At 47.8% G+C, this 72,089-nt stretch overlaps 1 protein-coding gene across 1 annotated transcript; it reads right to left on the reverse strand.

The window, feature by feature from the left end:
- Positions 1-3,966: 3,966 nt before the first annotated feature.
- LOC144173218 (uncharacterized) lies at positions 3,967-43,955 on the reverse strand. Its single transcript, XM_077701717.1, has 2 exons — positions 43,462-43,955; positions 3,967-4,626 (listed from the first exon to the last, which is right to left on the reverse strand). The coding sequence occupies exons 1-2, from the start codon at positions 43,896-43,898 to the stop codon at positions 4,503-4,505; spliced, it is 561 nt and encodes a 186-aa protein (XP_077557843.1). The 5' UTR covers positions 43,899-43,955; the 3' UTR covers positions 3,967-4,502.
- Between the last annotated feature and the right edge of the window lie 28,134 nt (positions 43,956-72,089).

Here is a 72,089-nt window from a genome sequence, read left to right on the forward strand (position 1 = left end):
CAGGTGCCGCTCGACTCACTCGTATGATGATGATGATAATAACTTTATTTTTGCCTAAACGTGGGCGAAAGGAGGACGGGAAGTGGTAGACTTCCTGAATTCCACCCCCTGAGATGGCGGCCTGCAGCCTTTGGGCGGGAGCGGCATCTTCGGCCAGTTGGATGACCTTTACCTGTATTTCGGGGTCACTCGTATCACGGCTCGTATCATCCGCTCTAGCAAGGCAGTAAAGGAACCGTCTCCTCGGAGAGGTTTTTGGCAGAGGTCTATTTTTTAACGACCAAATGTTTGTACTTCACAAAGGGCCGGTCTGCAGTGTTTGCCCTGTACACCGCCCACCGATGACACATACCCCTCTGGGGGATTGGTCAACGTGGTTGCATTTCGGTAGAAGTCGGCGTCCATTGCCGGCTCAAACAAGCCCTGGAATCTGATGGTCAGGTTCAGTTGGTTCAATTTAGTACGGCTTAGACGCTCGTCATTGGGATCTAGCTGGCGTGTGCCCAAAAACTTGGTGCAAATAGCCAAGTTCACTGCGTCTTGCAAAAGCAGCTGGTAGAAGTTGTTCAAAGCAGATGTGGTGCCGTTCTTACGAAATAATATTTTATAGGCAGAGTTCGGCTCCTGCTCTTCCTTATTCTTGTTTGCGCTTTGTTGAAATTAGCGCCTGCTGTCTGTTGCGAATCTACGATATGTTTAAGCGCCTCATCACGATGTCCGCCATCATCATTATTGTGCTTGTCCTCATCAGCCTCATCATAATCACCTCCGTAATTTGGAATCCGGCACTGGTGTACAGCTTACTGTTCGCAGAGGCGCCTGTATATCCCCCGAGCGGTAAATATATGTGCTCCATTTTGAAAGGTCGTCAAGCACCCCCCCCCCCCTCCCACCAGAGGATTAGCTAAGCCTGGAGCTGCCCGATCAACTCCTGAGACCTAGTCATGTTAATTCTGCGGCGTAGACACCGGCGACTGGTAGCGCTCGTAGGCATTGTCGTGTTTCTTCTCGATTGTGCCTTGGCGGCGTTCCTCATGTTTCATGCCAACCACCCGCGGCCCCCCACGTCATGGCACCAAAAGCAGCGGCACATTCGCCAATTGCTGCCGCGGAAAGGCGCCGAGTTCCTTGCCTCCCCCCGCGGGCCTTGCCCGAGCTTCCTCGCCGTGCTGGTGACGTCGAGCGCAGAACAAGTGTTGGAGCGCAAGGCGGCGCGTGACAGCTGGGCTCAGGACGCTGACGGAAACGAGACACGCGTCTACTTTGTCCTGGGCAAACGGCCCGAAAACCCCTCCCTGGAGTACTTCGTGACCTCAGAAATCGCGAAATACGGGGACATCATCCAGGCAGACTTTGTGGATACCCCGAGGCATAGAGGTTCTTACTAAGTATACTAGAGAGGAAACTGCGCCTCGTAAGCCATGTCGTCATGGGCGTTCGTGGGAATACATCCTTTTTGGCTTGGGCTTGGCATGACAACTGGATTCTTAAGCGGTTTTTGGGATTTGCTTTCTTCACTATGCATTCACACGTTTACGAGCTACAAGGAAGCCGAAATCCTCCCGTTTCTGTGGTAGCCGTGTTCAGTGAAACAGCAGGCAATGCGTGATCGCACCTGACGTTGCTCATGCCGCAGTCGAAGGACGTATGACTGAGCGGGTAATATGCCGCCGCGAAATTTGTAGCCGACGAAAAGAAGAAACAAAACGTACTTCGACGAAAACAAGATACGGCAGATACGGGCGCTTGTATGCGTCCTATCTTGTCATCGTCCACGACTGTTTAACGCCACGTTTTCATTTTTCTTGTTAAACTAGCTGGCGGTCGCGGTGCACCGGTTCACCACGAAGGCAACGTTTTCATAGGCGCGCTCAAAAAACTTTCGAAACTCTTCAAACAACTTATTTTTCGAAATAATGGTAAAATTAATAAAAACACAGTCTCAAATGAGTTACCCCCCCCCCCAAATAATAACATTGTTCGTAACTAATTGGCCTGCGGATTAGCAGGCACAACCGTTCCGGCAAAAATACGCTTTACTTCTTTTTTTCTTAGTTTTAAAACAGCCTGTTTTTATTTTCCACTTACATAATTGAACACTATTCTCTCGTTTTTGTGGCACTTTGTTTAAATTTGCGGTCACTAAAACGTTTCAATCCAAGCCAATGATGAAACTAAGGCGAGCGCGATGTATAATGGCGGTTCATGACGACACAGACGACCTTGATGTGAGCCGCGTAGACGCTAGCGCCAGATTCCTCTCTAGTGTATACTGTAAGAAACTCTATGCCCCGAGGTAAGCCATTGAGGCCGTCTACGTCTCTTACTTACCTAAGGAAGGCGGATGCAAGAGTGAAGGGGGGGGGAGCTGTTTGGGAAGCTCAGAGTTGCTGTAAATGCGCTAGAATGGCTGACCAAAGGCTACAACGTCCACATTTTTTTGCGGAGGATGAGGTGCGTACGTTAACTGCGGGTATAAGCGAACTCGTGTCTGTTGCACCCTTTTGTTTTCTAGGGTACATAGTAACGGAACCATCACTGAGTTGACACTTATCAGTTTCGGCCAGACATCAGAAAAAAAAAAAAAAAAAACGGTGCCCAGAGATCGGAGTTCGGCGTACGTAGTCTGGAGTTCTGAGATCCCACCCACTTCGTCGTAAACAAAAAATGCTATATCTTTTGTTTTGCCTTGGGAACAACGGGGGAAAGAGAAACGCTCGTAGCTCGCACCGCCACTTGAATTAGGGGCAAGCAACGCAGGTTGCGGGTGACCTACCACGGCCGCTGGATTTCATCCAGCGGCCGTGGATCTACTCTGCGTTCGTGCGCTGCAAATAATTAAATGTATGCATAAATAAATGACCACTTGAAGGGCAAACGAGTAGGTGCGTAAGCATATAAATAAATAAATAAATAAATAAATAAATAAATAAATAAATAAATAAATAAATAAATACGAGAGACCTGTCCTTTTTGTTAAACTTGTGTTTTGTGCCGACATCTAGTAACGTGCTATTCAATCACCATTTCAATCGTATGCTATCCTAACATCTCATGAGAACCGGGTCAGAGGCTGAAGTCACATTCTAATTGTGATGCGAGACAGGTCCTTTGCTACCCATGAAACTGCATTATGTGTGATACAAAGGCCTGATTTGCGTCCCTTTCTATCATTAAGGCAGTGCGTTGAACGAACATTTCAGGGCGCAGCATTTTGTCGCCCGTCTCTGGGCTAAGCCGCGTCGCCGTCGTCGTGACCGAGCGATCTATGGGAAGACCAACGAGGGAAAGAAAAAGCAAACGGTGGGAACACCGACGAGTGAAAGAAAGAAAAGGAGGAGGGTGTCGCGAAATTGGGAGTGGAGGGTGGTTCGCCGTGGCGGCGCGAGCGAGCGCTCTCCGAAAGTGTGCGGTGTGGGAGGAGACGGGGCAGTAAGCTGTGCCCGCACGATGCGCTTGGCGGCGCGACGCTTGCTGAAAACGTGAGGGGGCGTGCGCGTGTCTATGGTCCCGCCCTGAGACGCACTTTGCGCCGCCGACGCAGAGGCTCATCATTCCTGCCGTCGAATGAACCCACGAGTGAGTGCTGCCTCAGCGCAGTGCTGCCGCGCCCAGAGGTCGCATTACGGATTATCGTAATCACCAGCCATTTTTTCTATATTTTCTCACTTCCCCTTCGGGAACTTGGAAATATAGATGTGTCCTTATTTGAATACTGGCGAGGCCAGAAGCAGAAGTCCCGCCGGCTCAAAAGGGTAGTGGAGGATTTTTTTCTAATCCAGCAGGACCTATCCATTTCAGGTGAGGCAGTGACCACGTAGCTAGCAAAATTAGCGGCCTACAAACTATTCAGGATAGTAGGAGATCAGAGCGGGGAATACCAGAGCTAGCTCGTTCACAAATGCTTTCTTTGTTTCCTTTTAGAGAAACGAAATGGCGAAATATCATACGCTTTGGTACCCTCGTTTCACATAGCGTTGCCCCTTTATGGTTGTTCGTGAGCACGATCGCGGTACCGTTGTTTGTTTCCATATTGCCATCAGTACCCTCGAGATCCAGACGGTGTGAACCAGCCCAGTGATAAGCCCGAACCGCACTCCGCAGGAACGAGACGCTCAAGACGGTTTTCCTGCTCCATTGGGTAGTGACCACGTGTCCCCGCGTCCACTTCGTGATGAAGGCTGCAAACTACGCGTTCGTGAACGTTCGCAACCTGCACCGCTACTTGCAGATGCGCGAGGACGAGGAGCGTGGTCACTTCGTGGCCGGAAGCGTGGTAACGCAGCACCCAGTTGAACGGGACCCTTTGGCTCCTGCCTACCTGCCGCCCGTCATATATACAAAGCCCACGTTTCCACCGTTCCTCGAGGGCTATGCGTACCTCATGCCCGGAGAAGCCGCTGAGATGATTCTCAATAAGGCGCTGGACACGCCGTTCCTGTACCTGGAGGACGTCTTCGTGACGGGTGTCGTCGCAGGAGAGGGGCTGCAGATGCCGCTGGTCAACTCCGAGTGCTTCCAGAGCTGTGCCACGCCCACCCCGCCTTGCGCCCACCGCTCGTTTCTCGCCGTGTGCAGCAATGACACCACCGAATGGGGCACGCTTCGCGACGAGTCTCGCCGTACCTGCACGGACCACGTCGTGAACGTGCACTGCTGAAAACAGCCTGTGAGGTGTAGGCACGCCTTGCCGGCATGTTTAGTGCTTCACCAGTTTGCAGGTGTATATATTGGGAAATTTAAATGCGAGAGATAACTACTGATTGTAAATTTCTTGTTAAAGAGATGTCAATGGCCTCGATTGCTGATTGCTAACTGCATGGTGTACGGTATGGTGCCACAAAAGAAACCCATATTAAATGGATGTCAGGACAAATTCCGATATACATCCAAAGCCAGCCAATGTTTGAGGTAATGCCTAGCTGCCCTGCAGTTGTTGAGACGAATCCAGGGCAGCGGGTTCAAATCAATTCCTGTTCTCATTGGTGACTGATTGTAGGTTTTAACGCGCCGATGCAACGCAGGGGATGAGGCGCGCCGTAGTGAAGGATTCCGAATTAATTTAGACCACCTGGGGATCTTAAACGTGCGCCGAAATCTCGTTCACACGGGCGTTTTTGCTTTTCGTCTCCATCAGCAAAGCGGTTGCCGCGACCGAGAATCGAACCCGCGATGTCGTGCTCAGCAGCACAACGCCTTAGCTACTGAACCCTGTTCTCATTGGACGTTGTTCGCGGTGTCCCCTCCACCGTCTACCTCTTGCATCACCAATACTTCACGATCGCTATTGTCCGATCACGTACGGGATTCGGAACACTGCTTCACTACCATCGACGCAACTGCCGCCACCACATTCTCTGTTAAAACAGAATGAATGCTATAAGCCAAGTGCCTCATGTTACTCGCACCGTGCCCGTACCCGTATTTCGGTTTAATTTAAAAAAAGATGTGTCCATGCGCTTACAACAAATATGACCAGGTATCGTATTTAGCCCAGTTGCGTGATAAAGCTCAACGATTTTGGGGAGGTCTGTCGGATGTCCACGGCTGAGACAGCACGGTCGTCCCACGCTCTCCTGGAATTGTTGGTTGGTACCAAAAATCAATGGCGCGTACCCAGTCTCGGGATTGGCAAAGTGAGGTTTGGTAAAAAAAAGGTAAATAATTCAAACTAAGGGTAAAAAATTCCCCGCATTTCCCCGAGGGGAAGAATGTGAAAGTGCGAATGCACGAGTTGAATTTGCGCGGTTCGGTAATGTTCGCGAAAGAGAGATCACACACACACACACACACACACACACCTATTTGTGTTGTCGTTGTACTTGATTGCTAGAGCGGATCTCAGCTTTGAAATTTCGTGTCAGTACTCCTTTAAGCAGGTGAATTAGCCCTTCTCACGCCCCATTCTTGGCCAATCCCCCACGTGGGTATGTGCCATGTCAGCGGCCAGGCAGCGCGCGCCCATCTCCCCCCGTTGCCAAGGAAGACGAGGAGATTCCTGGCCAATCCCCCACGTGGGTATGTGCTATGTCAGCGGCCAGGCTGCGCGCGCCCATCTCCACATCTCCACGTGCGCGGACATCGCCGGTGGACGCAGGTTCAGGGTCGCTTAAGAAGTGCATTGCACTTAAAATAAAACTGGAGAATGGGAGGGACGTGATGTTAACAATTTTTAGAACCCAAGAAAATCGAAATAACTGTAACATACTCAAGCAAAAACCGATACTACACGTACCAGAAAAAGAAAGTACGAGATGTGTTTTAACAGGGTAGACGACTCGATTCTGAAATAAAAGCGTGATGGGCGCGACAAACATGCCCGTGGCAGAAACCTAAACCCGATGCCCCAAATGACAGTAAATTCGAAACAGACAAAAGACCCAAGAGCCGGAGGTGAATCCCCAGGTATCAATTTCGGGGAGAGGAGAACCGCCGGCAAGACGGCAGGAAATATTCAATTGTCTCCTCCTCTTGACAAAAATCGCATATGGCCGAAGGCGCTATGCGTGCGCAGTGAAGGTAGAAATTCAAATCGGGCACTCGGCAACGAAAGCTGGTCAATGTGGGGCCACTCCCACATCACGAGGCTCACAATAAAGTTTTTCCTCCTCCTCCTTCTCCGCGTGACTTTGAAAACAATATTCCTAGTTGACCCTGCACGTTCGTACTACGCACGAAGCAACGCCAAAAAAAAAAAAGAAAAGAAAGCCCCAGCAGTAGCTGTTCATCCCTATATAAAAGCCTAGTGATATGACCCACGCTGAAAAAAAAAAAAAAAAAAAATTCCGGCCTCGTCTGCCTGCTTCCAAACGCTATGCTGTACAGCGCCCACGTGATATGTTTGATGTGACTGCTAGGGCTATTCTATGGAGCTCCTGCTAAACACTCGGCATGTTTTCGTAGATTAGCCTCCTACAATGCATGGCTGAAACTGCGTGCGTAGGTTCAGAGCTTGAGCACTTCCGGTACTCATGGAAGTGCCAGATTAGTCAATCACGAGAAATTGAAGTTAGCATAACCAACTTTCGCTGTAGCGCACCAAATTTATTATTTGCACAGCTGTGATCTGGCCTCCTCACCCCTTTGTGCATTTTGTAATGAGTTAGACACAATAAAACATTTTTTCCTCTTCTGCCGACGCTGCACCTCGACGCGAAAAAGATATCTGGAAAGCACTTTTAATCAGTTGGCCCACCCAATGTCGGTTCCTGTAATATTATCATTCGGGCGAACGTCCTGGGTTTTTGCCGCGGAGATATTTACCGCGCTGTAGACTCATTCATTTCTGAATCTCGCCGTACACGGTGCTAACCGCTCGATCAAGATGGCGGGATGTTCTATAAAACATGTCGGAGCCTGTTCCCACTTCCTTCTCGCTCAATGCCTCTCCTTTGCTGCCATGTCTTCTTGCTTTATTTATTTACGTATTTTCCATGGTTGTCCTTCTGTCTCTCCTTTCCTTATTTATTAGCGTTGATTTTATAGTTGGTGTGTCCTCTCTGATGCTGCACCTCTTTTTCTGGCATTATACTTATTATATTTTTATTCCCGTTTATATACAGTTTTTTTCCTTACCGAGTATTTCAAGTACATTCAGTATATTTCTTTTAATCTTGAGCACAGTTTTTTTTCTATCAGTTAGCGCCCATTTCCTGGGCAATCCCCCTGAGTGGGTATGAGCCATTCTTTCGGCCCAAACCAACCAACTCCCGATAAGTGCCTTGGTTTTTGGCATGGCAATCGAAGCCCAGCGTATTTGCACTAATAAACTGGGTAGCCACGCCCACGAAGTACTTAGGAGTCCCGCTTGAAATTATCGGGATAATGACCCGTGCTGGCGAAGGCATGCAATCGAGATGCGGTACAAGGCTGAAAAGTTGGGGGGAAAGCAACTATCCACATTTGCACGTGCTGCCGTTTATAACTTGTTTTCGTATCCAAACTATATAGTACGTGATGCAGGTATAGCCCTTTTCCACTACCTCTACTTGATCATGCGCGTTCAGGAACCGTCATTAGTGTTGCTGGCTCGCTCTAATCGTAAATACCGCTTCTGACGGAGGCCGTAGGGTCGCCGGGCCTAATACGGTTATAAACCAACACACGAGAACCTGATAAACTTCGTCAACAGCGCAGTCAAAGAGAAGCCCCTGCGCATAAAGTTTACAAAGCGGAGCCCGGTGTGTGTGCGCCCAAGGCAAGCCTGTTAGCTCTCATTATGGGCGTGCCTCATGATTAGCAATATTGGACAACAGCTTCCCTGGCCACCATGGCTTAAAGAGCCACCAATTCTTCTTGTCGTATTCGCCGCTACGAGCGCTTTTCGAACCTGGAGAAGGTCCATTACACGGCGGGCGTGCCAATGCACAAAGATTGCACCGTATGTTTGCCGTGTTTCTATGGGGTTCCACATGGGAGTGACCGAGTCGGACAAACCTGTTTCACCGTTTCGCTCCAGTGGACCTTCTTTGGCGCACTTATTCTTCCGCCAAGTAGTAAACCGTTTCCATTTTCAGAGAGATGTATGCGACCCTTTTTTGCGCACGGTGTGTCAGGTTCGTTTAGGTGCAGTGTGGCCTGATTTGGTTGTATCCTGTTGTGTTTATGGCGGCGGAATCCATGGTTACCTACGTGAAGTTGTGGATGCAATACGGTTTCTTTGTGCCCGCTTCACCTTGGCATATTTATTTCATGTGCCGAGGAAGAAATTGCGTAACGATCTCGTGGATACGCTATTACCGATCCCACTGTACAGGTTCTTATACAATGTGGGGCCGAGACAAGATGTTCTTCGGCGCGTGAAAAGAATGCCAGCTCCTGGCAATGTTAAATCGTTTTTCTTAAAATTGCACGCGGGATTACTACCAGCAAAAACATGGATCATTGAGAAAGGTTTACTTGTGCCTTGGGGCCCTAATTGCTTTCCATGCATAAAGCCAGATATCATCGAACACGTGTTCATAGATTGTTGGGACGGGGTCTTGCTATGGGACGTGTTACAGCGTACCTTAAACAAAGATTTTCTTGTGGATGGTGATGTAATTAGGTTTTCAGCCATAGAAAATGAACATATGTTCCATACGACTTCATTATGTCACTGTCCCTACACGTTATATGGAAGGCGCGCATGGCCCATCGGTGCAATTATGTAGATGCGAGGCCAGGGAGAAATTTTTTTTGTGATAATGTCCGTTACAAGGTCGAGGGGTTGAAAGCCCAGCGTAGTCCACCCGAGTGGGTGACTGTGCTGGAGACTGTGGCGAGGCTACCGCCTTTTAAGTGCGAATTCACTTTATAAGCGACCCTGAATTCCGTTGACCGCCGTCCGTCCACATAGCAACAGCTGCGGGTGCGCGCGCTCCTCGTCTTCCTTGGCAACGGGGGGAGATGGCACATACCCACGTGGGGGATTGGCCAGGAATCTCCTCGTCTTCCTTGGCAACGGGGGGGAGATGGGCGCGCGCTGCCTGGCCGCTGACATGGCACATACTCACGTGGGGGATTGGCCAGGAATCGGGCGTGAGAAGGGCTAATGCACCCGCTTAAAGGAGTACTGACACGAAATTTCAAAGCTGAGATCCGCTCTAGCAATCAAGTACAACGATAACACAAATAGGTGTCTGTGCATGGCACATACCCACGTGGAGGATTGGCCAGGAATCGGGCGTGAGAAGGGCTAATGCACCCGCTTAAAGGAGTACTGACACGAAATTTCAAAGCTGAGATCCGCTCTAGCAATCAAGTACAACGACAACACAAATAGGTGCCTGTGAATAAATGAATCTTTCTTTCTCTGTAGTTGTGTGTGTGTGTGTGATCTCTCTTTCGCGAACATTACCGAACCGCGCAAATTCAACTCGTGCATTCGCACTTTCACATTCTTCCCCTCGGGGAAATGCGGGGAAATTTTTTAAACCTGACACACTAGCAAAGCATGTGCTAGGTCCTTTTCACGCGGTGTAATTTTGTTTATGTTTTGCGTGTACGTATTGACCGAAACCAGGCAATAAAAAAAAGTTTCCGTAGCCTCGCAGGAAAGTTCTAAGTAGTGGCGCTGACGGCCTGGGTTCGAGCCTCAGTAGACCGCTTTTACATTTTCTTATTGCACGTTTTTTTGTAAACTTATTTCTACTTGTTTTTGTTAATAATAGTGATTATGTTTTTTTAGGTCGCTTTAGGTTCGGAACGCCGCTGAAGATCACGTGTAATTCACGTTCTGCATAGTGTGGAGAGACGTCATGTGGGACGCTATGCAGCGAAGCGTTTAAAAAAAAAGGGCCATGTCCATTAACGTGAAACATGGGCAGGGGCGAAGCATGCAGTGAAGAAGTTTATTTAAAGATCGCAAGTCTCTCTCTTGCCAAACGGCGCGCGCTGATATACGCGACATCTCAATTACAGAGACGGAGGAGAATTGAGATTCGAAATGGAGAACTGCAAATTTTAAAGTTAAAGCGAGTACGGAGCGAAATAGAAACAAGCAAGCAAGCGCGAACGAAATTTTCTTTTAGTACGCATTTTTGCCCACGGAAATGAAACGTTCCAGCACGAGACGTTGAAAAATGAGTGTCCTTGTCTTTTAGTACCGTGACCACACGAGAATACGACGACTTCCGACGACGCCGACATAAGACGCCGACAGCCCGGTGGTTATACTCTCTCCGAAATCGATACCTGGAGGTTCCCTCCTCCGCCTGGGTCTTTCATTGTCTGTTTCGAATTTACTGTCATTTTAGGCATTCGGGTTAGGTTTCTGTCACGGAGTTGTTTGTCGGGCCCTTCAGGTTTTTATTTCAGAAACAAGTCGTTTACTCTGGTAATAAAGCACATCTCGTACTTTCTTTTTCCGGTACCTCTACTATCTATTTTTGCTGCATTATGTTAAAGTTATTTTAGTTTTCATTGGTTCTCAAATTTGTTAACGTCACGTTCGCCACAATCTCCTTAGGTCTATTTTTCCTTAGTTATAATTCTCAACCTTCTTACAAACTCTGACTTGGCCAATCCCCCAGAGTGGGTACGCGTCATTGACTTCGTGGTAACAACCAACCGGCCCTAGCCCGTCTAAGGTGCTCGCCCCTAAAAAATAAAATAAGACGGAAGGCAGCGGCATAAACTGGGTGTGCCCCCGAATTGCCGGAACAGATGAAGCGGCACATTTTGATCGAGTGGTGTGCACGTGGGCCCCATTCACTGCGGAAAGGGCAGAGGAAAGTGCCCGTGCAGCCATTTCGCCACTTCGACTGTTACAGCTCAATTAGAAGCTCGCTAACGTCATTCGTCACCGGCAAAAAGCAATACTAGGGTGCTAGAACACAAAAAATTGCTATAAACGACTAAATACAGCGAAGAAAACGTTAATTAGGCAAAGCATAATTCCTGGTGAAGGTACATGCTCTCGGACAAAAGAATAAAACGGTGCTGACACTTTCATCGAACACGTGCCTGCGTACAGGTACAGGGAGGAGCGCGTACAGAAGCAAACCAAAAGACAAAAGACCCATTCGCCAAAGCCATTTCGAGAGTGTGACGATCCTCGCGCGTCACGTTTCGGGCCAAACACAGCACTCGCATTTCTGTCGCGTTTATTTTCAGCTTCGTTTGAATTCTCTCGTTGTTCTGCCTGCGTGTTCGCAGGCCTTCTTTACTTGTTTCATGGGCTCCTTCACTTCTTTGCAGTTTGTGCGCCGCACCTTTCACGAAAGGGTGGTTTCGCTTTACCGGATGCAGTAGGGACAAAACGACGGAAGCGTTACAAGTACTTTTGTTTGCCGCGAGAAAAAAGGAATGCTAGAAAATTTACTTTTACAGCCACCTTTCTTGGAACCACCTACGGCAGGAGCTGGTTCCCCATTCGCCACTCCATTCCCTCTTCCGTTTTCGGGCTATAGCTGATGCCGTGGCCGGCGGAGAGTCACAACCTTGCGCGTGACATCTGCGTCACCGCAACTTGCCCAAACCCGGCTGACCATCTCCCCCTCCAGGCTTTCCTCCCTTACAGTTTTTGTTTTCGTTTTTACACCTTCGCTTTCCACTAACCTCAATACTTTTCGTTCAGTCCCCTTTCTTTTTTTAGGGAATTAGCATGAATTTAGTGTTTCGTTTTGATTAGTCGTTTTTGTTTGCAAATTCAGCAGTGCACCATTCTTTCTTTCGTTTTGATATTGTAGTGTTCTATGTCCTTTTCAGCCACCTGCAAATTTTCCGCATAACAGTGCGGCTTTTAATAAATAAAACATTATTAGCCCTGAATGGTAACAGCTGAAGTTGTCTACCTGATTCAACCTTGGCTTTTTTTTACAATGGTTGCTCACCTGGTGTATAATTATTCTTGGTCTACGTGATTCACCACCGCAAAAGATTGGTAGCTCCATAAACTTGTTTCTTCTGCCTAAATTTGTTCCATTTGTTTTTATTTACAGCCGTGTTTTCTATTACGTTAAAAAGATGGATACGGATATGCCTGTTAAACCAAAAATTACGCCGTTGTTTCATTAGGCGAAAAGAGGGTTATTTGCATCGTTAAAAAAAATATTCAGATACATTGCTTAGTAACATGAAAAATAGCACACAACTTCCGTATTTTTCTTTAACTTCAAATATAATGCGAACAGTTGAACCTGGCTTACTAGTTTTCTTTCCCCGTATCTCCGAATAAGTTCACCTTCCCTTTTTGTGTTCTGTCGCGATGTTTTCGTGTTAGTAGTTCACACAAATTCTCATGCAGAGGGTAAGCATTCTGTTCAGGGTGTCTTCCCTCCACATGCATCTGTATACATATTTGCCGTAGAAACCTTGGTGGCTAAGGTCTGTGACCTTTCAGTAAACAGTTTTTTTTTTCAATGAAGGGCATTTTATCGTACACCCCACGTGGCTTATGCATATCTGCTAATGAGTTCATGAAACACATTACGGGGTTCGACGATGAACAGATTTCTAGGGAGGGTCGCAAAAGAATGCTTGCGAATTAAGAAGAACGAAGTGATGACAAGTGAAAGAATAGAATTCAAACAGCGAAACGAACGTTTATACTCTCCGCACTAAAAGGGAGATAAGTAGACTCGCGTTACTCCAAACTCCAAGGGACCCCATGATTTTGTCTGAATGATCAGAAATTTGAATCATCAGAAGTTCTTATAAATATGGCTCGGGGCAATATACCGTGTTGTAATAAAACATTCTCATACACTTGAATATTGCAGCATTCAAACACAATACTTAAGTGCTATTCACACTTAAAAAAAATCACGAATAGATGACTGCTTTGTCTTTGCATGAGAATTCGAAACTGAGTTTTCATGCGAGCGGTTTCGCAATTAAAAACACGTGTGTGCAATAAATCGGCTTTACTTGTGACTGCTAGTAATATAAGGATGCAAATATGCAGCTAGTAGCGGCAAACCCAGCAGATATGTTCAGGCACGGAGAAGCAAAGAGTATGAATTACCCGAATTTTTATACTGAAGTAGTTTGAAATAGGCGGCTTTAAAATATTTTGAAAACATAGCGGGCCAACCAAACTTTTTAAATTTGTTTGAATAAACCTAAAGTTTGAAATATTCCAGCTTGAATAATTTCGAGTCTACCGTACCAACAACAAGCATGAAGTGGTAGGCGCAAAGAAGCCTCGAGGTTCTTCGGCTTAGGCCAGTCGGGCCGAGGAAACACAGAAACGCTTTCGCTGGCTTCCAGGAATGTGATGGTTCAGGCAAATAACTTAGAACATATGCACCATTAACAGACCGTCATCACGTATTAGCAGCCGAACGTTTTGGTCAAGACACTGCTCCCTGTTCATTCCAATGCATAAGGACGACAAATGTGCTGATATTTAGTATGCATACATTATCTGGCTTGTGTCTTACAAGGGCTCAAAAAACGAAGTAAATAGGACCACTGCAGGCACGCAGAGGTACGTACCTGCACTGCGTAGGTACGCCATAGGCACCAGTCTCTCGATGGCCGCAGTAAAGCCAACTAAAAAATGAAACAGTATCCTATACCACATGTGCCGCAGCAGAGGCGGCTGCGTGGTGCATGTGTCGATGGTGGGAACAGCCCCGTACAACATTCCCTTACCACCGAAGGATACCACAGAGACATGCTTGGGGAGACACAAAAGAGTGGCCTACATGCACGATCCCATTAACCTCACTAGGACAAGCAAAACAGCTCAGCGTCCATGAAACATGCAGGCTTCGATCGCGGCGGTACCGGAGTGTTTTATCTTCATGCGGGTCGAAGTGGCCCTCCACGCACTGCGACGTGGCATACTTTCTTAAGGCACTGCTCTTAGAGCCTTGTAGGAACGGGCGCCATGTTATCGTGCGTTTTGCGCAACGAGGGCACCCATGACAATACCAGGTGGTTTTTTGTTAGACCCTGCAAAAGGCGCTGGAACTGAGCTATTGAATTTCCGCAAAAGTCAAACTGTGGTAGAACTTTTGAGGCAGACACTGAAAATTTTAGTGATTGTGATGATAAAGTTCCTACGAGGTTGTTTTTATGAAATTCAACTATGAAATCGCAACATACATGATCAGGGTCAAAGCATGCCCAGCCTACTGAATCATAAAAAGTTATGGCGATTGAGTAAAAGTTGAAAGACATACCCCAGGTGGCTCTGGCGGCGACTGTTTTGTCACGCTTATTCGTTTTGTTTTGTTTAGTCGTAAATCTTTTGTTACGAAGCTTCATGAAACAAGGCATATAGTCCTCTCTAATTTTTATATCCCCCTCCTCCCCCTGCACTGGGTTGTATGCAGGTGAGCCCCCAGTTGGGCTTAATATATCCCCAGTGCACTTCCTTTTCTTTTCACCTGAACCACCTGAGAAGAAGAAGGCATATAGTAACTTGTCCTGTACACAACATAAGATATGTGAGCCTATTTTTCAAAGCGCTGTAAGCCCAAAGTAAAATAAAGAAGCCTGAGGAGAAATTTTATCTGTTCATTTATGTCTGCAAGGTATATACAGAAAGGAGTATAAAAAGGGTATAGGGAGTTGAAAACAGCTGCCGTCGAAGGAGCTCCATCTTCTACCTAAATGGAAAACTATAATTGGTAAAACTGAAAATAATAGAAATTATTTGTGTGTCGCAACAAAAATAACGAGCCCTTAAAGTGGTAAGCGACGTACCATTTGGTTGAGTTTTCTTACCTTGCTACGGAGAGCGCTAGTTCCAGGGGAGGTAATTTTGCCTAAGTGCAAAAAGCTGGTTTTCCCGTCGAACGACACATAGCGGCTGCTTTCTTGCCGTTTCTGAAGCATAGTTATTTTTATTTTTACCCGTTTTGAAAGCACGAGCTTAAAGGAAAGGTCTGTATCGAGTAAAGCCAGAAATGCATGTCTGGTTCTGCGGGTGACAGAAGGTGGTCGACTCTGTTTTTAGATAAAAAAGCGAGAAATAAAACAATGCCTTAACTGGACATTAACAAGTCCTCCGCTGGCTGGCCTCATAAGCATGTAATGGAAACAGCAGGCGCTCAGAGCTCACTCATCTATCGCGTGAGTGAGTACAGGTTCACTGTCATAAGTTAAAAACTTGGCCCCGTGTCTGCTCCTTTCGTTGCAGATGTCGACAAAAGACGAATGTCTTTGTCGACATTTGCCAAGTAAATGCCTCCCTTCGCTTTCCCGCTCACCTTTCATGTTGTCCTACTTGCGTCGCGCTCCTCCCAAGGTAATCACGCTAAGGGATTGCTCAAGTCAGTTTAAATTGACCGCGTTCCACTGCTCCAGGCCAGGTGCACGATGCCAGCGCTGCCGTACGGCGGAGACGCGCGTGAATCCAGGTGCCCTACTCCAACGTTTATAGAAACGCGTTACTCTAGTCCACGTGCGTTCCCAGCAGAACGTGGAACATATACAGGGTGTCCCAGCTATCATGCACCAAGATTTAAAAAAAGAGTAAAGGCGTAACTCGAAAGAAACCTGGTGCATAATGTTTGCAGTACTGTGAAGAAGCGCACAGTATTTTTTTATTTAATGAGACTTAATTAACTAATTGTAATTAATTATCTAACTCGAGAAATACTGTCCTAATCACTAAAGTGTCAATGAGGCACTTGTAGGAAACCACGAGGGGCAGCATCTAACGGCGGCATTTTCAGCGATGAACTAATTGCGTACACATTTATTCTGACTGATAAAGGAAACCCGCGAAATATGAGAAATACCACGTGATGGCGCCTCCGCGCGCACCGTAAAGCAACGCCCTCAAACAGGCTGCCTCTGAGTTAGCCAGAATGAAATAGACAAAAGAAAGAAAGAAGAAATCGCGACCGAGTTTGTTCCTTATCTGCACACGCGTCCCGCAAATCTTGCTGCTGCGGTTCCCTCCATGCATGCTATTATCAAGGTGATGCGCTGTCTCTTCGGGCGGGTAACACGCGAAGCAGTTGCTTTCAATCAGCTTTGTTTGGGGACGCTGCTTTACAATGCGCGCGTAAACGTCGTCACGTGGTATTTTTCATATTTCGCGGGTTTCCTTTAGCAGTCAGAATAAATGAGTACGCAATTAGTTCGTCGCTGAAAATAGCGCAGTTAGATGCCCCTCATGGTTACGTACAAGTGTCTCATTGACACTTTAGTGATGAGGACAGTATTTCTCGAGTTAGATAATTAATTACAATTAATTAAGTCTCATTAACGAAAAAATGACTCTCCCCTTCTTCACAGTACTGCAAACATTATGCACTAGGTTTTCTTCGAGTTACGCAATTTCTCTTTTTTAAAATCTTGGTGCATGATAGCTGGGACACCCTGTATAGTTGAACCTTTCGTAACTGTTGCCGCTTGATTTCTTAAAATGCCGCCAGAAGCTTTAGTTATGCGAGGGACAGCCGGCGACAGTGTGAATTTTTTTCTTTAGTGAATGTAGCATTTCATTTCGCAAAAATCAAACATGTATGAATTTTTTTACAAAGGAACACTGTGAATATCCCTTGTGTATTAATTCTCTGTCTTATATTTGCGTAATGACTTGTTCTTGTTCAACAATGTTGACAAGAATAAACATTACACCAGACTTAAGATTTGGCTTCGAGTATACAGGACTATCGCGCAGGCCTTGTGTCACTTTGGCCGGGTGGCTGAGCGGAGTAACAGACAGACAGACAGACAGACAGACAGATACCAATATTTCTGGATTTAAGTGGCCCAAAAAGGACTTTCGTCTTTAAAATACAATAATGGGACCAAAGACTTTACTTCATTCTTCGGGCCCGACGCCTGATATGTTTACTTAGAAGCTAAGAACGAAATCGCCAATGGGAGATGGTCGCCCCACATTTATAGCAAAAAAAAAAAAAAAAAAAAAACTCGAGCCTCACAGGGAAAGAATTGCGCTCCTTGAAAAAAAAGTGAATCAATCGCTGACCGAAGCATGAAGCGCATGCAAGCAAGTCGCGTCAATTCATTTTGTCGTAAATGCTATTCTATTATCCCTCTGGAAGTCTCGTTTCGCACCAAAACTCACCGCAGCCCTGAACATGCAGATGTTTCGTCCTCGTATTAGGCGAGAGGCGCTCCGACATTTCTCTCTGAACGGGAGTAGCCCCTGCACACAAGCTCGAAGGGTATTCGCCGAAGCAGCAAATCAAGGGAGCTGCACAAAGGGGATGCTATTGCGGATAGATCTTCTTATTCGCGCAGAAATGTGGCAAGGAAGTGGGGCTTACAGTGCGACCTGATTCAAAACTGGTGATATTTATCCTCGAAATGCACTACGCCTTACACAAGATACAATTTTGAGAAGGCGAATAATGCGTGTGTCGGAGGGGGAGGAGAAGCTTGGGTATTCTCGAAACCTCCTCACATAATAATTCTGACTTACTTTACAGTTGTTTGGGCATTTATTTTTGAGGTGTGTCTGTCTTTTTCCCTCGCCACGAAATAAATGAAGTTATTTTGGGAAAGACAAGTCTCTTCAACGTACCAGTTTATGTAAAAAAAAAACGCTGGGGCAGCTTGCACTAGTGGTGCAAGTCTGGAGAAACAGCTAGCACCGCTGGTGGCCCCTCCCCCTTCGTCGAAGAACCGGCATTTGCACTTTCCATGAATTTGCGAGCTTACCGCTGAAAGTTCCCTATGACTGTCAGGCCCGATTGTTTTGTCCGTAGCCTTTGATATCTTTAACGCAGTGGATCGCGTTAGCTAGCGTTAGAACCCGTGGCAACCGGCTTTGCGAACTCAGCGTCTGTAGCCTAAACTCGGCCTGTCGGCTCCCAACTTAAGGCCTGAACGCACGTGTGACTGGCGAGTAGAAGAGCACGCGTCACGCCACGAAGGCTGGGAAGACTGTCCTCGAAGGTCGAGCTCGCCGACACAGGGGGCTCCTCAAGAGGCGCATGCTCACGTGAGTTTGGTAAGTTTTAGTGCAGAGCACTTGATGTGCTCCCCTTGTCGTCGTAGCTCACTAACTGTTGATGCGACTGCTCGAATCAGGCGCCGCAGCGACATAATAAGGCACCCATGTAGAGCCTGATGTACCGCCGTCAGGGGGTCACGGTGAGGCTCCGAAAACCACGCGGTTTAAATAGTCATAACCGTTAGAACCTCATGAACCACTGGCGCTTGTAATACATCTCCCCGTTGTTTAGCGCAAAGAAAACTGCAGTTACATTTCAGGCAAAATATGTGTATATAGCCGGTAGTCACCGAGTTAATTTAGTCAGGAACCCTCGTTGGGTTGGTTTTCACGATAGTAAGCGAAAAAAGCTGCCGCGCAAGAAAAAAATGCCGCGTTAGAAATGATGCAGAAGGCTCCAGCCACGCAAGAAGAAAATTACGCGGTCAAAATAACGCAAAACGGCTCCAGCATACGAAATTAAAGCAAGCACAAGAAGAACAGAACTCCCGCTGGCGCAGTTTCAGGGAGGGGGCGCGCGAGCACTGCGATGGTGGGAAATTTGAGAGCGGCGGAACTAAAAGCTTAGGCGTTGAGCGGCGGAACTAAAAGCTTAAACAGCTCTGCTGTTAATAGAGATGATCTGGTGAGAGTGATTGCTTGTGTGGAGGTGTGAATGTTACGCTAACGTGCTTTAGAAATAGTTCTGACAAAGTATCTTTTGTTCAAACAAAAACACAAGCGCTTTCAAAATAAAACTAAAACTAGCGCATGTTTGCAGAGTCCGTTATCTTATAGGCCTACAATCTCGCAGGCGATGTTAGTTTTTATGACATATTGTAGGAGTAAATGAGCGTATATATTTCAGTCTTAGACACTTTTATTGTTTGGTCAAGGTGAAATTATACAGGCGGTATTCGCTGAAGAGTTTAGCCGGCGATTTCTTCGCTTAACTGCACTGAAAGCGGCCATGACCACTGTGCCTGCGCATGCGCTTTGCGCCCGCATCTCACAGAGAAGAAAACAATAAAAATCCCGCCATCTCCACGAAGTGAATGATGATGAGAGGGGCGAAGCTAAAATCCTTATCGGTAAAACCATGAAACATGCGCTCACACATCATATAAAGACTCGACACGTCAAGCTTTCCACCGCTCCGTTGACAAGCCCGTCGACGACGTCGATGTTTGTGGTGATTATGTAGGCTTGTTTGGGTCGATGAGAATCTGAATGGGTAAGTTGGCGAATTAGGTGTGTGGCATTTTAGCCACCTTGGCCGTCGCCTTCTGCAGAGCGTCTTGTGTCGCGTACCCCCGGTACGTGTCTTCAACTCGCAGGCGACGAACGACAACCTCTTCTTCTTCCTCTCCTCCTTGCTGGGTAGCAACGAACGCGTTGAACGTTTTGTCCTCTTCGGCCAATCTTTGGCTGGCCAATCCATAGGGGGATCCTGCCACAGTCATCATCAATGTGCCGTGTACAATGTGCCGTGTACGGCCGGGACAGGACCCGATCAAGAGGAGCTTCGCCCATAAAAACACCAGCGTGCCTCATCTGCCGCGTCTCAACCCTATTCTCGGCGGTGGCGAGGGATCCAGGTTCGATTACGGCTACAGAAAGCGCTTTTCCCTGATCCGCATGATGTGCCTTCGCTTATCATCATCATCATCATCATCGTTTTAAGGAACCCATTGTGTTAACATTGTTTTCCTGTAGTGCATTTCCTTTATTCGACGCCATCAGTAACCATTGAATGCTTCGCTGAAAAGGAGGAAAGACGTGAAACGGCACCTTGTGTCGGGTAAAAAATCGGCGGGAGCGTAGTGCATTACAGGAATCAAGGACTTGAATAAATGTTTATAAGTTTGTACTCGACTGATCTTACATTTTCTATAAACGAGTCGATTAATCTTGTGTGTCCAGATTCCTACAATTGCGTAATGTTTTTTATAGCGGTAGTCCACTCCTACACATATGCCAGTTTTATTCTCAACCGCGCGTGCAATACTCTGTGCGGCTTCAAAGAAGTAATGGCGATGACGAAGCCACCAGGTTATGGTTTTTTTTTACACGACCGCAACGGAATATAGCAGGCTCACGCAGCTTTATTTTCGCTGGGCGTGACCGCGCCAGTGCCTAAGAATGGCAGTAGTCTGGGATGATTGACAGCTTCCAATTATTAATACGGGCTCATTGATATTGAAAAAAGCGCGCTGCCCTGCACTAAAATAACGTGCACCCAAATACGGCTTTCTTGACGGGAGCGCTGAAAAAAAGAGGGGAGTCACTCTCAGCTGGGTCATGCTCAACATGACCCAGTGAGGGTGTCATATATAAAAGACGTTTTCTTTCACGCTGGGCAAGCATAGTTATTAGAACTTTTGATGTACAGCCTTACGTAGGCACCGAAGTGCGGATTTTAGGAACTCCGCTTTTATTGACGGACTGCAGTACGGAACATTGATTTGATTGTAGGTTTTAACACGCCGACGCAACGCACGTGATGAGGCGCGCCGTAGTGGAGCGCTCCGGATTAATTTTGACCACGTGGAAATCTTTACCGGCTGTACGGAACAGATGCTACCTTGAATAGGGAGGAAAGGCATAGCTTTTCACCCTGTCCCCAATAGAAAATGACCAACGACTTAATTGGGGTACTTACGTACGCACACGGGATTTGGCGGCCACAGTCAGGCTATACTTATTGACAACTTGTTTACTACTACGCCGTATTTGCATCCCTTTCCGCCGCTTAGTTCCGTCGTCTTTTGGCGTAAATTATTTCATCCGGCTTCTTTCTGCTATACCGTGTACGCGTCTCTTTTCTCGCTTTCGTTTCTTCGTCCTACGGTCGGGTTGAGCCTGTTGCCGCAACTGTTGTAATAACTTCAAAGAGGGACGTCATTTCACGTCTCAGCGAACTGAACTGCGTGACCCGCCGTTTTTTTTACGTCCGTAGATTCCGATATGGCTTTTGCGTCGGTAGTCTTTACATAGCCTACGGCGCAAATTACGTCAGTAAAAAGATGGGCACACGCCACAGTTTCCCCAGACTCCAAGTTCAGCGTGGCTGGTGTGCACTTGTTCTAATCACGTGTCATGATGTTCAGGTGTTACGCGGCGAGCACTGTTCTGTAACTCGTACGTTTCTAATTCACTTTTTCGTGAATTTTGTGAACCGGGAACATCTCCCTTTAAAGCTCCAGATTCCTTGCGAATTCCCCAAGTACGTGTGTATGTGATAGAAAAAGAAAACGGAACAACGACAACAACTTTTGTTCTCCGTTGTTGACATGCATTATTCGGCAGTGCAGCATGGCCTTCTTAGTATAATCTCTCGACTAGTTTTTTTCTTTCCTGGCAAAACATGCTCAACCATGAATTGAGTAACTCCCGTACGCGCGTATTTTTCTGTATACCAAAAGGTATGTTCTTTTGTTATCTCCAACCTTACTCGATGCGGCTCTGTGTCGGTTCTTGTAAATAAAATTACAGTCGCCAAAAAAAGAAACGGTGATCCAAAAACCCGGTTTTGTAGCGCACTTAACTGCCGCTGGGCTGACCTGGGTTCGACCCTCGCCAGACTACATATAATTTTTTATTTTGTTACTCTTTAAAGCAGCGGCCATTTTCTTGAGGGGACCACTACGACAACAACAACAACAATAACGCCCCTGTTTTTGCAGAATGTGGCAGTCAGGACTTTCACTTTAATAGTAGGCTAGGAATTCCAAAGGGACGATTGGTTTTTGCTGCTCCATAGTTTGTTACAGGAAGCACCGTAACTGCTGTAAACAAAGGTTGAAATTAGTTTCGCTACAGTTGAAGAATACAGTGTTTTGCAGCGTGGCAATCATTGATAAAAGCGTTGCGCTGAAATTCAAGCCGCCTGAAGAATAAACGGTGTGGTTGACCTCAACTCACTTTTTAAGTGCCACCACGTCAAGAGTTCTTACACTCAGTACCAAACATAAAAGATACTTTGGAGCACCTGTTTGTTAGGCATGTACAAAACACTTCATACTCTTACGTGTCCCCCTAAACACCGCCGATTAAGAAAGTAACATCAGTGTATTTAAAGCAAAAGTGTGCTTTCTTAGATTTGGTGGTATCAGTATAGAACACAGGGCTGTTCCCCTCGTCGAATTAAGTAAAAATACGACAAGGAAAAAGTCTCCCTTTACAAACTGAATGCTTAATTTGTTCCTCCTTTTCGGTCTGTTGCCATGCGGATTAGACCTGTAGTCTAAACTGAACTATCCAAAAGCAACGGTTCCGCCGTCGCGGTTGTAAATACGAAGCAATGGGATCCAGTTTACGCCACTGGGTGATCGGAATATACGAGCTTGAGAAACACCGCCAATGCAGCACGAATGCTCTGTAACAATACCCGTAGACTAGTTTCCAAACACTAGCATAAAGACGGAATTGAGGCGTGCTGACGGGGAGCTTCCCGTGTATGTGATGTTGTGGCCGTAGTAGAATGTGAGATGTGGCCTCGTAAAAGAAGCCCTGCTCGGCCATGCGGATACCGATTCAGCGTTTGCCCTCTCGCTGAAACAGGACGTCGCCGACGGGTCAACATAAAATAGGAGTTACTTGCGGCCTTCACTTTAAAACTGTGCTGACACTGAGAAAAGTTTGCTGAAGCACTGAAATATGAACTGACATTTTGATAAAATGAGTTTTTTGAGAGCCGTGCACTGCAATCATTACGGTTGTGTCATCGCAGCTTTGTAAACCAAACGAGCTTGTAGCAGCCTTGTAACGAGGCGTCATTAATACGACATGACTTGCGTAAGCGTAAGCCTCACGCGAAAATTGTCGGATTTCTCAACCGGCTATGCTGCACACACTTGAGACAGGGGAATGGCCTCACTCCGAGCTGTATCAAATTGATAAGTAGGCTGCTTCTGTTAACCATTAGTCGTCAGAATTTCCTGTTAACTAATCTTCTTAGCCCCAAGCTCTCTCCAACTCATGATCTCTGACTATTGCATACTTATGGTGACTAATGCTGTTCAATAATTCTCTTAGCTCTTTCTAACTCGTGTTTACCGCACCGAGCCAATTCTCGAAAGCCAAAAGACTAGAAATGTAAGAAAAAACGTTTGACAGTACAGTTCTCCCGTGGAGAATGTTGTTTCGGGGAATTGTTAAAGCCTCTCTCGAAACATTTTTGAGGAGCGAAGCACCTTAAGGCCGAGGCTTGTGCAGCGTCCGACGTCCGTGCTCACGGCACAGCGCCGTGTAAATCGAAACATCTGTGAACAAAAGGTTCATGAAAGGTTAACATGAACAAAATGAAAGGTTGAAAAAACGAGAGAGAGAGAGAGAGAGAGAGAGAGAGAGAGAGAGAGAGAGAGAGAGAGAGAGAGAGAGAGAGAGAGAGAGAGAGAGAAGAGAGAGAGAGAGAGAGAGAGATGAGAGAGGAGAGAGAGAGAGAGAGAGAGAGAGAGAGACGCACAGCACCAAGTAAATCGAAACATATGTGAACAAATGTTTCACAAAAGGCTAACAAGAACAAAATGAAGGTTCACAAAAGGTTAGAGAGAGAGGAGAGAGAGGGGAGAGAGAGCCTCCTGGAGAGCCGGGCTGCGCACGCACGAGGAGCATTGGATTGGATTGAATTGATTGAATTGGATTTAAATTTAGATTGGATTGGATTGGATTGGATTGGATTGGATTGGATTAGAAATAGTTTTAGCAGCAGTAAGCATTCTCAACGGTGATTTATGGTAGGAGCGATCCCCAGTGCTTCGCCCGCACGTCATGATTCACTTCGTGAACATGCGTGAATTTTTTCTTTCCACACAGCCTTTATATTTCCCATGCTGTGCCGTACCTCTTTGATATGGCTTGAAGGGTATTTCATGCAGCTACTGGCGGGGGATCATATTGAAACATTCTTGGATGGTATTGTGTCTGAGATTTCACGTATTGTGGTATTGTGTCTGAGATTTCACCTTAAACTGTGCCGTTGTCGCATCGTTTTTTTTTGTCCCAATGCAAGATGACTTCATTTCTTAAAAATGCAGAGTTTTAGAACGGGGAGGAACACAAATATTTCTGAAGAAGCCCAATTTGACACCCCAGTAGAGAAGCGCAAGCACAATTCCCTTCGATTGCATGCCAGTCTACACACTCTCCACTTTCCCTGCGAACACAAACCAGTATCGAAGCCAAGCTAAGCTAGCGTATGGAGAGCAAAGCTGCTGGTGCAATAAAGCCTTGACGAGGTACAGTCTACCATTTGCAATTGATCTTGCATCAGCGCTGTACGTTTTTGAGATTTTTAATAAACCGGGTGAAAAATGTCAGGGCCACAATTGAATACCGTCAGCGGTGCTACCCGAGCTCATAGCGAGGCACTGTGACTTTGGCGGCTCATTCCTTCTAATTTTTTTAGCACGAAAGTGTTTTATTCCTGGATACAACAGCAGATACAACAGCAGGCAAGAATCAGGCTGGAGACAAGGCAGTTGGGAACTATGGTCTGGGCTGTAGAAATAGCAGGGGGCACCTACTAGTCGAGTTCGCAGAACGGAATAACCTACACATAATGAATGCCTTCTTCTGCAAACGGGAAAGCCGGAAGTAGACGTGGAGGGGCCCGAATGGAGAGCATAAAAATGAAATAGACTTCATATTATGCGATAACCCTGGCGTCGTGAAGGATGTGGAAGTGCTCGGAAGGGAAAGGTGTATTGACGACCGTATGGTAAGATCTCGAATTAGGCAAGATTTGAGGAGGGTCCGTAACAACTAGTACCACAGGAGCCGATTAATGAGCTAGTGTACGTAGTGTACAAGAAAATTAAGATCGCGCTGCAGAACCGATATTCAGCTCTTACCGAGGAAGCAGAGTTTACGACCTAGGAAGCCAGCGACCAGCTTACACGCATTATCACGGAGTGTGCAGTAGAAGTCGGGGGCAACGTGGCTCGACAGGATACTGGTAAACTTTCCCAGGAGACGAAAGATCTAAGTAGGAAACGGCAAACAATGACAATCTCCACCTCAGCTGACAGAATAGAACTAGTGGAACTTTCGAAGTTAATCAATAAGCGTAATGCAGCTGACATACGGAAGTATATGGAGAGGATCGAACACGCTGTAAAGAACGGAGGTAGCCTGAAAGCAGCGAAGAGGGCGTCTTGGCGTGGGGGAAAAATCAGATGTATGCACTTAAAGACAAGCAAGGGAATGTCATCACAAATAGGGATAAAATAGTCACAGTAGCCGAGGAGTTATATAGGGATCCGTACAGCAGCCGGGATATCTAGGATAATGCCTAACGAGGAAGTAGTTAGGAGGAGATAGACATCCCACCAGTAACGACCGAGAAGTTAGGAAGGCTTTGAAAGAAATGAAAGGGGGCAAAGCACCTGGTGAGGATCAGATAACAGCAGACCTCTTGAAGGATGGCGGAGAAATTGTACTTGAAAAACTGGCAAACCTGTATACGCAATGCCTGATGACCGCAAGTGTACCCGAATCTTGGAAGAACGCGAACATCATCCTAATCCATAAGAAAGGTGACATGAAGGACTTGAAAAATTACAGGCCAATAAGCTTACTATCAGTCGTCTACAAGGTGCTTACCAAGGTAATCGCTAACAGAAATTTCAGTCAACCTAAAGAACAAGCAGGGTTCCGTAAAGGCTATTCAACCATGGACCAAATTCACACGATCAATCAGGTGATAGGGAAGTGCGCTGAGTACGCTGAACCCCTATATATAGCCTTCATAGATTATGAGAAGGCATTTGACTCGGTCGAAACCTCAGCAGTCATTCAGGCATTACGGAACCATGGTGCAGATGAACATTATCTAAGAATACTAGATGATATCTACAATGGGTTCACAGCTACCATCACCCTCCATAAGGAGACCAGTAAAATACCTATAAGAAAGGGCGTCAGACAAGAAGACACAATCTCTCCAATTTTATTCGCAGCATGTTTACAAGACGTATTCAGAACGTTGGATTGGGAACAGGTGGGTGTAAGGGTTAACGGAGAATACCTCAGTAACTTCAGATTTGCTGATGACGTTGCCTTGCTAAGTAACTCGGGGAACGAATTGCAAAGCATGGTTTCCGAACTGGACAAACAAAGTAGAACCATGGGCCTGAAAATGAATATGCAGAACCTGAAAATGAATATGCAGAAAACTAAAGTAATGATCAATAACCTCGGGACAGCACAGCGGTTTGAGATAGGTGGCGAGGCAGTGGAAGTGGTAAGCGAATATATCTACTCAGGCCAAGTTGTGACCCCAGATCCCAACCATGAGGCAGAGATAATTAGAAGGATAAGAATGGGGTGGGGTGCATATGGCAGACATTCTCAGATAATGAATAGCAGCCTACCATTGTCGCTGAAGAAGAAAGTGTATGATAGCTGCATCTTACCGGTACTTACGTACAGGGCAGAAACTTGGAGGCTCACTAAGAGGGTTCCACTTAAATTGGGGACGACTCAGCTGGCAATGGCATGAAAGATGAGAGGGGTAACATTTAGGGATAAGAAGAGAGTGGAATGGGTCAGGGAACAAACACGTGTTAAGGAAATATTAGCAGAAATTAAGAAGAAATGGGTGTTTGCAGGGCATGTAATGCGAAGGCAAGATAACCGTTGGTCATTAAGGGTAACAGAGTAGATCCCTAGAGAAGGCAAGCGTCGCAGGGGGCGGCAGAAAGCACAGGGGCAGAAATTTGGAGGCTCACTAAGGGGGTTCAACTTAAATTGAGAACGACTCAGCGGGCAATGCAGCGGAAAGTGATAGGTGAAACATTAAGGGACAAGAAGAGAGCGGAGTGGGTCAGGGAGAAAACTGGTGTTAAAGACCTATTAGTAGAAATTAAGAAGAAGGAATGGACGTGGGCAGGGCTTGTAATGCGAAGGCAAGATAACCGCTCGTCATTAAGGGTAACAGAGTGGATCCCTAGAGAAGGCAAGCGTTGCAGGGGGCGGCAGAAAGTTAGATGGGCAGATGAGATCAAGAAGTTTTCGGGGATAAATTGGTCGCAGTTAACACAGCACCTGGGTAATTTTGAGCTTAATGGGAGATGCCTTTGCTCTGCATTGGGCGTAGATAGGCTGGTGGTGGTGGTGGTGGTGGTGGTGATGATTATGATGATGATGATGACATCAAGATTAAACTGACGTCATATCCTCACAGAAATAAGGTCAGTACAACGAAGCAAGCGGCCTGTAAGGGGTACACCCCTGCACATAGGGTATTTTTGCGGTGAAGCAACCTTTAGTACTAAAGAGAACGTTATATTTAGGGTTCGTTTTCAGGTTTTATATTTTAACACAAAAGTGTTTTATGCCGAGATACACCAAGATTTCACTGACGTCATATTTGTCACGAAAATGATGCCAGTACACCTTTGACGAAGCGACCCGCTAGCAGGACGTCGCTCGCCAAACAAACCCATGAGACAGCGGCTGACCCGCAAATCATGCCCAGCTGCAGATTTTGCTGCACATTTCGCTTTCGTGTTTTACCGATTTTATGACAGAGGAATCAACCACAGTCTTTTCAGACGAGTCTCTTGCAAGCACATTGTCTTTCGACAGCAAGCGTTCTCGTATGAACTGAGCAAAGACGCTTAAACTGTGTATTTCTCGCCCGAGTTACCTATGAATTGACCAGATTACCAATAGCAAAGACAGTTACCGCTTGCTTTCGTACCTAAATTCCTCACTAGGAATAATGGTTTTCAATGACGCTACCACTGATGTAGTGTCTATCCAGCAAGGCGAATTACCTAGAGTGAAGGAATATAAATATTTGGGAGTGTGGATAAACGAAGGGGATAACTACTTGAAAACTCACGAGGAGCAACTTAAGGTTAAGGGAAAGCGAAACGCAGCTATAATGAAGCATAGAGCTCTGTGGGGGTATAACAAATATGAAGTAGTAAGAGGAATGTGGAAAGGAGTAATGGTTCCGGGTCTCACGTTTGCGAATGCTGTACTCTGCTTAAAATCAGACGTTCTATCAGGCCTTGAAGCAAACCAGAGAACGGTAGGGCGCTTGACCTTAGGCGCGCATGGAAATACAACTAACCAAGCAGTTCAAGGAGATATGGGCGGGGCGTCGTTTGAAGTTGGAGAAGCTCAGAGTAAAATATGCTTTGAGATGAGGTTGAGGGCAATTGACCAACGAAGGTGGGCAGCTAAGGTTTTTAGGTACCTATACTTGAAAAGCGTGGACACGCAGTGGTTAAGAAAGACTAGAAGGCTAACGATGAAATACGGAAAGAACAGTGGAGAATCCAAAACAGCCAAGGTAACCAAAAAAGAGGCAAGGCAGATTGAAACGGATGAATGGAGGGAAAAAATTGAAGCTAAAACGTCGTTAGAGATGTACAGGGCTGAGAAATTGAACATTAGAAAGGAAAATTTCTACGATAATTCCCAGGGCAGTGCTTTGCTTTTTGAGGCTAGAGCAGGTTGCCTGCGAACTAAGAGTTTTGTGGGGAAGTATTCACAAAATGATGGGGTATGCGTGGTCTGCGGAAAAGAAACAGAAACTATGCGGCACATAGTGTTAGAATGTGAGGGTATCCATCCAAATCTACATGAAGGTAATATTGGGCTTCCAGAAGCCCTAGCATTTAAGGGTATTACAGAGGAAGTTAACTTCAAGGCTGTCGAGGGGACGAAAAGAATATTAGAATACTGGTGGACGAAAAGCAGAGAGGGGAATATTGCCTAGGCCAGTTACCACCTGTAGCAGGGAAAAAAAAGTATTTCGGGCCTAATAAGCTTTAGTGCCTGCTTTAAGCAGCGCTAGTATTAAACAAAAAGTGTAAAACATGATTATATTAGTTCTTTTTGGTAAGATGACATGTCATCACCCCGCTTCAAAGGGGAGACCAATAGCAATCATCATCATCATCGGAACATGATTCCCACCAAATGCCTCGTTTGAAGAGCTGCTCAACCAGGCCGAGTTCGAAGAGGGCAAAACGCAAGCGCTGCGAGGTTGTCGGACGACGAAATGCTATGAACACTCGTATGGCTCGTGCTGCCATTCAAGAACAAACACGAAAATCCTTACGCCAAAGAACAGCAATCCACTGGCCTAAAAAGAGGACGCCCTTTCTGGAGCAGGTATTTGGGGTCGGTGATCCGCATTGAGCGACCCCGCAACACTATGCGTAACAGACTGGACTCTTCGAAGGCACTTAGAACCACGTAGAAACGCACAAAAATGATGTTTCCACAAGCTAGTTTGTTTTGTTCACGAAGCCCCATGTTTACTTTGTGGATTTGAGTATATTTGTCTTGGGGTACCAGTTAAAGCATGACACCGTGTAACACGGAGGAGATAGCGCGCTCTGCGGATTTAAATAGCCTGGAGTACAGAATAAGACAATGTTTCTATGAATGTGGAACAATGCCTCGGTCTGCGAGATAGTTTAGACCGGTTTATTGGCTTATTTTTTAAACTTGGCCTGCCCTTTTACGACCAAAGATAACAGGCCTCTAAAGGAAAAGGTTACTGTACAATCTCTCCCTCGTAGAGTCTCCATCCTTGTCAATAAACACGCACAGATGAGCAGCCCGGTTCAAGCGTGTTAGTTCGGGAATCGCTAAGCGGATTAGGCTTTCGCCTTTAAATTTCGCTTTCTTTTATTTTCCGGAAAAGTTTCAGGCGGGTATCGAGCATTTGATGACTGGATTAAAAGGATTAGCGCGCGCAACGCACGCCAGGACGTGCTGGCCTGGAATTCCCGCGATGATCACCTCTGGTCGCTAATTGAGACACTTCTGAACTTCGCCAAGTTGGGGATTAGGAAGATACTCTGAAGGAAGTTTCAACCGAGCCGTCTGCGCCTATTGCCTGGGGCAGCCATTAAAGGAGGTGCTGAGCTTGCGTAGTATCCATCCTTCCTATATGTGAGAACAGATTATGCGGAGGAACTTTTGAGAGACTAATCTCAGCAGTCGGAAAGATTGATTATTCAAATGCCACACTTTTCCGAAGTGGTTACCCTTTCCCCTGTGCCAAGAAAATATAACAAGTAATTACGAATTATTCCTGTCATTTGAAACGCGTTAATTCGGTTTGCTTACCCTGGCCAACCTTGTTAAATCAACGTGGATGGCAGATGAATATGTTTATCAGAAGAGCCAGTATTTCATAAAAAACGGGTTCTTATTTTCATATTTCCTGTAGGACTCAATGAGAGGATGAGCACCGTCCAACACGTATAGAGAACAATCAGGAAATTATAGACTAAGTAAGAACAACTACCCCCCTGTCTGCCCTACGAAATCGGTCTTATTTTCATATTGCCTGTAGGACTTTATGAGAGGATGAGCACCGTCCAACACGTATAGAGAACAATCAGGAAATTATAGACTAAGTAAGAACAACTACCCCCTGTCTGCCCTACGAAATCGGTCTCAAATTCAAGAAAATACGTTGCGCGGACACTTTAAACCAACACGTTCCTTAACCCCGTCTGACTAAATCACCTCTTCCCTACACAATGCTCCTTGAAGTGCACGTGTCACGGCAATGCAGGCATACTTTACCACATAGTCTGTGAGTGCGACCGAAACACCGACCCTTCTACCATTCTCGACGCTTCCCGTAAGTAGTGGGGAACGTGTTATCTACACGCGCCTTGACGACCGGATTATAACGGTTGGCAGAACCGCCAGCTCCAGGAAAACCTATATACATCCGACTCTCTCTCTCTCTCTCTCTCTCTCTCTCTCTCTCTCTCTCTCTCTCTCTCTCTCTCTCTCTCTCTCTCTCTCTCTCTAGGGCGTGCGAGTGGCATAGTCGATATGGACTGATATTTTTGTTTGAATTATTTGGATGAGTGAAATAAGCTGACGGAAATGGGATTGCTGGTGGGTTCTTGTATATACTACAGGATGAAATACAAAGATGCACTCGCCTTGTCAAAAACAAATAAAAAATGTTATTTGTTTATTTGTTTTTGACAAGGCGAGTGCCTGCTTGTATTTCATCTATGAATCACCCTCGCCTGAGGAGTCTTCGTCCAACCTTGGGGTATATACTAGAGGAGGTTTTGTCAATACACGCAAGTTAAAGTCGACGCCTGCCTTGTGTCTTCTGACCCTTCCTTTTACACTGTAAAATTATGTGGTAATTTTTCATGGTAGAGTAATTTATTTAGTCGTATCCTTTCTGAAATGGAGTATGAAGTACCAGCTCTGACGTTACACAATTTTTTTTTATCAAATTGTATATCACATACATAATCCTACCACCATAATAAACTCAGCTTTAGTCACCACCTGGGCTTGTTTCGTTTTATTTTATGCGTGTTCCACCTTAGAAACTGAAGTTGGCATGTTACAAAGTGAAGTAAGTGGGTGAATGCCTTCTTTTTCACCTTTGGGAGGAATCGACGTTGCGACATAAGCACTACAAATTTCAGAATGTGTTCTTGTTAACCTTAGAAGAGGTACTCGTACATGTGCACGATTGCTGCGGCCAGTTCTGATCAACCCATCCCAAATTTTCCTAAGCTTCACAGAAACGCAGAATAAAGGAGCGTTGCTCACAAACCGAATTCATAGGAAACTCTGTAAGAAGGGGAGGAAATTAGGAAGCGATTGTGCAGGAACTTTTCCAGAAGACGAGTTGGAAGAGCTAGTTTTGTATGCGCTTGCTCGCATTTAGATCTACGACTGGGTCCTCTTAAGTACGTTAGACGTCCTTCCTGCAATCTTTCATCGCACCGCTAGTGGGCATCAACGTCCCGCAAATGCATCGATTTGCCCAGATTTTAGGTATTTAACGGCATGTTAAATGTTGTGCTCAATAAAAAAAAACGCCAACATGTGCATGCGTGGCTGCGCATATATTTGTCATTCTCCTTCCGCTCGCCCTCACTTGCATGAGCAGCGAAATAAAGAGCGTTGTGGCCGTCCGTGTCTTCATTGAATTCAATTCGAGGGGTGTTTTGCGGACAAGGACACATCAACAATACCTTCAGCATTTACAACTATATATCAAAGAATGAAAGTACTAGTATGACAGCTGTTTGATTCATGGAGCAATTGACTTCGCTTGCGTTCTGTTTATGGCTTGTGATTTCAGTGTTTAGTTCCATCTCCAACACCTATGAATGAGACCAAGCAATCTACAGATGATCAAACTAAAACGACGGAAGTTACAAAGTCCAATCGCCAAAGTTTTCTATATATTTCGGTGTGGTATGATTCGTGGTTATTGTAATTTACCCACGGGGTTTGTCCACGTCAGTAGGCGCTTTCCTCTCAGGGTTTGACTCCAATGCGTTCCAGAACCCCTTGGTCTGCGTGTGTTCCATGCAGACCCCGAATGCGATGGCGGCTGACCCCACTGGGCTAAAAGACAAAGCACTTAATAGTGTGTCCCGACACGGTGTGGGCAGCCAAAGTCCTGGCACCCGAGGAAAAAGCCATGTAATGCAGAGGAGCGACCATGCAGGGTTCATGGGAAGTTAGGTCTTCACGACTCTAGGTAGAGAAAGAAAAGCTTGAAAATCGGAGGGGGCGGGAGGGGGGGTCCACGATAGTGTTCCGCAGGGCGTTGCTTACGAGCGGTGCTGATGCCCAGACGGTAGTGCATGTGTCAGCATAAATCTAAGTGTTACCTAGGACGACAAAATACCCGCATTGGGGGAATCGGGTCATCCCCATTGCGGATGCGGTGCTCCTGTACTTGTGAGGTTTAGAGCGCCGATGCTGCAAAATTGATGAGGCGCGCCGTAGTGGAGGGCTCCGGATTAAGTTCGACAACTTGGGGTGATTTAACGTGCTCCGAAATCTCGAACACAAGGGCGTTTTTGCTTTTCGCCTGCATCAGAAAAGCAACCGCCGCGGCCGGGAATCGAACCCGTGTAACTGTGCTCAGCGAAACAACGCCTAGCCACTGAGCCACAGCGGCGGGTTAGTTTGACCTCTGCTGCTCTTACGTGTGGTGTCATGGGGAACCTGTGGCCCGAGGTTGTAATGCGGTTACGTTTTCTTATAGTAGCTCGCCTCTCTCCAGGGCTCGCGCTAACCTTTTGTTTGGAAGCCCCAAAAGGCAGGCTTTCTGAAATGCCGGATGCAAGGGCACTCCAAGGTTCCATATGGATGAACTTGGTTCTGCAGTTTCGCTTCGTGAAAATGAAAATGTAGCCGCTGCATTTTATTCTCTCCTTTTTCAGCTCCATTTAAAAATTTTACTTGCACATGCTTGATGCATAGTTAAGTTCCCTATCTTTCATTATTTTCGCTGGGTTCATATTATTAACGGTAATCTTGTTTTCTTTTTCCGCAGTTCACGTTCTTCCTTTCACTTGAAAATGAACGGAAGGTCCTCTCATAAAAAGTAAGTTGTGCTTCCGATGAAAGAAGTAGTAGCCTTAAAAGAGTTTTTCTTGCACAGGTATAAATAATAATTTGCAAATTGTATCGTGCTTGTAAAAAATGCTTTAACCCCATAACTCAAAGCCAACAGCTGCAGTTGTAGGTCGAGTCCCTTTTCGGTGATCACCAATAACATTTTGTAATTTACAAACACACATTTATACTTCATAAAATAGTGCTGACGAACTCATTTCTTTATGTCACATCACATGACTTTGTAATATGCAAGATCTTGGTTACAGTAGAAGCTGAGCTTTATCACGACAGGTAAAGCTTGCAGCTGGTTGTTTTACGAACCCATTCCTATCCCCAAGCACGCACTTCCCACGCGACTCCATATGTTTTACTTAAAGTGCGCAACCCCAACCATGACTGTACGTAATTTAGCGCCATTAAAATGTAATTTAACGCAACATAACTACGTTAGCCTGCAAAAGGGACACGCAGGAAATCCACAGCATGACACAGTACTATGTTATGCTAGGCTTTGCCGTATTTCAATCTCGTATAATACCTGTGCCAATACAACGCCTTATGAGATTGTACACGTCGAGGCGCAGCATAGTACTTTCAAATACAGCACATTTAAGAACTTGGAGCGTCTTTTCCTTTTCTTATACCCTCTTTATAGCTCGCCAGCGTATGCAAGATTTCCCACCCGATAGGTAAAGTTGAGAACTTTGTGGCTGGATTAAATGCAGCATTTTTCTCCGCCACTTGCTGTGTAATTTGCAACGGGGGGTTAATATCTCTGAACTTTATTTTTTTGCTGCAATGAAACTACACCGCGGGATCGGAAGCGGCAACTTACTTAGCGTTAATATTTGTGCAGCAAGTAGCTCCGAATGTAAATTCATGACTTTTCTTGGAGCGGAGGCTCAAAGCGCTAACTGAACAAAAAAACCTGGCCATCTCCTTTAACGTAAAGCCAGGTAGGGGTGAAGCTTGCAGTGTATAAGTGTATGATGTGGTTTCGATGATGTGGTTTCGAAGTTATGATGAAGTGATGCTGAGAGCTCAGCGTCTAAGGCCTCGGTGCCTTGGTGTTTTTGCCCACGTTGATGAAACGGTTGAGGGGGGAGGGGGGGGGTAGAGCGTTGCTGTAGAAATCTCGTGTCTTTGAAGGACGAAGCGTCCTATCGCGAGGCGCTGGTATACGATTGTCCCGTTGTGTTCTTTTAGTACGCATTACGTTCTAGCGCGAGCTGTAGGCAAACGAGGGTCCCGGTGTGTCAGCACCGTGACCACATGAGATGCCGACAGCCGGAGCCCTAAGGTACTTCGCCCTAATAATCACCGCGCGAGCTAAAAGAGGCGTAAGCTTCTTTGATTGGGTTTTATTTATTTTTTTGTTGAATTTCTTCTAACTGGGCAATATTTTAACCGTATCCATAAAGCTTCTTGCAAAACGTAATTGGCTATTTTAGAGTTATATTCATTTTTTTGCTCTCCCTGCCACCTTACTCTCGTGCTTATGTCTTGTCTCGGTTATAGGAATACTGGTTGCAAAGGCCATTGCTGCCATGATTCTCTCGGTTCCTCTCATTTATACATTCTCTCATTTAGTAGTATATTGTAAATTTCGCATTACCCCAAGAAAACTGGAAAGTCATCGATCATTCGTCATCTTCTTTTTATCTCTGACTGCTATGCTCCGTCCAACCTTGGCAAATTGATGAGCCCAGAGATTAAAACCAGGCCGCATCGGTAACAAAAAAGAAGAAAACACCAGTACCTCCCGCTTCCCCCCCTTATGTAGCCAGGATAAATCTGTTTGGAAATAAATGTAAAAAAACTGCACCATAGACTCACGGAAACACAACGGACGTGCACGAGAAATAATCGGTTTAGAAGCACACAAGAAAAACCGTCGTTTCGTTGGCCGAAACAAAACGTCCCCCAAAACAGGCCGCAAAGCGAAGACGACGTTCCTCCGGAGAAGAAGGTGAACGGGAAGCGCAAGAAAAACAGGCTTGAAGAGAGGCGAATCACGGCGGTCCTTGATTCCGTCGTTCGTCAGAGTAGTGGGCAGACGCCAAGAAATACGATTGGAATATTCCAGTATTTTTTCTTGTCTATTTCTTCTGCGCACAAAAAGTATGTCTGTTCCTACATCTAAGACGTGTCGCACTAGGTGCAAGAATACATGTTTATAATGAGTTCGGCGGCATCCCAAATCCACGTGCTGGGCCCTGCTGCTGAGCTTTTCGGTCAATATTCGTGGTCTCTTATACTGCGCTCTCTTCCTGCTATTCTTCTCTTCATGCGCGACGAACTCTGGTTTCACTTCGAAAACGATTTCGTTCCAATTTGTCTTTCATCTTTTTCTCATCTATACGGCCGCCGGCACGGGGACCAATCGGGAGCGTGTAAACAAACCTTAGCTTTTTTTTACTTTCAACCGTATAGAAAAAGTTCGCGAAGTCTCAAAATGTGTGCACTATTTATACATCACCCCTACCTAGGTGCATCAGATAGCAGCAGAAGGCTCGAGAAACCCTGTGATATATGATTTAGATTTGTCAAAGCAGGGTTTCATCGCCAGACTTTGCGGAACGTGACACTTCACTTGATTTTTTTAATTCGAAATCAAGCGCTTTGTCAACAACGGCTTACCATGCAGTATCACTAACGTCCTGTGAGGGGTCGGCTGATAAAACTATCAGTCTTGCCGCAGTGCGATTTAGCTTTGTATGTGTTTACACAATTATAGGCAGACCAATTTAATCGCGTTGACAATTATAGAAAAATACCGGAAAAAACGAGTCTCATCCGTAGGTCCCGCGTGATGCGGGTGGATGGGCATGATGGCAAGGAAAATGAGACTTACCCTCTCCCTTCCTGCTTCTTGTTTAGGCAGCGTCTGTTTCCAACACTATACCCGCATTTTCCTCGAATCTCCCGAAAACAGCGAGTGGAAGCAGTGATAACTCAACCACGGCAGTAAATTTAGGGACATTTTTAAATAACTCGGGGTCACCATAGCAGCAGAACTTGTTCAAACGCTATTGTACGTGTTTCTGTGGGGAATGTATCGAAGGTCATCGCCCTGAGGTGTATCCGAGTGGTCGTGCTTTAGCGGGCAAAGAGCCGCTTGGTTACGCCAGGTAGTACAGTACGAGCATCCCACGCTCCTGTCAGCAGCGCCACCCACCGCCCATTTTAAACGTTGCCTAGCAACCCCTTCTCTCCCTCTACCACCTTTATTGAGAGAATTCCCTCTCGGGCAGAACGACGCTGCCCAGCAACACCCTTTTTTTGCTGCCAGCGACGTTGCCAGTGATGGATTGAGATACGTCTGATTTCCCGTTATCCCACGTCCTTGAAATTTGCTGAGTGATTGATTTAATGATTGATAGAATTAGGTGATTGAGGAAAATGACTGAGTTCATGAAGTGTGTTGTGAAGCGTTATTCGAAACACGTAGGCAGGAATGTGCTCCTTAGTGGGCATGCAACCATGAGCTACACATGAAACACTCGCATATTCATTTTATGAAGTACAGGTGCCGTCATATGTAATTGAAACAAGCATATGTAAACATCACAAATTATTTGTGTTACTGGATTTATGACAGTCACTGCCGATTTAAGCGAAGCTTCTTCTTTAATATGAAAGGACTCCTTTAAACGCACAATGACGCAGCCAGGCTATTTCTGGAAGAAGAAATTCCTGTAAATGTACGAGGCTGTGTTTCAATTACTTTAGATGGCCCCTGCTCGCAGGTATCATGCAATCGCCCACGTCACGAATCTTCATTGTACGGGGATATTCCATCATGCGTAAGAGAACAGAGAGCGGTGCACCTTGGTAATTCACGTACATTGTTGCTAAGCGAAAAAGCAGCCTACTGTGGAAGTGCTAAGTATATCGTTGAAAAAATATTCAGAACAGTTGCATTCGCAGTCACCTCACTGTTAGGGTAATGACTGGTGTTTTATTGCATTTGCTATGTTTCGCTTTTTACAATATTAACTGCGTTCCCATTTATCGTAAAAACTACGTGCGCTTTGAATAACTCTTCATTAGCAGTTTCCGCCGTCCGTTGTGCCTTTTCTCACACCGTACTGTTTGAACGCACTATTAGTTAATTCCCAGAGGCAGGTCTCCGTTCCATATAATCAATAAGGTTGTACAGCAGACTTCATTTGAACTCGCAAATTTTGTGAAGTAAAGAAAAAATTAAACCCGTTCCACTCAATGTGAAAGCAGTCGGACGTACAGAGCAGTGATTCGCCATAATGGGCTGCAGCACCGTTATCCGCTCACTGCTGCCACAAAATGCTTTTCAAATTTCCCACCTTCCAAGTGCTCACGCGCCCCCTGCCTCAAACTGTTCCAATTGGAGTGGTGTTCCTTTTTTACTTTCTTTAATTTCGCATGGTGGAGCTGTTTTGCGTCATTTCGAAAACGCATTTTTTTTTCTTCCATGGCTGGAGCCTTTCTCCGGCATTTCGAACACGCCATTTTTTTTATTGCGTGGCTGGAGCCTTTCTGCGGCATTTGGAACACGCCATTTTGTTCTTGCGCGGCCGCTTTTTTCGCTTCCTATCGTACAAACCAACCCAACGAGCGTTCTTAACTAAATGAATGCGCGGGCTGCCGGTTATATACACACATTTTGGCTGAAATGTGCCTGATGTTTTCTTTGCGCTAAACAACGGGGAGATGTATGACAAGCGCCAGCGGTTCACGAGGTTCGAACGGTTATAACTATTTAAACCTCTTGGTTTTCGAAGCCTCTGGGACGCCCTACGACGGAACGCCGGGCTCTACTTGGGCCCGTTATCTCGCTGCGCTGCCTCAATCCGGCAGTCGCATCGACAGTTAGCGAGCTACGGCAACAAGGCGAGCCCATAAAGCGCTCTGCACTTAAAATCTTCACAGGGCTGAAAGCATCAGTAAGTGTCGGTGTTGATTGAAAACCGTTCCCAACCGTCAGTTCTGTCATCGAAACCGTTCGAAAGACAGTGCGCATGGCGCAGCCGATTCTTCGGGACCCGAAGTGCTCTTCGTTCGCGGCATTCCTTCACGGCGTCCACGACAGGCTAAGATAAGTTTTCCGGTTAAATCGTCACGGGAATAAATGCAAAGACGGGGCTTCTATACGGCTCCGTTCACAGCGCTCAGCTTGCTTTGCGCAACCATGACAAATGATCTGCGGCGGGAGAATGTATCGGGATGCGCAAAGCGAAAGACTACGAGCCACTCTGACGTTGCCGTTGCTGAAGTTCCGATACACTTGCCGTTCAGCGGCAGGTATGCGGTGCTCGGTGGAACGGGACTGGCTTACACGGTAACACGAGGCGGTACGCGCTCAGTGGGGCCGGAGTCCCATGCTCGCCTGAACTTTCGCGAGTGGGTGGTGAGACGGTTAATAAATGGTCGTGGTGGGGAAAATATTTTCGGCGAATGCCACTGAAAAGAAGCATAAATTGTAATGGGGCCGAAAACTGGAGCTATTGGTGGAGAGCGAATACCTTTTCGCTCATTTTGTTCTCGCATGCAAAAGGCTGGTTATGGTTCTACCACCGCAACGCTTTCTAACTGATAGCAGTTTGGAGTACTGCTGACAACATTCTCACTGAAAAAAACTTCAATGGGGCAAGAGCTATTTTAAAAAAAAGTGTATATGACTTACAAAAACACTTTTTTTTTTACCCTCAGTGGTCTGCTGTGGAAAGTGCTGCGTACGTAGAAAAAAAATATACGTAGAGTTTTAGCGAAGTCTGTAAGTTGTTTTTGGAGATGACATTCTTAAATTTGAATAGGAACACAGTACCGTTAGATTGAGTGAGGTTAAGACCAAAGTTCTGTTCTACGTGTTGAGCTAACATTAATTGGACGCAATTGTCAAGCCACATTTTATTGTTGGCATTTTTTTTCACCGGCGAAGATAATAAGGCACCGGCTTCTCTGCAAAATGTTCACCCAATTGCTCATTGTTGTCTGTAAGTAAAATGTATACCTGGTATTCCAACTAAGATTTCCACTAAAGCAGGCTTAAGTCCTGGAATCGCAGCTGATGCTACTACCTTTTTTGGCGACATTTTAATATTTATCGCCTCATTTCCGCAGCAAAAGCTTTAATGCAGTGCAGAGGAGCCATGCTTGATTCTCCTTTAATGCCTTTCACCCGCACGACAATTTGCACCTACCAGGACACCAGAAATAAAAATAATTCATTTTTTTTTTGTAGTGCGAGTGCAGCATCGCGCGTTCTTCGTTCACGCATGAACACTACGCTTACTCTAGCACTTTTCGTTTTGGTTACGCCTTTCCAGCCCTTTTGAAAGCGCAGCACTCGACCCTCGTTCATTCGTAAGGCACTCCAGGTCGTAAGGCACTCCATTATCGTTTTGCACTGCCAAGAACCGGATGCCATAAGGACTCAACTGAAACTCCTTTTTCAATGTTCGCTGAAGAACGTCCCACAAAAACACCCCATCCCAACAATCCAAAAAAACATGTTCCACCGTCTCGGGCTTTTTAAACAAAGAACAGTCCACTCCCCATGGCACAAGCAGACCCTTCTCCAACATTCATGTTTTAACTGGCAACACTCCAGAGTGCAGTTTAAAGAAAGATGTTTTAACACCAGGGGGAATGATAATAGCTTTTACACGTTTCAAAACGTTCTGCCCGGGGCCCACTGGAAACATGGATCGGTATAGAGGAACCGGAAAACAAATTTCAGCAAGGTCCCTGTTCAGCTTTCTTCGACACAGAACTCAAATACTCCATCGAGAAGCGTACACACAGAAATTGATTCGCTTGCACAACTTCTTTTAAATACCCGTGTACTCCTCCGCTGTAGCTTTGACATGATGTAATAATGAATTGGGGCGGTAGTCTACCTAACCTGACTTGAATGAAAGTGCGCAGGAAGGGGTCCTTTATCTCACGCAAGAAATAAAAACGATTCACCCCTTGTCTTAAAAAAAGATGCGAGAGCGATAGACCGCCTTCGCGTACTCTTAGAAAAAGATTCGTCCTACTTGTCCTTTCCCAGGACGAGCCCCAAACAAAAACAGCACAAACGCGGTGCAGCTGCTGAACATTGGCGCGAGAACAGTGGGTCACTTGCAAAACGTACCAAAGTTTCGCAAACAAAAACATATTGCACACTGTTGCGCGCGCAAACATCGACAGCGCACGCCCCTTCCCTTCCCACTTTTCCGCTTTATCACGCAGCGCCGTCGTCTGGCTTCGCCAGTACGAGTCGCTATCTCGGTAGTTTTCCAGTGGAACGCCTAAGTATTTGGCCGGCATAACCTGCTAGTTCATACCTTCAAACACACTTAGCGGTTACGTCCCAGTTGCCGTGCCAAAAACCCAAGCACTTGCTCCAATTTACAGAGCTCCAGTATACTCGCAGAATATTTTAAGCAACGCAACTGCAACACTGATGCTTTTTCTGTCACGACAAAATAAAGCAATGTCATCCGCGTATGCCAATACACGTACCTCACATGCTTGCAACTGGAAACCAAGTATAATATGGCTGTTTATGATGCTAGCACAAAACGTCTCGATGTACAAACAAAACAGTAAAGGGGACAGCGGGCATCCTTGCCGAACTGAACGCGTGACATTTATTGGTCGGCTCACTGACCGATTTATTACCAGCCTTGTTGAACAATCTTTATACGCCAGTCTTACGCCCTCCATTATTACTTTCCTGAGGTTTACTTTTTCCAAAATAGCATAGAGTAGCTCATGCGAGACCTTATCAAAAGCCTTTTCCAGGTCTATTTGTAGCATTGCTACAACGTCATTCATGACATCACAACACTCGAGAATGCTCCGTGCTATGTGTATATTACTTGTGATAGACCTTCCATTTATACCGCATGTTTGGTGTTCACCCACTAAGTTAGTTATCACACTCTGCAATCTCTTTGCTAAAACTTTCATTAAAATTTTATAATCAACATTCGTTAAAGATATTGTCCTATACGCAGTAACTTTTCTGAGCTCTTCACTTACGTCTGTTTTCGGTATGAGAACAGTGTGCGATTGTGAGAACGAGGGCAGCAGTCTTTCCTGCGTGTAGGCTTCTTTGTACAGGCCACACAACACTGGACTTAAGTCATTGCGGAAAGCTTTGTAGAACGCCGTCGGCAACCCGTCCGGGCCTGGAGACTTTCCCGGACTTAGTTCGCTGATAGCCTTCTTAACCTCCTCCACTGTAATTGGTACTTCTAAATTTTATTTTGTCTCATCGTCTATCGCCGACAAGAATCTTACAAAGTTATCCTTAAACCGTTCCACGTTCACAGGCTGGTAGAAAAACAAACCATCATAAAACTCACAAAAAGCTGTGCTAATTGCTTCTTGTTCGCCGAGAACCTGCCCTTTGTACTCTCTTTCCGCAATCGAGTTGCGGGTAGCGTATTTCTTCTCGGAGCTGAATGCTCTCGTTGTAGGGGCTTCCCCTAACATGAACTTTTCCGCACGGGTTCGCACTATCGCGCCATGATATTTTTATTGTTCTATAGCCTCGATCTGATGATTCAAAATTTTAATGTCCTTGAACAGTCCAGGTGACTGGCACTCTAGTACAGAAAGCGTCTCCAGGTTCCCTCTAAGCACGGCTTCCTTTTTTCTTTTATCATCCTTTACAGCACTCGACCTTTCTATTGCTGCCGTCTTGATTTCTGCTTTGAAGTTCTCCCACTCACAGGCCCAGTCACATGTGTGCTGTTGAAGGTTCGTTATCTTTTTTAACTTCTTTTAAGAATTCGTCCTTCAACAACAAGCTATTCATTTTCCATAAGTCCCAGTTGAACTTATTCTTATCTTTGCTCTTGCCAATCGAGAACGACACTACGCAATGGTCGCTGAAGGACACGGGTGTAACGCTATACTCAGAGCACTCCGGCACAAGTTCTAACGAAACATAAGCTCGGTGTAATGTTGCGTGGCTCGTTCCTTGTAAGAGGGTGAACTGGATATGCGTCTTGCATTCCAACGTATCCCCTACATCTTCCAAACCATACTCTGCCGTGATATCATTCAATGCAATCATGCTTCCGTCGCGATAAGGAGTGCCACTTGATTTATCGCGAGCTGAGCACACACAATTAAAATCTCCCAATAGCACAAGTGCCCGTTCTGTGTCAAGCCACGCCCGCAAATCGTCGAAAAACACTTTTCTTTCATCTGCTTTTGTCGGCGCGTACACACAAACAATACGCCATTCTTTTGAGGCTAAAATAAAATCACAAATAACCAAGCGCCCAGATAAACTGGACGTCACGTTTTGAACTACTGCGCCGCTGCTCCGACGTATTAAAATGAGACAACCAGCCGATAAACCGACCGCATGGCTGACACATAATTCATAACTCGAACTGAACACTCCCACCATCCTTTCTTGCTTTGCTCGGTCTCTACTTTCGTCTCCTGGAAGGCTACGACGTCTAACTCCCTTTCGCTGATGAGTCTGTACAATTGACTCTGACGTTTTCGCTCAGAAAGACCGCGTACATTAAGGGTGGCACAACGCAAATGATGAAATGAACACCGCATGAATGGAAGATGAAGGCAAGTAGCACACTATTGCACATACGCTTCAGGAACACTGGCCCCGCCCCCTTTTCTACCTCAAAAAAAGAAAAAGTGTTCCCCGTGTCGTAACGCTCATTGGAAGACCTCCCGCGCAAAAAAAAAAAAAAAAAAGAAACAGCAAATGTTTCGCTTACGGAGGCTTCCCCGCCGCTGATCCTCTGTCGTAAGGCGTGATGTTGGGCTTTGGCTTGAAGCTTGGGCGCCTCAGCACAACGCCGCCCACAGTTGGCTTCACGTCACCGGAGTCACCGGATTCTTCGCGCTTATCGTCTTCCATGCGCTGCCTCTTGGCGGTGGCTTCTGCGTTGTCTCCGTCGCCGTCGGCGGCGTCACACACTTCACCAGTTAAGACGGTGTCCGTCGAACCCGCCCCAACACACTCCTCACTTTTCACGTCGAGCACAGTTGCCACCAGCGCTGGGTCGTTTAGGGAGGTCGACCGCTCCTCCGCGGGAGCCGCAGTTGCGTCCTCCGCTTGCACGCCTGGCTCCACCGGCCGCCGCCGCTTCCGCCTCCTCCACGTCCATTCGGTTTTCGGACGGGTCCGCGTCTTCTGCAGGTCCGGTGACATGTGCGTACAGGTGCTCTAAAAATAATACGGAGCGCGGGAGTGGTGGCTGGAGCGGTCAAAACTAGAGTTCCTGTATATCGCTTAGCGCAAGAGTTGCGCGTCTGATTGCCACATGCCGCGGGTTCCAGTTCGACAGAAAGCCCGCTTTCACTGCTGCGCACAGTCAGTTGTCCTACCAAAGTCCTTCAATGCCTCTGGTTCTACTCAACTGGGCATCGGCGGTTGTGGAAGCGGCTGCAGCGGCGGCCGCTCATCTGGTAAGCGGTCCAATATCGTGCGCCAGTTTTTGCCCGGTCGCTCCTCGCCCCTCCTCCTCGCCGCTGCCGCTGGCGCGGCGGCCCGGCGGCAGCTTTTTCACGCGAGAAGGGTGGCTTTCCCGCACGACCTGGAACTCAAGATGGTGGATGGACGCGCAACTCTGCTCCCCTAGGGGAGCTATATACCGGAACTCTAGTCAAAACTGCATGCCAGCGCGATCTATGCGTAGATGCGCCGCAGATAGCGAGAGTGCGTGGGCACATCCGGCTGGCCCCTCTCGATGTTCTGACGCTCGCCTTATTGCCGGCTCAAGCGAAGCCGTGCTGCTGCCAACCCTGCTTGCCAGGGGCGCTTTCAGAGCTTCATGAAGGACTGTTTGCGCAGAGCCAGCGAAGTAAGCTTCTTCTCAAGCGGGGAACCCTTTCTGCTTCGTCATGAATGCCACCGATTTCACTATGGGTGCCTACCGTGCTTCGTGATCCACTTGATTTTTATTCATCTGGCTAGAATAATGCTTGGCACAAGCTAAGGCATAAAAATGAGCAAAAAAAATTCTATGCGCGTACTGGCTGCATTGCGTTAACGATACAAATGGGCGCTCAAATAAAATGGGAAGTCACACCATTGGAGTCCCGTTACTTAAACACAAATATACTTTATTACGCGGGAGGCACAAACCTACACAAATTCACTTAAGATTGAAGGGTGTCCCGGCTTTAAAATGATGCGATTGGGCATATTTTGCGACAATGCTCGGAGAAATGAATCAAGGGGGGATACCATTGAAGCAAATTATGAAGCAGCCCTTTTTAAGTGCGAATGCACTTTATAAGCGACCCCAAACCATCCACCGCCGGCGGCGGCGGCGTCCGCAGTGCTCCTCTATATTTGAAAAAGAAACAGCATCCGGCGCCAGGTTTCGATCCGAGGACTTTGCGGCCGCAGCGCGACGCTCTACCGACCAAGCCACGGACTTTTTTTTTTTTTTCTTTATTGCCATACTTTGACACACAAACAAGACGCGACGGTGATATCAGTGTTAGACGCGCCTTATATCTTTAACGCATTCAAACTACGTCGTCAGCGGCGTGCGTTGGCGACTCAGCGGCGTTATAGCGGCTTGATAACTGCGTGGTGTACACGTGATACTACAAACCCGATGGAAGAGATGGAAGAGAAGGCGGCGAGGCGGTGGGCTGCGGGGGCCGAGCGCAAGCGCCGCAAGCGGGCCGACAACCGTGCATTCGCACTTTCACATTCTCCCCCTCGGGGAAATGCGGGGGAATTTTTTTTTTTTCTTGTCAAGATATGTGCTTAGTAAGCGGTGAAAAAGTTGCTCTTTTTTATGCGTTAGCTTGAGCCAAGCATTATTCTAGCCACAAGATTCAAAATCAAGCGGATCACGAAGCACGGCAGGCACCCATAGTGACATCGGTGGCATTCATGACGAAGCAGAAAGCGAACCCCGTTGAAGACGAAGCTTTCTTCGATGGCTCTGCGTAAACAGGCCTTCATGAAGCTCCGAAAGCGCCCCTGGCGAGCAGGAGTGGCAGCAGCGCGGCTTCGCTTGAGCCGGCGATAAGGCGGGCGTCAGAAGATCGAGAGGGGCCAGCCGGATGTGCCCACGCACTCTCGCTATCTGCGGCGCACCTACGCATAGATCGCGCTGTCATGCAGTTTTGACCGCTCCGGCCACCGCTCCCGTGCTCCGTAATATTTTTGGAGCACCTGTACGTCCGCACGCAAGGTGTCGCTTTGTGGCCGAAGCGACGGGAAACAGTGCAGCGTGGGACCTTGCAGTCGCGCCCACGGAGCAAGATATAAAGAGGAGCGCCGACTGTGTCCCAGAAAAATTCTTTTGCTCGGGCCGATAATGTCCACGCGCCGCCGGCCGCCCAGCTTTCCCTTTGCTCTCTTCCTCCTTCGTTTGCCCTCTCGTCGCTGGGGCTCTGTACATGGCTCTTCCCTTGGCTCATCGCTTATTCCCTATCGGGGGGCGTTTATTCTGACATTAGGAAGACCCGCTAAAAATATTGTACTAACCCAGCATATGTAAGACGCAACTGAACGACGACGACTTTAGAATCACCAAAGAATGAGCAAGAGTAATATGAAACGCCACAACATGCAGTCTAGCGTGATTCTGCTTACGACAAACCGATGCAGCGCAAAAATTACCCTCTGTTGTTGGCCCGCTCTCCGGCCGCCTGCTTAATTATTTATGCCGCTTCTGCGCACGAACAATGCTTACAAGGGTCGCCCGGAGTCTCCATCGGCAAACGGCAATGAGACACACATTTCTGTGCCAATGACTGAATTGGACGGCTGCCCTGTTGTAATAAGTGTACAAAAACACTGTCATCTTGATAAGGCACCCAAGAATATCAAACGCAACCTTCATTGTAACTCATACCGCAACTTACCGCCCGATGTTCACTGTCGCTCTACGGTCGTGTTATCTCGTCGATAACGCCGTGGACTCCAAATAAAATGCTGCGATTTGTATGGCTGCAATTTTGGGCCTACGAGGGTTCCCGGCGTTTTTTTTTTTTTTCTTGAAGCGGCTGACCAGCAAAACAACCGGCTCATCAAACCTTTTCTTTTGGCGAGTCATCACCACAGAGATATAGGGTCCGGATGAATTCAAATATCGCGAAATGAAGGCTTCTGAAAAGACCGCACTATCAGGGCCTCGATCTTGAGCAGATTGCTACGTCGCGGGCATTCGCGGGTGATGTTATCGCGTTTCTGTTATTTTCTGATGAGCGTGTGAGTGCCGGTCCGTGGTCTAGGCACACTCTGTTTTGGACGTAAGTTGGAGAACGGCGAGAAAGCTGAGGCAACTTTTATAATCGCTGGTGATCAGAACCAGTTGCTCCTTTCGCCTTTTGTAAAACCTGTTAAAACACAGCCGAATTGGTGTTCACAAATTTACAAAACGGAGTCACATTTTCGGCAAGCACTGCGCAAAAGGTAGTGTTTGTATAGCAGCCATATGTCTATATGTGCGCTCTACATTTTGTTTTCCCGCCATGCAAACCAATCCTTAACGCATCTTTGACGTGCCGTACGACTACTCAATTCCTTCGGGTTCGGGTTACCCAGAAGGTGCTGCCGAACAAGTTAATCAAGCCGTGCGAAGGAGGAGCGCAATGAACGCTAAGCGGCGCCAACGCAGGCCCAAAGCACTCCATCCCCAAAACTACCGTCGCCGAAGCAGACGACAAAAGCCGACGGAATGCGTTCCGCCAACGCGCCCGCCGGCGCACGGGGAACGCCGGCCGCTTAGCCGCCGGACCATTCGCTGCGCCATCTACATTGCGCTCCGCGAGTGATGGACATTAAGAGCACGCAGGAGAGAGCAAAGTCGGCGCTCCTGCTTATCTTGCTCCGTGGTCGCGCCTCATGTGCCACGTCCCCGAGCAGCGGAGGCACTGCGGGGCCCTGCCTGGCACGACCACGAGCGCCTGGCCGCCCGCAACCCGGAGCTCGTGCGGCAGGTCGTCGATCCTCACGCCGGCGTTGAGCCTGAGGGTCACCGACCGCGTCGTGGAACCTTTTTCGTTCATGTCCTTGACACGCAACCTCTCGCGTCCCATGTCGACGAAACGTCCGTAGGGAAGCACCGCCGCTCGCACTTCGTCGTCCGGCACGTTGTAGAGAATCCAGTGCAGTTTCATCCGCACAACCTGGTTCGCCGCATCGATGACGAGGCACCGGCGCTCCTTCACCTTCACATCGGTGGCCGCGAGCATGCGCTTTACGCCTCGCGAGCAAGCACCTCGGGGAGCAGTTACAAACGAGCCAAAGTGTCCCTGAAATCTTTGACGCGATAAGACCTCGCACAAACATCCGCATGAAGAAAAGGGCCCACCTCCCCGCGAGGGGAACTCGAGTAAATGCGTCGCATAGGGGGTGGGTGTATTGCGTTAACGTTTAGTGTTTGGGGAGTTGGTGGTAGTGAATGCGTTGTATCAGCAGCTTCTTGACGTAGTTTGAATGAGTCAAGGATATAGGGCGCGTTCGTAGCCTTTCATTCTGGGTCGGTTTTGTGGCGCAGTGGGAAGAGCACCACGTACCTCGCGTTCCGCCCACAGGTAGTGAATGCGTTGTATCAGCAGCTTCTTGACGTAGTTTGAACGAGTCAAGGATATAAGGCGCGTTCGTAGCCTTCCATTCTGTGTCGGCTTTGTGGCGCAGTGGGTAGAGCACCATGTACCTTGCGTTCCGCCCGCACGGTCGTGGGATCGAAACCAGGCGCCGGTAAGTATTATTTTTTTATATAGTGTAGGGGGAGGGGTGCGGACCTGTTGTTGAGAGCGAGGAGGGTAGCGTGATGCGGGAGAGGAGGAGTGGGGGAGAGGGCGCACCTGGAACGGCTGTTGCGGACGCCGAGGCACGCCGACAACGCCGGGTGACATCGTGAGTTAAAGAAATGCTCTGCATTTAAAATGATGTTTAAAACACACCGACCTGTTGGCAGCATTGGCAAACTGACGGGGTAATCTCCGGATTCCTGACCAAAAAACCTGTCTCCGCGGCCAGACATGGCCGCATTCACCGCTCCTGAGGAGCCAAGCATCCTGTGTCCGCACACTAGCGCGGCCGGAAGCATAATGACACGCGGCCACGGGCGAGCGCTGGTGGCACCGGAAATATAAGGTATATAATGTATAACCAGTTTACACTGTTATTTAGTTTTAGCATTTCAAGCAGAATAGGTGACTATTTGTTGTGCCGCGCTCGTGCAGTAAGCGTCCCCCAAATTTCAACAATATCTCACGTCTATAGTAATTGCATTTCTTAGACGGAAAAGCGTTCGCAGATGTGTGGTCGTGCTGCTGACCGCTGTGCTTGTTCACCCAGAGCAAAAAAAAGTGCTTCCTGCTCCCTAGTTTTGCGCTGTACGGTAAAAGTTTCAGTTGATTTTATTTTCTCAGTACCTGACTTTGCTGATCCTTCATCCGCCTTCAAGTGGCCTTAGATTTTTTTACTAGCGTACTGTCAGCGAAGCGTCGCATGTGCACTTTTGTGCAGCGCTTGTGTGGAGCGACCCGGACTCGGAGCTTCATACAGTTGTGAGGGTGGTGCCAGTGGACAACGAGACAGGGCGTTACGCGACTGCGCCATCATCATCATCTGAACTGAGGGAAGAGAAGAGAGGAGAGTAGAGTGTGGGGAGAGCCCGGGAGCGGCGGGCGGAATAAAGGAGTCGTTCGGTGGAATCTGTGTGGGTTGGATGTATGTGAGTGACTGAGAGGTTCGAACATGACAAGTGGGGGCTCGTCCGGGATCTCCGCAGCAGCGTTCGAAAACGCGCCTGGGCTTGAAGTCGCCGTCAACGAGCTCCTGTTGCAGACCGACGGTTCCGCGCTGGAACGCGAGCGTATCGCTGCATATGTGCGCGACCGAGTAATGGCGGCTCCATTGCCGACCGCCGCCGCCGTCATGGCGGCCGTGGGAGCGGGTGCCGCGAGCGTGAATGTGCCTCATCGTGTCACCGACGACGCTGTGCCTCGGCTCGCTGCGGCGCCCCTTCCACGCTACTTGGGTGTCCGAGATCTACAGTCTCCGGAGGAATTCCTGGAGCGCTTTGAAAACTTTTGCCTCGTGGCTGGAGTCGCCGCCGACAAGCGGCTGACGCAGGTTGTGCTGGCCGCCCTTGATGGGGGCGCGAAGTTGTGGTGGCGTTTTGTGCGCGGCTTTACCTCGTGGGAAGAGTTCACGGCCGCGTTCCGTGCCGAGTTCGCGTCGATCGACGCGAAGCGCCGCCTGAAGGCGGAGCTCGAACAGCGTACGCAGCACCCCGAGGAAAACCTCAAAGAGTTTATCTACGCGATCGCCACGTTTTACGACCGCATCGGGGAGGAGGTTTCCGAAGCGGAGAAGGTGCAGCGCGTGCTGCGCCAGATGCACCCTCAGCTGCAGGACCTGGCGGAGGGGCAGGTGCACGGCGACCTCGCCGAGTTGGTGAAGGCGGCGGACGGCTTAATGGAGAGGGCTTGGCGTCGCCTTCAGTACAGACCGCCGCCGCCTCCGAGCAACCAAGTGGCAAGAGACTTGGCGTTTAGTCCTGCCCTCGACCATCGCCCACCGGCGCAGCCGACTATTGCGGCGTCGTTCGATTCGCCCGCTGCTAGCCCCCCGGCCCCGCCACCCTCATGTCACTGGCCACTGCACCCCGCGGCACTGGACCCCTCGTACTGCCGGGACCAGTTGTACTTGCGTAGCACTGTGCCCCCGTTCTCGCCCTACGGTCCGGGGCCAGCGCTGGAGCCCACAGGTGGACCGGCACGTGTGCAGTGCCATCGCTGTGGCGGATTCGGCCACATCGCTCAGAACTGTGCCACGGGTCGGCGAATGAGCTCGCCAGTTTGTTTCCGATGCCGGAAGCCAGGTCACCTGCAGGCGCAGTGCCCGGGAAACCAGTGGCGGTAGGTGCTGTTCCGGCGGGCGCCTACGGCAGCGCGCACCAAGTAGCGACCACAGCCGGCAACAAAGAGCCCCTTTTGAACGTGCGAATCGGGTCATAGACATTCAAGGCCCTGCTCGACACCGGCTCAAGTGTAAGCTTCCTCGGAGCCTCCGCTGCTGCTGTGGCTCAAGCTTGTGGGGCCAAGCCCAAGGAGGACATCCGTGCGCTGCGCCTGGCATCAGGGTGGTCACAGTCAACCACGTCCCTGAAGTGTCGGATTGAGTGGACGGCAGGGTGCCGCATTCAGCAGTTTTTGTGCGTTCCCGACCTGTTCCACGACGTTGTTTTGGGTAGGGACTTCCTCACGGTGAGTGGCGTTTCCCTTCACGTGGCACTTGGTGGCTGGACAGTCGGTACAGAAATACAAAGAATCAGGTCCATTGTTAAGGCAGACAAGGAACGGACCGAAGCAGTGGAGGATTGAGCGGAGTGTTTGCGTTGCATTTTTGCTGAGGATGATGCTACTGCCAATGTGCGTGCCAGTGCCTTGATCACGACCGCAGCTTGCAGCCAAGACATGCCCAGCCACTCACCGAACCTTGACCCGCGCATGGAACTTGTTTTGGATGAGTTCCGTGGTATCTTTACCACCATTCCAGGCTGCACAACCCTGGCAGAACATCACATTGACACAGGTGACAACGCACCGGTTCGATGCAAGCTACGACCAGTAAACGCCAAAAAGCAGGCTATCATGGACGACTGCATTCATGACTTCCTGGCACAGAACCTAATCCGTCCTAGCCCCAGCCAGCATGCCAGCGCCCCAGTTCTGGTCGAGAAGAAGTCTGCCGGCCACCGCCTGGCCGTGGATTATCGCCAGCTGAATGCACGCACTAAGGTGCCAGTCTACCCCATGCCAAGGACTGATTGGTTGCTTGCACAGCTTGGCCGAGGCAGGTGGTTTTCTAGTTTTGACCTTTCGCAAGGTTTTTTTCAGATCCCAGTTAGGGAGCAGGATATTCCCAAGACAGCATTCATTTCTCATCAAGGAACCTTTGAGTTTATGAGAATGCCTTTCGGATTTGCTGGCGGCCCTGCCACATTCCAGACCCTAATGGACCGAGTGCTACAAGGAATACACCACCAGTATGCCATGGCATTCCTTGATGATGTTCTGGTATATTCGGAAACTCTGGAAGCCCACGTCGAGTATGTGCGGGAGGTTTTGAGGCGGATAAGCTCAGCACAGCTTACCATAAACCCAGAGAAGGTGCACGTGTGCTGCCAATCCCTGAAGTTCCTCGGTCATGAAATCACCCCAGGACAATGTAGGCCTGACAAAGAAAAAGTGCTTGCAATACTGGAATATCCCCAACCAACCACAGTCAAACAGCTGGAAGCCTTCTTGGGACTGGCTGGTTATTACAGAGGGTTCATACCACAGTTTTCCATAACTGCACGGCCACTCACGGAACTACTCAAGAACAAGCAACGCTGGCATTGGGATCCACAGCAAGATGAAACCTTTAGGGCAGTTAAGCAGTCCCTGGCCCAGGATGTTGTTGTGAGCCTGCCAGACCTCAACAGACCATTTGTGGTGGCGACAGACACCAGCGGAGTCGGCATCGCAGCGGTGCTTCTGCAAGCAGCAGATGATAATGCCCAGCTGCGACCAATCTGCTTCATTAGCAGGGTCCTCACTGAGGCAGAGCAGCGCTATACAGTCCAGGAATGGGAGTGTCTCGCTGTGGTGTGGGCGGTGGACAAGTTCCGACCATACCTCGAGTTTACGGAATTTGAGGTCCACTGCGATCACTCCTCATTATCTTGGATGTTCACCACAGACCAGACATCGCCACGTGTCAGGCGTTGGGTCTTACGTCTGCAGGGGTTCAACTGCAAAATCAAGCTCAGGCGGGGTCTAGCAAATGTGCCAGCCGACGCTCTGAGCAGAGCTACCCTTCAGCTCCAAGAAGTACCAGTTCCAAGTCTGCACGAAACACTGTTCCCTGTGCCTGTTCCAGAGCCCAGCCCGCAAATCAGCTTTGAGGCAGCTGCTTCAGTATCTGCACAGGACGACACGACTGTCTTGAACGACCCAAAGCTGCTGGCGCAAGAACAAGACCAAGACCCCATGTTGTGCAGGCTGCGAACTGTTATGAAGGGAGAAAAGCCGCCGCCCGGTGACAGCGAGGAACCTTTAATCAGGGACCTGGCGGTGACGCCAGAGCTGGAGGACAGTGGGTTGCTTGTACAGCATCGAGGGAATAGGAAGGTAACTTGGATTCCAGACCATCTCCGCAAGTTGATCTTACGATTGTCTCACGACCACCCAACTAGCGGCCACTTTGGCTTCTTCAAGACCTTCAAACGCATCTCCCAACATTTTGTGTGGCTGGGTCTACGCTCTGAAATAGCCAAGTATGTGCGATGCTGCCAGGTTTGTCAGCGCACCAAAACGCACTTGCAGAAACCGGAAGGGCTAATGAGCAGCCAATGGGCCACTGCTCCTATGGAGCAGCTCAGTGTTGACATCGTCGGGCCCTTACCAATGACACCTCGACGCCACAAGTACCTACTCATGGTGATCGACAAGTTCACCAAGTTCATCGAACTCTTCCCGTTACGGTCAGCAACCAGCTAGAGTGTGGTAGACTGCATGATCCAGGTGTTCTGCCGGCACGGCACACCCGTCGCTATTTCAAGCGACAATGGAAAGCCCTTTGTAAGCAGTGTGTGGAAGGGCCTCCTTGAACACTGGGGCATTCAAGACCGGCACACAGTGCCATACCGTCCTGCCGGGCAAATGGTGGAGCGGCATAACGGCACGATCAAACAGTGCCTTAGGGCCTACGGCTCCAACCATAAATACTGGGACCCGCACATCCCAGAAATTGGCCTTGCCATGCGCACGGCTGAAAGCGTGGTCACAGGCTACACGCCCGCTTTCCTTTGTTATGGCCGGGAGCTGAGAACCCCATGGACGCAGGAAGAACTTAGAGATGACGTGGAGCCTCAGGCGACGGCCTACCGTGCATTCGCAGCTGAAGTCTCCAAGTGCCTACAGGAAGTGCTCGAATTCTCCAGGCAACACCAGGACAAAATGTGGCGCACCCGAAAGGCTGCCTACGATCGGCACAGGCGGCCGTGGACAATACAGGAGGGTGATCTCGTTCTGCTTGAAAGCCACTTCCTCATCGACGCTGCCAAGGGATTCTCCTCAAAGCTTGCACCACGACGTTCAGGGCCCTTCCGTGCAGCTAAGGGTGTTGTACAGAATGACTTCGTCCTAGTGGACCCCAAGACGGGGCGTCGTCGTGGCCTTGCACACGCAGATCAGCTGACGCCGTACCACGACGCTGAAAATGTTTAGTGGTGGCTTCACGTTTCAGGGGGGGGGGGGGGGGGAGACCTATGAGGGTGGTGCCAGTGGACACCGAGAGAGGGCGTTACGCGACTGCGCTATCATTATCTGAACTGAGGGAAGAGAAGAGAGGGGAGTAGAGTGTGGGGAGAGCCCGGGAGCGGCGGGCGGAATAAAGGAGTCGTTCGGTGGAATCTGTGTGGGTTGGATGTGTGTGAGTGACTGAGAGGTTCGAACATGACACAGTGTACAAACTAACGAAGTAACGAAAGGCACCTTCTTCAATTCACAAACGGGTTGTGGATTAGTTTCAACTTAGCGGTGGAATTGCGACGACTTGTCGGCGGCCGGCAGACTAAACGCTGGACCGACTGACTCGGTCGGAAGGTCGGCGAGCCGTGCATAGCGCAGCCAATTGCCAGCTCAGCTCCTCCTGACGTGACACGAAAACGTCACAGAAAATGAGCGAGGGTGCAGAGAGGAGCACAACATTTTCGAATTGATTTTTCTACTAAATAAATTCGCGTAAACGCGCTCATAGTGGTCGAAACATGGCCTATGGACTCCGGACTACAATTCGCGCTAGTAATCCCGCAATGTTTACAAATCACTTCAGTGTCCCTTTAGGCTGCTTGTCTTCCTTATGATTTCTTTACAGCCTTTTTTTTATTTTAAATTCTGTCCTACCAATTATCTCCATTTACCTATTATAACGATTACAGGTGTTAATTGCGCCAAACCTGCGTTATTGTGGAAATTCAGGGCATTACACGGCTCACCATTTTACGAAAGTTGTAATTTTTTCTTCTTATTTTCTAGTATTTCAATTTTGTTCTATCAATTATCTCCATTTACACGATTACACGATAACGATTACGGCTGGAACTTTCGCTGAATCTGCATTATTGTGCAAATGCCGAATGTTCCACTATTTGCCATTTTCAGAATTTTTCATATAATCCTTTTTTTTAGTTTTTCAAACTTTTGTTCGACGAATTATCTCCATTTATGCTAATATAACAGTAACACGGAAAAGATTTACGAAAGCTGCATTATTCTGGAAATGCAGGGCGCTATACTGTTCGTCATTTTCCGTATTTTTTTATATTTTTCTTATTTTTTAGTTGTTAAAAAGTTCGTTCTACCAATTATCACCATTTACACTATTATAACGATTACAGCTGAAACTTTTGCGAAATCTTTGCTATTGCGGAATAACAGGGCGTTACACGGTCCTGTTTGGGTGGGAGGGTGGGTGTACTGGGAAACAATGCTATAGCATTCTTTTCCTGTACACCTGCCCCCCCTGCCCCCCCCCCCCCCCCATTATTGTAGAACCGGCATTGTTGAACCTGTTGAACAAAGCCGAACCGGCAATGTTTTTCAATGCGCATACGCATTGAAAAAGAAATGCCGGATCAGCGCCATCTTTTGAATAAACTTATGTACCGGAGTTGCTTGGTTCGATACCCGATGAGAGATATTTTGCTAAACATAAACCATTTTAAAGATTCAAGAGACGGGTGCTCTGGAGAAAACGGGAAATGGCGCAGCAACGGACGTGATCGGCTTGCGAAATTCGTCCCCTCGTAGTTTGAATAAAAAGCATGGCCGGTTCTCGTTCGACCAGCCTTTATCTCGCTGATTCCTAAAAAGAGAGACTATAAAGACCAACTACTTGAGGGAGGCAGTATTTAAATACGCAAGAAAAGAAAAGTCTCAGAGGGATTCCGTAGCTCCTGAAATCCAAAAAGGGGATGTGCTGTGGGTGAATTCTTTCAGAAGATGGCTCTTTGTTCGCTGGAGGTATAGTTTTCAATGGTGGCTGTTTGTCGAATAAAGATAGCTGTTTTGGTGCGTTATCAACGAATGTAGAGAACAACATGCTTCTTGGGTGGAAACAAAACCTACAACCTTTCGATGACGCGTGTCCCGCCTTAGCAATCTGGCTATCAGGGTGCCGTTGTTTTACAATTGATCGTTAGCATTCAGCGTTCCTAGGAACTGCAACGGCACCGCCAAACTCACAAGCATGTGCTGCGCTCTAAAAAAGAATCACCTGACTCGGTGCTGGAAGCTGAGCTGTGAGAGCCTTGCAGCATACGAGAGAGGTGTCCGAGGAGTTTTACATTTCTAAATATTCGGGTTCTGGCGTCAGCCAGCCTTTAGTGACCTTGCACGAAAGTGAAGTTTCTTCTCTTGCAGAGCGTGTGCCCTGACAACGATGCAGACCTGCACACTGGTCTCTTCTGGAAGTGATCTCATTTGACTTGCGCGGTTTTCTGGATATATGTCTGCTTTTTTTTATATAAAAATATAATTTCTGAGTGCAGCGCTGTGTTTGTACCCTTTCTGGTCCTGGCCTTTCCTGCTCTGGTTGTTTTTCAGTTTAGAAGTGAAGCCGACTTTAAATAGAGATCGGCCAAAACTTGGTCTTCGTAACATGGCTTTCCCACATTGTGCGCTGCACAGTGAACCCTTCTCATAAAAAAAAACAGGCTAACTCCGCGGGAACGAGGTGGAAGGAGACCACCGACGACGATGAGGCCACGCCTTCCAAGCGTAAGCTGGATGCCCGTAGGGAACCTGAATATCGCGATGCAGAAAACGCAGGACGTTGGCTTGGTTATAGCCAAACTCAGTGCTTCGCCAGAGAGACGGTGCGGTGTGAGCGCGTGTTTGTGGCGAACGAGTTCTGCGTCACTTGCGCTTAGTTTGATCGCTTGTGGTTTCGGCGGTATCTCACTGCGGTTACCAGGGTAGCGCACAAACAGCTCCGCCGATCATTCACCTGCGCATGCAGGGGGGCCTACGGCTGCTCGCGTAAGAAGTGGCGGTCGTACCAATCAATACCCATTTTACCCATTCCTATCTATAATACCAGTTTAATGATGACAGCGCCAATGAACCCCGTCTTGGCGATGAGCCCCCTCCCTTCTCGTGGCCTTGTTGTGTCTCCCCATCCGGTGGCGGAATGTTGGGGCGGCCTCCGCCGACGCCAGCGAGACGCAACCCTTTTGTTGGGCCTCGCCGGCGTCTTTTACGCGGCGTCGGGCAAGGCTTTCCTTTCATCCTGACCTTCGGGGACGGCCAGGGGGGGAGCGGAGGTCAAAACCCTTATTGGCATGTGCGCTGCTGTGGGAGAGGCGGCATTGCTCGCGCCCTGCTCGCGCATGCTTCGACGAGTTTGTTCGGAGCTGCGGCCCATAACGGTCGCACCAACACTTGCTCCCGTGGCGGTTTCTGGGCGCCAGAGCCCCACGAATTTCTCGCCAACCGTGCGGCGGTTCGGCACCTTTTTTGGCCTCCGGGCCCCCATCAAGCATCGCGCCGCGATACCAACTTTTGTGCGCTGCGGCGCCTTTTAATTGTAATTCAGTTTTCGTTTTGTCTTGTGCTATGTTTCGTCGTCCACTATAAATAAGTGTAAATAGTCCTTTTCTTCATCATCTACCTCCTGCGTCAGCGTCATCGGCTACTTTCACCCATCCACGGCGACACCAATCACCTTCTTCAACGAACCAAACTTTACTACCAGCCAGCAACGAGAATTCACAGTTAAACATAGAATCGTTTCTTAGCGTTCCCAATGTCAACGTACACAAGCTAACCACATTGCTACCATTAGCGCGTGCTAGACTTGCATTGTTTATTTTCGAACATTTTCGTTCATATAAACATGCGGAAACTTATTCGACCTTCGCTTTACTTCTAGGAGCTCTCATTTGGCGTGAATCTCGTCTATGCACGTGCAAATATTAACAGGGAAGGCTCGAATTTGTATAAACACCTCAACAGGGCTGTTGAATCCCCACCGTGGGGTATGTTCTGTTGAATCCCCATCATCATCATCGTATAGAGAATCATGTCGTTAAAGCGTAGAACCCCGTTCAGGTAAGCCATGACAGTGAACCCTGCTGCCTGTCTCCTCTTGCCCTAACATTTGGTGCCCACAAAAACGGAAAGAAGACCAGAGACCGACGGGGAGAGCAGCAGGGATGCGAGTGGCTTCGGGCAAGTCAGACCCGGAACCGTTCACCGTCGACTCAGCCTGAGCCATCTGGAACCATGGCTGATAGTGAGAGAATACCGACCAACGACTCCCTCTAAGGCACGGACGCCAACACTGGCGTTCCTACCGCCGACCTCGAGGGACGGATGACTAAGCAAATTTGACCGACACCGGGCGCGGCCATTCCCGGTGTACCGACGGAAAGCGACCGCAACTCTCCAACCGACGCAGGCACGCCACGTCCCGTCCAGTCCACCAGGCTTGTCACAAACAGTCCCGCTACCGAAGAGCAAGCTGATGGGCTGGACACTCTACGTTCTTTGCGGAAGGATATCCGTGCTGATTTCAAAAGAATTCTTACCATTGCCAACCGCATATTGTCTTCACCGAATCACCACGTACCGAAACTGGAAGCTAACTTACAGAACCTCCGACAAATCAGAAGCGATCTAATCTAATTGGATTCCGGTATTTTCCACCTAATCGAAGATGAAATTGAGCAGGAGGTTGAGCGGCCCATCAATATACGCTCTGCTTTTTCTGACCATGGAACAGGGGGCACTAACGGCGTAATTTGCATTGCCGACAGTTGACTAACAGATACAATAGTCTAGACAGAGCGAAAACATATACCTTATGTGCGTTAAGCCTTGATTGTGATAGCCACGCTTTTTTCTGTTGCGAAGCCTCCTTCAGCCAGGGCAGCAGGAATGGGCTGGCTGCCGAATTTTAAACGCACAGGAAGCGCAAGCCGCAGCTTCCGAGCATTCAATGTACTCTGATACCGAGCGGCACGTGCAGTGCGTCAAGGAAGTACTCGAGGTTGGAGCCCCTGTAATTAGATGCAACGCATCTCTTTAACTTGCCTTGTCGCGCGTTGTGGCGGCGTAGTCCGCCTCCCTCCCCCATTCTCCTCGCCGCGGCAGCTGCGCGCTCCGCCGCTCTCACCGCAGCGCCATCTGTGCGTCAGCGCGGTCAGCGCACCGCTTGAGCTCGGTTGCGCTCGCTCCCATCGCCGTGCCAGCTGTGCGTTAGCGCGCAGCTAGCGCTCGGTTAAAAATTTACACCATCTTCCCGCGAGAGAAACCATGGGGCAGATGCGACGCATCGGGGGTGAACATGCTGCGTAAATAGGATACACAAAAACAGCAATCCACACGCTGACATCGCTAACATAACGGAAACGCAACGGCAACCCCCGATGCGTCGCATCTACCCCATGGTTCCCCTCGCGGGAAGATGGTGTACATTTTTTTTTGTCAGAAAACAGTCATCGCGAAAGAAATTTAAGAATATGGTAAATATGTGTTTGGCATGGTATTTGCGAGAGTCGCGGGAGCTTGCCAACGCCACAGCAAAGGCCCGAAGCACAATCACAAGCAGCTGAACGTGCACTAGAGGTGTGTGTGCTTATTCTTCGCTCTCTGTTCGAAGACAAATATCGCAACATCACATTTACCCTGCCCCCAGATGACATGCGGTATTACACGGGCTTCTACAAAACTCGGCACTCCCTCACTTCCCTCCTCTCAATTTTCCTGCCCTTTCACTCGCCCCGTACACCGAAGCCTCGAAGCCTTCTGTTATCTTTCCCATCCTGAGCGCAAGATAATTCCTTTACAATATGCTGTTCTTCTACCGCCTTCTTCTTCCTGAATTTAGCCGGCCTTTCACATCCCTGGCTTCGCTCTTGCACGGGCTTTCTTCCGCTTCCGCCTAGATTGAACTGCATTATCGAGACTGGCAGGACTTCGCTTATGCGCTAAATTCGACGTGTGCTCCCATCCGACCGGACAAAGCGAGGTGAACCGTTTGCGAGGGCTCTCGCCGCTGCTCCCGCAAGCCGCCTCGGTAGAGGGGGCGTACAGTCCAGCCAGACCTCTTTTGTCTGTACATCATTGCCTCGAAGGCACTCGTTAGGAGTGAAGTTTTCTTCTTATTCGGTTGTTTATACTGGTGAAACGTTTATATTGTGCTTGTTTTATGGGTTTTCTGGCGTTTATATACACACTTGCTTCATTCCCCAGAAAAGATCGCGTCGTTGCAGAAAGCGCTTGAAGGAGACAAAGGCGCGAAATCTAGGTTGTCTTTATGAGAAAAAATATCTGCGCTTTTGAGCAAAGCGCGTCTCGGTTCACCAATATAATCACCCCAACTCATCAAAGGAACTAAACGGGGAAATTGAGACATTTTTGAAATTGCTAGGAATTTTTTTCCCTTTAGAGGGAGTCAGAGGAACATACGTTCATTTTTACGATCCTGCCGGCATTCTGCCAGCGAGTTCTGAAGATGGTTGTCAATAATTCGAAAATCTAGGACAAAGCTAAAGTATCTTTTGGTTTGTCCTGTGTGCATTGTAAATTGCATAGAGATGCTTTTTTTTTATTTGAATTTCGTAATGGAACAATTCAAACCCAAGTACTGCAGATTACTTGACGGCGAATTTTGGCCCATGTGAGTGCACAGTGTTCTCGGAGAGCTTTGAATTGCACGTGGGCTGATCCCCCCTTTGAAAAATAACGTGAACGCTATAAAAGCACTTCACTTGAGCTTTTTCTGGAGGCCTTCACTTTACAAGAGAAAGTAAAGAGGCACAAAACACGAGTGCCTGGGCTCTCATGATAGAATAAAGAGTAGCGATTTTTGGGTGGTTGGGAACGAGGTGTCCCTAACTGGAAAATTTCTATGGACGCACTTCGTTGGTCGTAAAAAGAGTGCTCGGCTGTCTTAGTCCCTTCAGTAAGCTAACGTGGTGGCGACCCCAGTGGTGGCTGCTGCACCTCTTGCCATTCCCCCCACATCTCCCCTGCCCTTCACCTGCGTGGATCAGACGGGCGCAAACCTTGTCGCTTTGGCCGCAGCAAATTACTCGGGAGATTCTTTGCGGATTTTCGGGCCGGAAATTCCTGTCTGGCGGGTTGACTAAACAACCGATGGTTACGACAGATCGAATGAAAAATGCCCAACTCTTTACCACGGTCAACCATTCCTGCTTAAGCTTGGAACTTCTTCTCTCATTTCGTTTACGTCACTTTGAAGTGGGTACGATACAAGTGGGCATGCCATTTTTTACGCCTTTTTAGCGATGCAATAGGCTATAGGTTTCAAATGGGGCTGTTTCTCTTGCTCGAGTTTTATGCCGGCGCCGGAGCAAAAGAAAGAGCAGAGCTGGATGAGTGAGAGTAGAATTCTTAGTTATCTATAAGCATATGCATAACAAAATATATAGATTAAAAAGGACAATAGGGACTACTGGAGTAAGGGCGCACCGCGGCTACCATGCCATGACGCCGGTATCATCATACTTGCTGTACCGGGTGAAATCATAGCATCTTGTACCCTAGAGCTACTCATCGACTTGTCAACCACTTTCAGCAAAACCATGCTTTCATTTGTGACCCAGATTAGGCAACTATTTGACAACGCGCAAACGCGATTGAGGTCGCCAATGCGTTATTTTGATGTTAAGGTTCTGTCTGTAAATAAGTGTTATTTTTCCACCTCAGACCCATATAAACCATGAACTCTGACCCCGCGAAGCATTCACCGACTGTGCGCACTCCTTGCAAGCGGCCTACTGCTACCGCGTAACACGGAACTCTACAAGACACGCAAGTCCGGCGGCCTTGCTGGTGCAGCAGTTATGGAGGCCATCTGTTTCCATCAACCAGTTTCACCGATGGATGCCAGACCGGACATGGCCGAATAAGGTCTCCTCTTTTTGGCACTCTTTTGCCTTCTTAAAGCAACAGAAGTATATACATGTACTCGTGCTTGTTTGCAAAAGTAATTTTATTTCTTTCTCGTTTTTCCATCTTTCCATCTGCGCCCCGTGACATGGGGCGGGCGGCTTCGTGATTTATGGTGCTCGCGAATTTTCGCTGAAACATGCAGCAGCGGCGCTCCAGCCATTCAATACATTTTCTTATCTTTTCTTTATATCTGCTACCTTCTGAGCGGTCTCTGCAAGCACACATTCGTAACGGCAGCAGTAGTGCCCAGGCGAGCAGGCATGCTTGCTCAAGATTGATTCGCTGAGCGCTCTCAACCACGCCACCTTATACCCTTACTGCGATGTGTACTTTCAAGTGCAGAGAAGCACTGTTCGAAGCGAGTTTTGGGCGTAAACCTCAGCGTGGGGGACGCGCAAATACTCTTGAGTTTTCCCCTTGTCGCAGCACAGAGAGTCAAGTACCCACGCCGTGCAAGACCTGACACGCTGCATCAGAATCGTCGCCGATTTTGTCCTGCTTCACTGGCACGTTCGTGCAGTAAACGTTAGCGCAATCCAATTCGAAAGAAGCACTCATAAAACAAAGCCATGATAATAAACAATTGGTATTTTAAGGTTGCTTATTTAAGGTTGCGATAACTAGACCTAATCACACAGAGGATAATTAGGGCTTGGGCATTGCAATGTTTCTGGTTTTCAATTGCAGTTTGAAAAGGCGGATAACAATAATCGAAAACATTTTGGATTTAAAGCATCTGTCGCAATCAATTTGTTTTGTAATAGTTAAGATTGCTTCCGGAACCGCATGACCCTATGTAACTTGGATACAAGATACGTGCCTACACCTCAAGACCTACAAAAGTTTCTTACACAAAGATCCAGGAGAGCTTCTTAGCTAGAAGAAAAAAATCTTTTAAGGGAAATTCAAAGGCAGTAACTGGATATCAAGTAAGCAATGTGTACGGTACGCATGTACCCCATTCTCAACCACATAGAACATTCTATAAACTCTACCGAAGACTCTACCGAAGTTCCGTATTTGTTAATGAGTCATATTGCTTTGTTCCTCCGGTTGCGCGTTTCTTCACATTGATAGGCAACTAGACACAGATGGTGAAGTGGAGCTCTTTTGTAAACTTCTTGCAGCTCATCACGTTGTAGAGTGCGCAGAGCATTTTTTTTTAGCTCAGTTTTGAATGATAGGTTTCCCAACGTAACTATATTATCGTGCAGCCTTCAAGTATTTTTCAATAGTTGCTTTCTCCAAATCAGTGGATTCGCTCCCGCTTTGAAATGTATCCAAAGGTACCAGCTCTTTTCGCACAGTGAACAAGGAAGATGCAGAATATTCTGGCCGACCTTTCCAACATCCCAGTTCTTCCTGGCATCCTCACAAAGTGTGAGCTTTGTCCGACGCGCTGAAGTTTATTCGCGTATCGTACAGCCTCGTCAACAGAGAGTGTCTTTTGAAAGAAAAACGTGGAAGCCCATCCCACCTTCTATTGTGATGACAATTGCCCGCAGCATCTTGCTGTAGCAGTTTTTGTACACAAACCCGTATGTACGAGCTTTTATTGTATAAAAAAGATATCCAGTTTTCTCCCTCTTTTTCTATAAATTCACCCTGTCAAAAAAATAACAGTACACCTGTAAAACAAAAGAACAAACCATGATTTGCAAGTAAAAAAATCTTCAGAGAGCAAGAAAGTGCATCCGCACGAGGCGTTTTCTCGAGATTAGATCAAGACCGGCGGAGCCGCAATTTTCCCATTTTCGCTTTCAGACCTGGAGAGCGCTCTTCATGGAAAAATCGAATATTTTTCAAAGAGCAACAGTAGTTTTTGAATGTGTGTAAAACCAGCTGCGTGAGCTTTGTTTTCTTTCTTTTATCTATGAGCATTAAAAAGAACGCCTATGTTTAGTGAGGGCGTGTAAACAGTGTAACATTACACAATTTCTTCGGGTTTTAAGCGTAAGAAAAAGGTGCCGAATTCCACCTAAGGCTGACTTCATTCTAAAGCTTTCGAGCAAGTGACCAGTTTTCTGTTATTTTCTTCAGATTCTACTCAATTTTATACGTGATCAGGCTCTTTGGGAGAATGCCTTGAAGTGGCTGCGTCGTCTTTACCGTCGGGGCTCTTAGGAAGCATGCATACATTTCCAAAATGGTATAAGCATTAAAACTTTGAATTGGAAACCAGCCATGTTTCTGTCACATTTTCTCTCACTTTGTGGTAAGAGTTGCCGTATTTTTTGCATAAATCATTTTCAATGGCACGGAAACTGAAGTTTTCTGCGCTTCTTTGCCACATGCTGGTTTTGATTCCCTGTCGATGCAGACATGTGAAGATCAAAGTCATCGCAATGATGCAAAGTGTACGTTGGCATGCGCAGTAGGAATATAATCGAGTCGCTGCATGCCAGTAATTTTTTGGTTCTCTTACAATTTAACGTGTGGTAACAACGGGTACCTCGAATACGAGAAAGATACGAAGTGTTAATTGCATCCGGTGTTGAATCTCCCACTGGCTATGCGCCAGTCATCATCATAATCACCATCATCGTGTAGATTTGCCCGTGCGAGTAAAGCTGTCGTCCCCGCTGAGGGCAGCCATGGCCCCGGTCTCGCTTCTCTCGTTCTTCCGTTAACATTTTGGTGCCGTTAAGCCCGGGAAGACGACCGCACGCGACGAAGGAGACCACCGACGTCCCCTCCGGCATGAGGTTCCCAGAAACCCTCTCCTTTGACTGCTGTTGACGCTGCTCAGCCCCGCCCTCAGCCGGAGGTCAGCATGGCTGGCCCTGACCGCCTAGTGACGACCGACCGAATGCGTGCGATTGATAAGCTGCGCCGGCAGCAGCGTATCCTTCGCGGCGCTGGTACCCGACTGCTCAAGGCAGCGACGGATCTTCTGGAAGCCGCCTCACCGCATCCGCATGAACTTCAAGCGGCCATTGATATGCTCGAGAGAAATGACGCGGCACTGTACGAGACCGAAAAGAAAGTAATCGAGCTTCTGGACCGTGATGAAGTTGAGCGAGATTATTTCGACGCCTTGGCGTATCGAGCAAGCATATGTAGTGTCCTAAACCACCTGCGCTCGGTCTTGAACTCTCGGAAGGCGCCCGGCAGGAGAGTCCCTACCAACGGCACTGCAGACCATTCTCCTCACTGCGGCTCAAACCCATCAGCTTCGGAAGTTGTCCTGGCGAAGTTGCAGGCTTCAACGTTCAACGGCGAGCCACGTGGGTGCAAGGGGTTTCTGAGCCGTGTCAAGACGACGGACCACAGCCGCGCGAACGTTCCAGATATTGTCAATGTGGGAGCCAGCTCCGATGTAGCGTCGAGCGTCCCAATGGAGGAAGGGGGTGCGGAACACGAGGGTACGCCTGCTGCAGATAACGACCACTCAGCTGCTTCCGCCCAACCAGACGACAAAAAAGGCAAGGTAAAAGACGTGAAAGAAAGCATAGAGCCAGCACCGTACACGTTCGAGTATATTTTCGTTCCAGGCTTCATGAATGAGGAAGCCTTACCGCAACTTCCTAAAATCCGACTATCAGCATTCGTCAAGTTAGAGCGTGACGCTGCTCCCAGGTTCGAGTCTGGCTCGTTCTGCCTTCCGGATGTTAGGAAGCCTTCCGGATGTTAGGAAGACTGAGCCACTATTGGTAACCTTTTTGGGTCAATGTAACGTAACACTGAAGCCTTGTCGAGCAACACCCGTAACGCATGTTGAGCTGATACCTTGCACAGAAGCAAGCTCGCCAGAATCGGAAACGGCAACTACAGAAAAGCAAACCCAAGGAATGCGCAAGACTGATTTGGAAACAACGCTCGGCTCGCTGTACCAGAGCTGCCGCAGCAGCGAAGACCTCAGAATTGCCCGACAACTCCGCCACTACAATTTTTATAAGCATACGGGACTGGCAACGTTTCATCGAGCTTGGAGCACAGTTCTATCGTCGAAGGCTTCAGCTTGGCGCCGCTCGGCTGTCGTGAAAGCGGCGAGGCGGCGGATTCACCGCTGGAAGCAGAAGAGGTGACAGCATTACAGGGCAGCTTTTGAAGAAATGAACCTATGCAAGGAAAACCAATATACTAAGATTGCGGACTAAGTGTACTACCCCGCAACGATTTTCTCGCGGGTGGGTGTGGGGAATAAGAGAAGCCGTTTCGCCACGCGTTCGTGCAGGCCGACGAAAGAAGCATTCGTTGTTCGCAGCTGCTGAGCCGCACACCGAAGAAGGCGTCGCCATACACAGCGAGCTTCACGGCAAGCTCCGAGGTAAGCTGAAGGTCGAGCATCCAGTCAAATTTCTCGCCACCGTTTGGCTCCGGTTGCCATACGATGCAGCAGAGCCGTGCAGTGAAAACCTTTGTTTCCTAAGGCGCCAAGGAAGAAAAGCTTCCTTACTTGAAGACGGCGTGTATCGGATACGCACGTTTGACTTGTGCCGCAGCTCAGAGGTGTTCAAGACATGGCAAAGCCACGCCTCCATGCATACTGCTACGAGAAGCCCACCTGCTGCTCAAGATTTTGAATGGACTGCGGGACTCACTGAGCGAGAATCGTCACGAGGCGAACTCACTGAAGCAGCGCTACGAGAGACTGCATCGCAAGAACGTGTTTGAGACACAGCGCCAGCTGGGGAAGCTGTTGAACTGATAGAACATTCGGTGTGGTAAAGCGTTTATGCTTAAGGACGGATACGAACGTTGCGGGCCGGGAGGGTGTTGAATCTCCCACTGGCTATGCGCCAGTCATCATCATAATCACCATCATCGTGTAGATTTGCCCGTGCGAGTAAAGCTGTCGTCCCCGCTAAGGGCAGCCATGGCCCCGGTCTCGCTTCTCTCGTTCTTCCGTTAACATGCGGACTTTGCTGACTTAATCTTCTGGGTCACACTCGGAACCCATTTGTTGCTGCTGCCATGAAGGCGTCTACGATTGGCTGGGAGATGTTTGTCATCATAATAGAGCGCCACTTCGGGCAGGGCGTCTTGGAATACACGATTTAGAAAGGAGATGAAGGAAGTGGAAGTGGGATATAATGGCCATTACACGGCCGTATTTAGGTACAGGATCCTGGCATTAACAAAGTGTATAATTGCCTGTCATTTAAAATTACTAATACCTTAAGCCGTCTGCCACACACTATTCTGCGAGAGGTCTCTTACATGATTTAAGCTAGTATTCTTTCGTGCCCTGTTATAATTTGGAATGGTACTTGGTATTGAAAATAGACACCAGTCATACTATTTGTCCCAAAGGACCAGACCAGGTGGTAGGCGGTGAACCAATTATAGAAACCTGAAAAAAATATTTCGGCACTGTGAGGTGAAGCTACTAGACATCTTCGTTTTCGGAAGGGCAATAATCTGCGATGGCGTGTAGAAACAAAGGTGCATCAAATACCTAATGGCGGGAACACTTAAACGCTCTTCCCCGCCGCAACTCAGGATGTTTGAGCACGCAATCTGCCATGACAAAGAAGATGTAAAGTCGCGTCTCTGCCTGTTGTTCAGCGACTAACGGTGAGACATCAAACGCCTTCTTTTGAATACTCCCAGGCGAAGTTAGTCGGGGGCCATGAGTGCCTGCTCAATCAAAATAGCAAGATAAATAGTCAGCTCTGGTCATTTGTTGCTGTATTTCTTATGAAGTTCCACTACGCAAAGTGCCCTGCTTGCTTTTATCGTGCATATCCTGACACAAGTGAGGCCTAATGGACTGGAAATATGGAGTTATGTAGCTGGAAAATAAACAATCCCGATTGTGGAACGACCAAAATTTCTACCGAGGTTTCCTGCTAGCTGTGTTTCTATGTGCGCTGTAAGTATGACCTACTTACGCAGCTCAGGCAGACGGGAAGACATACGTTTGCGTCCTTAGGACACAAATTCCAGCGACGGCCCCATTAATGTCGTCCTTAGGAAAGGGATCCCCGGAATGCTTACGCGACAAGCTGCAGTGGTTTAACTACGGGTATGAGGGACAATTCAGGTTTTCTTCGATCTTGTTGACGTTAGAAAGAAAAGAACTAGGACACATTATAACTATCCTGCAACTAGTAAAAAAGGCGTGTGCATACGTTGGCGTGGCAGATCCGCGCGTAACAGAAGACCCGTGCATTTACAGGAGGAGCTTCACATAGCACAACTACAAAAAAAAATCATGCACCCCTCCATCTAACGACGATGATGGTTGAACGCGAACCTTCTCTTGGCGGATTCTTTGGTTGCCGTCTGAGTTTGGACTGGGTTTCGACCATGTCGGAAATGGAGCAATCGGATAGACAGTGGCTCCATAACGCGAGAGGCCCAGGTTTGATTCCGGATATTGAAGCGTTTTAAGTACAGAGCACTTTAGGGGCTCGCCTTGTCGTCGTAGCTCGCTGTAACACTCGATGTCAAGCGACTGCCGGAATCAGGCGGCGCAGCGAGATAACGGACCCAAGTAGAGCACGGCGTTCCGCCGTAGGGCGTCCAGCAGAGGCTTCGAAAATGAAGCAGTTTAAATAATCATAACCGTTTCAAACTCGGCAAACGTTGGCGCTTGTCATACAACTCCGCGTGCTTTAGCGCAAAAAATCCTGCAGGTACATTTGACGCATAATATATGTAATTACCCGCCACACCCACATTGATTTACTTCAGACCACTCGTTGGGTTGGTTGTTGCGATAGCAAGCGAAAAAAAGTGGCAGTGCAACGCCAGCACGTGCGGGAGGAAAAGCCACACAAAAAGAACAGAACTACCGCTGGCGCTCGTTCAGGCAGGGGGCGCGTGAGCACTACGGAGGCGGGAAATTTGAATTGTTTGGGTTGGTAGCAGTGAGCAGATAACGGCGCTACAGATCTATATGGCGAATCACTTTCTCTGCACTCCCGTCAGCTTTCATGTTGAGTGGAACGGCTTTAATTTTTTTCTATTTCACTTCGCCGTTGATCATTCATCATCATCGCCAAACAAAGTTGGCTCCCGGCAGGCCACTTTCGCGCTACAGAGGCCATCAGGGAGAGCACTAAAGCTTTGCTTTAAAAAGGAGCAGGGCTACGAATAGGATGATAGCGGAAAACTGCAAGCGTATAATCCACTCACCTGCTCAAAGGATCGGGCCGCACCAAGAATTGTGCACCTGAAAAGGTTTTGCTGGCGTGTTTATAATATTACCACTGTGAAGAGTCCTCAAAGAAGAACGTTTCAGTGTCTGTGAAGAGAGTCTTTCCTGAAGCCGCCATCATCTGTCTCGAAAACGCCCCATTGAGATTTCGCTTAAAGCACAGTCTTCTTCCTGTTCGTTGCTTTCTCCACCTTACTTTATGGCTGTGTGGCGTGTATTGAGTCCGTGCCGTGAACATGCGAGTTTTTCATATTTCTTACGGCGGTGATTACCGCAGATGACGCGGCCAGTGGTCGCGTGTTCGGCTTTCAGAACGGTGCTTCTTTTCAATGAACGTCGCTTTTCTACTGAGGTTTTCTGTTGCAGGCAATTTTTTTGGTCTTGATTTTCATTTTCTGTCTGTTTCCCATGGCTTAAAATGCGCTTTTGGCAAACTATGACTTCACTAATTTCGATGAATGTTCAACTTTTACTTGCACTTACAAGCCACCTTGTAATATTCTATAATGTTTTGTTGCTTCGGGATGAGCAGTTTCTTGGATAAAAAAAGGTGCATACTTCACCCTTCTCTTGTCCCTTGGAGCTTCTGAACCCTCATTTCAACCCGCGCTTTTCTGCTCAACCCTCCCCAACGCTATTTGCGTGCGAATGAGCGAAATTTATTCCCTGTCTATTTTCTATGCCCGGAATATTTAGGTCAGCGCGAAACTTTTGCCACTACGGAAAGCACAAAATGCATGCTGTCGAAGCTCTCGGAAAATCGAGAATAATTATAGGGAGGCCACTTGGGGTGATCAAAATAAATGAATGAATAAAAGATTTAATAAACAACAGGTGCTGCTGTTTGGGCGATGTGAATAAAAAAAGCCTAAAAAATGCAAAAAAAGGTGACCCCCTTCTTCTGGTTTGCTAGCCGAATAACGCTGCTTGATACAGTTTGAAAGCTTGTTCGAACTAATAATGGAATACTCCGCAATGGAGGTGCCTGTATTCTGCACATCCTTCAAAACAAGGGCTTTAACCGGACGTGCTTTATGCCTAGGGTGTTGCCGTGATGATCAAAGTGACTTCAACGGCCGAAATCCGAAGCGTGGGGCCGGCCATCCGCCGATAAATATAGCAAGCATGCTGCTGAAACTCTAGAGGTAATAGATTAAGCGAAGATTGTTGCTATGAATTGGAATATTTTCTGGGGTGCGCTTTTTACTACCGAGGAGGAGCACAAGCAGATAAGTATGCTAATGCATAAGATAGACCGCAAACAAGGCTGCATTGATAAACAACAACGGCATTTTCATGGTTGATAACATAACAGGAGGGTTTCACGACAAGAAGGAGGGAAGTTGATGATGAACTTCAAGGAGGATATTAGCGCAAAATTGGACAAGCACGAGCAGAATGGCGCTGTATTGTTGTATCCTTATATAAAGTTTATGCCATGTAAGTAATACGCTTGTGGAGGTTAGCTCTAATAGATAAACTCATATTGTTTAAATTTTGTATTCTAGCGGATGCCTTCACTAAGTCTTATGCAATTTCGTGGTCACAGAAATAACAGTCAAACCCACTTTTCTATTTGTTTGGTGATAGCTAGAATTCTACTCAGAAACGGTCGGCCACCTCAATCCAATTACCCAGGTAAGATCGAATAGGGTGGGCCGACATCGCTGCCGTAGAAATCGGATCACTGATGCTAGCTCATGCAGTTCTCAACCACGAGGAAATGTCAAACGGTATTTCTCTCCGGAACTGCATAAATAAGGGCTAAAATCCGCGCGCAGCCCTTTTCACTTACTGAATGAAAGAATTTAACTCTACTGTGGAACAAGGATTTATTCTCTGTTTTATAATTCCGCACGATTTCGCAAAGCTGACTAGTTAAACTCACCCCCCAGCACATCGCGAAAAGAGAAACGCCTTCTCCTCCTCCGAAGTTTGCATACTTATTGATGAATTAGAACATGATATACACTTCCAGCAACTAGGAATGGATGTGTTATCGGCGTTCTGTGGGAGTAGCCAATCTTCCCCCAAGACTTCCTGAAGAAAAGAAAAAGTAAAAAAAAAAACGTTTACGCACCAGAAAAGAAATGACAAATTTTGGCCTACACCATTTATGTAGAAGGGGAAAGCTCGCCGTTGAAACGGTGTGTACAACAGAATGGAAAGTTTTGTGCCTTAAAAACCACAACTTTGCGCCGAGAAAAAGCCCGTACGTCGTCCGTCAGCAGGAATGCAAATATCTGTAGGTGACTAGGTATTATTTTTGTGAAAATGAAAATAACGATACGTGTAAGTGCACTTCGGTTACTCTAGAAAAAAGAGATCATAGTCCTTTCCATTGACGCGCTCCGTGCTATGGAAGACCCAAGGGTCCAGAACCGGGCGTCATCCTTGGAACGGTATTGACCTTACTCGTTCCAGTGCCCTCTGATGCCTTAAGTATTTTGTACTTGACTTTTACACGATCACAGCGTACCTGCACACATAGAGTTTCATACTAATATATACTAGAGGTAAATCTGTCGCTACAGTTGCGGGCCGCCGTGGGCGGCACCATTGCAGCTAGCGACGTTTCTCGCCTACTTGGCTTAACTAGCCATATGTCTGCTTTTTTTTTTGTCTCGAAGCCAAAATCAACAAAACAAAGTAACATTTTTTTCTTGTTCATCGTGCATGAAGCTTCTAGATAATCACTGACCAAATAATCTTTTTGGAGGTTTAATTTTATAATAACAAAACAAATTTGAGGAACATTCTACAGTAATATTGTTGCTTTTTGACAACCAGAGCCAACTTTTCAGGCTGTTCATGAGCCATGCCAAGGTCAGTGGAACATGCCTGCCCGAACAAGACGGAACGCTCGCCGAAGCGCGGCTCCCTTAGACAGTGGCGCCAGATTTCCCTCTAGTATATATTAGTATGAAACTCTGTGCCTGGACAGACTTCCTTTTTACTCCGGCTCTGTAGCGCTACAGGAAAATGTAGTAGTACTCAACAAGGCTTAGAAGTTCACTTGTGATTGCTAGTGCTCGTTGCAAAAACGCTGAGAAGCCCTGCTTATTAACTACATCTGGGCTTCTAGTGGGGAACTGTGTCATTTTGTAACGGGAGCAATGTTTTGTGAGCGCCTTCAAACAATGACGAGCGTTCACACAGCCAATCACGCGTTCGGAATGGTATATCCCGAATTCAGTGGAGCGGAAGTTAAAGCTGATATGGGATGCAGGATCTGAGCGATGTACGAGCAGGTGAGAGACGACGGGCGACGCCACTTCT

The sequence above is a fragment of the Haemaphysalis longicornis genome, unplaced genomic scaffold (genome assembly GCF_048455015.1).
Source record: "Haemaphysalis longicornis isolate Haplotype H1 unplaced genomic scaffold, Haemaphysalis longicornis Haplotype H1 scaffold_3, whole genome shotgun sequence".
Lineage (NCBI taxonomy): Eukaryota > Metazoa > Arthropoda > Arachnida > Ixodida > Ixodidae > Haemaphysalis > Haemaphysalis longicornis.

Coding starts and splice junctions, on each gene's coding strand:
- LOC144173218 (XM_077701717.1), bottom strand. CDS start 43,898: ATGTCACCGGACCTGCAGAAGACGCGGACCCGTCCGAAAACCGAATGG. Junction 4,627..43,461: donor TCAGCGGCGGGGAAGCCTCC/GTAAGCGAAACA, acceptor TGGTCCGTGCAG/GTACGGCGAGACTCGTCGCG.